The sequence below is a fragment of the Petromyzon marinus genome, chromosome 66, assembly GCF_048934315.1.
Source record: "Petromyzon marinus isolate PM22_M1 ecotype Great Lakes invasive population chromosome 66, UKy_Petmar_22M1.pri1.0, whole genome shotgun sequence".
NCBI classification, from domain to species: domain Eukaryota; kingdom Metazoa; phylum Chordata; class Hyperoartia; order Petromyzontiformes; family Petromyzontidae; genus Petromyzon; species Petromyzon marinus.
Genome location: NC_133732.1, coordinates 7,123,861 through 7,194,663, shown reverse-complemented (window position 1 = coordinate 7,194,663; position 70,803 = coordinate 7,123,861). Strand labels below are relative to the sequence as shown.

Sequence of the window (70,803 nt, the reverse complement as noted above, 5' to 3'; positions counted from 1 at the left end):
GGGCAATGTTAGACTATGGGCAATGTTAGTCTATGGGCAATGTAAGTCTATGGGCAATGTTATTATATGGGCAATGTTAGTCTATGGACAATGTTAGTCTATGGGTAATGTTTGTCTATGGGCAATGTTAGTCTATGGGCAATGTTAGTCTTTGGGCAATGCTAGTCTATGGGCAATGTTAGTCTGTGGGCAATGTTAGTCTATGGGCAATGTTAGACTATGGGCAATGTTAGTCTATGAGCAATGTTAGTCTATAGACAATGTTAGTCTATGGGCAATGTTAGTCTATGGGCAATGTTAGTCTATGGGCAGTGTTAGTCTATGGACAATGTTAGTCTATGGGCAATGTTAGTCTATAGGCAATGTTAGTCTATGGGCAATGTTAGTCTATTAGCAATGTTAGTCTATAGACAATGTTAGTCCATGGGCAATGTTAGTCTATGGGCAGTGTTAGTCTATGGGCAGTGTTAGTCTATGGGCAATGTTAGTCTATGGGCAATGTTAGTCTATGGGCAATGTTAGTCTATGGGCAATGTTAGTCTATAAGCAATGTTAGTCTATGGGCAATGTTAGTCTATGGGCAATGTTAGTCTATGGGCAATGTTAGTCTGTGGGCAATGTTAGTCAGTGGGCAGTGTTAGTCTATGGGCAATGTTAGTCTATGGGCAATGTTAGTCTATGGGCCATGTTAGACTATGAGCAGTGTTGGTCTATGGGCAATGTTAGTCTACGGGCAATGTTAGTCTATGGGCAGTGTTAGTCTTTGGGCAATGTTAGTCTTTGGGCAATGTTAGTCTATGGGCAATGTTAGTCTATGGGCAATGTTAGTCTATGGGCAATGTTAGTCTGTGGACACTTTTCCTATTTGGGCAATGTTAGTCTATGGGCAATGTTAGTCTATTAGCAATGTTAGTCTATAGACAATGTTAGTCCATGGGCAATGTTAGTCTATGGGCAGTGTTAGTCTATGGGCAGTGTTAGTCTATGGGCAATGTTAGTCTATGGGCAATGTTAGTCTATGGGCAATGTTAGTCTATGGGCAATGTTAGTCTATAAGCAATGTTAGTCTATGGGCAATGTTAGTCTATGGGCAATGTTAGTCTATGGGCAATGTTAGTCTGTGGGCAATGTTAGTCAGTGGGCAGTGTTAGTCTATGGGCAATGTTAGTCTATGGGCAATGTTAGTCTATGGGCCATGTTAGACTATGAGCAGTGTTGGTCTATGGGCAATGTTAGTCTATGGGCAATGTTAGTCTATGGGCAGTGTTAGTCTTTGGGCAATGTTAGTCTTTGGGCAATGTTAGTCTATGGGCAATGTTAGTCTATGGGCAATGTTAGTCTATGGGCAATGTTAGTCTGTGGACACTTTTCCTATTTGGGCAATGTTAGTCTATGGGCAATGTTAGACTATGGGCAATGTTAGTCTATGGGAAATCTTAATCTATCGGCAATGTTAGTCTATGGGCAGTGTTAGTCTATTGGGAAGCGTTATTCTATGGGCAATGTTAGTCTATAGGCAATGTTAGTCTGTGGGCAGTGTTAGTCTATTGGGGAGCGTTAGTCTATGGGCAATGTTAGTCTGTGGACAATGTGAGTCTTTGGGCAACGTGAGCACCATCAGTCCTCCACTCTGACTCCGTCCACCACCTTCCCGGCGCCGCACCCGAGCATCCGTCGGAGGTGTCGACGGATCTCCTTGTCGCGCACGCCGTAGACGAACGGCGCGACGGACCTAGACACGATGAACAGGAGTATGTAGACGCACAGCCTGACGACGCTCGACACCTGCAAGTCGGCTATCGCCGAGCCCAACGCCATCATGAATGCTTCGTTGGCGACCGACAGCGCGTACAGCAGGTACTGGACGGCGTGGAACGCGACGGTGTTGCGCGCCCTCCTGGCGACCGACGCATCCCCGCACGCGCTCCGGGCCACCCGCACGATCTTCACGTAGGTGAACGCCAGCGTGAGCACGCTCGCCGTCAGGAAGACGCCGTTCACCAGCTCCCGGAGCGCGACGACGAGCGGCCCGAAGTTGGGCAGCGAGCCCTCGATCTTGTCGACGGAGCACCTCGTGTAGTTGATCGCCGACGACATTTCGCCGCCGCCGCTCGTGAAGACGACGACGCACCTCGCGAGCGGGAAGAACGAGGCGGCGAGCCAGATGACGGCGAGCGAGGCGACGGCGAGGCGTCGGTCGAAGCGCGCCCGGTAGCGCAGCGGGTGGCACACGGCGGCGTAGCGCTCGAGGGACATGAGGGCCAGGCCGAGGATGCCCACGTGGTTGAGGGCGGTGGCGAGCATCGCGTAGGCGTAGCAGGGCAGCGGCGGGATGGTGACGCCCCGCCACACGAGCAGGACGATGACGTCGGAGGCGACGAGGAAGCAGGCGTCGCTCAGCAGGAGGTTGGCGAACACCACGTGGCGGTAATTGTCGCGCAGCGGCGTGGACAGGATGGCGGCGAGGATGCACAAGATGGAGCACAGCGACGGCAGCATAGCAGCGGCGTTGGCGGCGTGCAGGACGTCGCGCGCGAGGGCGTACTTGACGGCGCTTGCGGTCGTGCCGTTCGCGAAGGCCGCCGCCGCTGCCGCTGCTGCGTTCGTTTCGGCCATTTTTCGGTGTAGGAGTAAGGGTATAACACTCGATAAAAATGTATCGGGGCGGAGCGGGGGGGGGGAAAGACTGTTAAGTTGATGTTTGATAATTTTATTGCGATGATGGGTGATAGGATTTAGTATTTCGTTTTTTGTTTTACTTTGATTGTGCGGATGATTATATATCTTGCAGGCCAAAAAAAACACAACTAGGATTCTGCCACGTAAGTAAAATTATTGCCCGTATTTATTTAACACTGGCATAATGGATACGTATGCCCTTCTTCTCAGTGGATGTGCATCTTAAAAAAAAGAAAATTCAAACTGCTGGGGGAAAAAAAAACGAAGGCAATGTTGAAAGAAAGTGTCTAACACGTTAATAGTAGTTAGATGCTTTCACGACCAATATTATTCATCATAGAGGGGTTTTGGGGTTAGATCCCGTAAATATAAATGTGTCGTTAAACCCGCGACCAACTCTGGCTGTCGCCTGATGATGCTGGTTGTTGTTGTTGTAATTTCCGGTTAAACGTCACAGTACTCAAATTGTAAATGTTGCAGTGGGGTTTACTCTCCAGCACACAAGCGGTTAGTGCAGTGCTAGTGACGAATTGGCCACGTTTTGTTTACGGGACAAATCTCACTAATTGGCTGTGCCGGGTGATGGTGGCGGGTTTAGCAACACATTTATATTCACGCGAACTAACCCTGTTATGAAAGTTCAACAAAGTTATCCATTATGCATTATCACAACATCACAACAACAAGCACAACAATCACTCTCTGACCTCTCTATCAGAATCAAAATATTAATTTATACTGGAGGAGGAATCCGATGAGCTATAAAGCTCTTTTTGTTCGCAGGCGTCGAGTAGGGGCATGGGGTCAGAACTTTACATCAACAACAACAACAAACAGTACACAAATGCACGGTAGGAGTGCAAATGATAAGAAAGGTAAAAAATCAGTTAAAGAAATATACAAATACAACGAAACTCGTTTTTTATGTTTCCAAGTAAAGCCCACTGAGGTATTAACTTGTTTCTTTCAGAAGCGACCTGGCCACAAATGGTAACTCAAAAATGGGGCGTATAATGATGTGGACATTTCTAGCAGCTAGATCATCGAAATCACCTAAACGCTTGTTGCTAAATGTGAAGGGGAAAAGCGGAGGACCCGGAGAAAAATAATCCACAGGACCACAGGGTGAGAGACACACAAACTCCAAATGTTTAGGCGTCAGGGTCGGGATCGAACCCACGAAATCCTGTATACCAGAATAGGGTTTTCCCCTGTTTTCTGGCAACAAAACAGCTGTGTTAAGATATTAAAACAGCAAACTGAAACCTTTTACAAGGAATCATGTCTGCATTAACCACAATACTTGTGGTGAGTATGCAAACAAAAAACACACTGATAATATATGCATTGTCTTTGAAAGTGATTGGTCCACACCAGAGACAGTCTTCCCATGATCCTGTATACCAGGCGAGGTAGTCAACATACAAACTGCACACACGCAAACTCCAAATATACAGCAGGCATCGTCAGGTTCGGGATCGAACCCACGACCTCCTGCATACCAGGCGAGGTAGTTAACATGCAAACTTCAAATATACAGCAGACACTGTCAGAGTCGAGATCGAACCAACAACCTCCTGCATACCAGGTAAGGTAGTTAACATCTCATAGCCATAGTGATGATGATGAGAGAGACACGCAGACTCCAAATCTACAGCAGCAGGCATCGTCAGGGTCGGGATCGAACCCACGACCTCATGCATACCAGGCGAGGTAGTCAACAGTGACCGTCTTTGTTAGTGCTAAAGAAGAGCCATTGTCCGAAACGTCGCCTATTATATGTTTATTTTTGTTATTTTTAAGGCCACACTCAAGGTGTTGTTATCGACACGAAACGTGTCCAGTTCATTGTCAAGTTGTGCGTGTGCACTACTGGCAACGCGACATCAGCATCACCAAAATCAGGAGCGCCACGGTGGCGAGGAGACGTTAACTTCACCGCTTGGTATGAAGGAGGACAGTGGGTTCGATTTCAGAACCTGATGCTTGCTGTACATTTTGAATTTTCTCTCTTTCCATGTGGTCGCGTGGACCTTTGTCACGGTCCTCCGGTTTTTTGGCCTCCACATTTCGAATCAACGTCACCCGTTGAGAGTGTGTGGCTGCTGCAATGCATTTCCATACGATAACCCCACTTCATTGAGCTGTAACTTGTGAAAGCCAGGTCGCTTCTGGAACAGAGCAAATATAGCTCAGTGGGGCCTTGCCTGGTTAAAAAAAAAGAAATTGTTTAGAGTTGTATCGATATATATAAAAAAAAAGATTTGCTGGCTGGCTGGCTGACCCCTATCACTACCCCAACCCCTATCACTACCCCAACCACTATCACTGCCCCAACCACTATCACTACCCCAACCCCTATCACTACCCCAACCCCTATCACTACCCCAACCATTATCACTACCCCAACCCTATCACTACCCCAACCCACTATCACTACCCCAACCACTATCACTACCCCAACCCCTATCACTACCCCAACCACTATCACTACCCCAACCCCTATCACTACCCCAACCACTATCACTACCCCTATCACTACCCCAACCCCTATCACTACCCCAACCCCTATCACTACACCAACCACTATGACTACCCCAACCCCTATCACTAAGTTTCAAGTTTTCAAGTTTCATTTATTAGGTATAGCCCTGTGAGCCATGCGGCTCTTAAGTCGGGTGCAACCGCAACAAACAAAATTTGAACACAGAACATCTTAAAGCGACGACGCGTAACAGAAACATTCTGGAATAAACCAGCAAATATTCCACACAAAAAAACGTATTAAAACGCTGTGTGCAAAAATCAATGTGGTGCAAGCCAACAACAACCATAAGACAATTTGGATTAACCATATGTTTTCGAATCACCAAAATAAAGCTAAGAAAACAATGTAACAACAATTATCATCGGATCTGTGATTTTACATTTAACAATAAACGACATATATAACACGGACGATAAAAAACTGCAGCCATAGCTGGCAGCACGACACTCCCAGTGTATGATGTGTGAGTGAGTCAGCAGCAGCGTTAGTGAGTGTATGATGTGGGAGTCAGCGTATGATGTGCGAGTCGGTGTATGATGTGTGAGCGAGTCAGCGGCAGTGTGAGTGTATGATGTGTGAGTGAGTCAGCAGCAGCGTGAGTGAGTGTATGATGTGCGAGGCAGCGCACTATGTGTTAGTCAGCGCATGTTGAGTGAGTGAGTGTATGATGTGTGAGTGAGTCAGCACACGATGAGTGAACCTGTGTATGATGAGTGAATGGGTCAGTGGTTGTGCGAGTGTATGATGTGTGAGTGAGTAAGCGCATGATGAGCGAGTCAGTGTATGATGTGTGAGTGAGTCAGTGTATGATGTGTGAGTGAGTCAGTGTATGATGTGTGAGTGAGTCAGTGCATGGTGTGAGTGAGTCAGTGTATGATGTGTGAATGAGTCAGTGTATGATGTGTGAGTGAGTCAGTGTATGATGTGTGAGTGAGTCAGTGTATGATGTGTGAGTGAGTCAGTGCATGGTGTGAGTGAGTCAGTGTATGATGTGTGAGTGAGTCAGTGTATGATGTGTGAGTGAGTCAGTGTATGATGTGTGAGTGAGTCAGTGTATGATGTGTGAGTGAGTCAGTGTATGATGTGTGAGTGAGTCAGTGTATGATGTGTGAGTGAGTCAGTGTATGATGTGTGAGTGAGTCAGTGCATGGTGTGAGTGAGTCAGTGTATGATGTGTGAGTGAGTCAGTGTATGATGTGTGAGTGAGTCAGTGTATGATGTGTGAGTGAGTCAGTGTATGATGTGTGAGTGAGTCAGTGCATGGTGTGAGTGAGTCAGTGTATGATGTGTGAGTGAGTCAGTGTATGATGTGTGAGTGAGTCAGTGCATGGTGTGAGTGAGTCAGTGTATGATGTGTGAGTGAGTCAGTGTATGATGTGTGAGTGAGTCAGTGCATGGTGTGAGTGAGTCAGTGTATGGTGTGTGAGTGAGTCAGTGCATGGTGTGAGTGAGTCAGTGTATGATGTGTGAGTGAGTCAGTGTCGGCTCTTCTGCTTGCGTCGTCGCCCCCCCGGCTCCGTCGCCCCCCCCCCCCACCCGGCTCCGTCGCCCCCCCCCTTGCTCCGTCGGCCCCCCCCCGGCTCCGTCGCCCCCTATCACTAACCCTACTCCTATCATTACCCCAACCACTATCACTACCCCCACCACTATCACTACCCCAACCCCTATCACTACCCCAACCCCTATCACTACCCCAACCCCCATCACTACCCCAACCCTTATCACTACCCCAAAGCCTATCACTACCCCAACCCCCATCACTACCCCAACCCCTATCACTACCCCAACCCCTATCACTACCCCTTTCACTATCACTACCCCAACCCCTATCACTACACCAACCCCTATCAGTACCCCAACCCCTATCACTACGCCAACCCCTATCACTACCCCTTTCACTATCACTACCCAAACCACTATCACTACACCAACCCCTATCACTACCCCAACCCCTATCACTACCCCAACCCCTATCACTACCCCAACGCCTATCACTACCCCAACCACTATCACTACCCCAACCCCTATCACTACCCCAACCCCTATCACTACCCCACCCACTATCACTACCCCAACCCCTATCACTACCCCAACCCCTATCACTACCCCAACCCCTATCACTACCCCTATCACTACCCCACCCACTATCACTTCCCAACCCACTATCACTACCCCAACCCCTATCACTACCCCAACCCCTATCACTACCCCAACCCCTATCACTAACCATATCACTACCCCAAACCCTATAACTACCCCTAACACTACCCCAAACCCTATCACTACCCCTATCACTACCCCAAACCCTATCACTAACCCTACCCCTATCATTACCCCAACCCCTATCACTACCCCAACCCCTATCACTACCCCACCGACTATCACTACCCAACCCCTATCACTACCCCAACCCCTATCACTACCCAAACCCCTATCACTACCCCTTTCACTACCCCACCCACTATCACTACCCCACTCACTATCACTACCCCAACCCCTATCACTACCCCAACCCCTATCACTACCCCTACCCCTATCACTACCCCAAACCCTATCACTAACCCTACCCCTATCATTACCCCAACCACTATCACTACCCCCACCACTATCACTACCCCAAGCCCTATCACTACCCCTACCTCTATAACGAACCCCATCACTACCCCAAGCCCTATCACTACCACAACCACTATCACTACCCCTACAACTATCCAAACCCCTATCACTACCCATATCCCTATCACTACCCATATTACTACCCCTACAACTATCCAAACCCCTATCACTACCCCTATCACTACCTCTATCACTACCCCTATTACTACCCCTACCCTTATCACCACTCCCACGTGTTCTCCTGTCACCATAACTACATCAGCACCACTTCTAATAACAACCCACTCTGCATCTCAACCACTGTCATCGTATGCACAATGTTACGATTGTTAGTAATGCGCCTTGGTTTAACAGTGCTGCTATATACATCTAAATAAGATGAGACGTGTGGTGAGCACCAGGACAAAAAGGGGCGTGCGATTTAACACAGGCCTCTCACTCCACCTTACTGTAATGATCATTAAAATAAAAACTACTTTTTTATTTTACCAGGTAAAGCCCTACTGAGCTATGAAGCGCTTTTTTCAGAAGCGACCCTGCCTATCGCAAATGATAGCCCAACCAAGTGGCTTATTGTCAGGTGGAAATTTATAGCAATTGCCGCATAACTCTAAACGCGTGGTCATGTCGATTCTGAACGTGGAGGGAAAACTCAGACCCGGGAGGAAAATCCACACGACCACGAGAGGAGAGAACGTGCACATATACAGCAGTAGCCAGTGGCGAAGCCAGGAATTTCAGGTAGGTGGGTTGGGGGAGGGGGCAACCCCTACAGCAATGAAAAATGATAGAGGAGTTGTTAGTAAGTAAGGAGTTGTTAGTGAGTAAAGAGTTGTTAGTGAGTAAAGAGTTGTTAGTAAGTAAAGAGTTGTTAGTGAGTAAGGAGTTGTTAGTAAGTAAGGAGTTGTTAGTGAGTAAAGAGTTGTTAGTAAGTAAGGAGTTGTTAGTGAGTAAAGAGTTGTTAGTGAGTAAGGAGTTGTTAGTAAGGAGTTGTTAGTAAGGAATTGTTAGTAAGTAAAGAGTTGTTAGTGAGTAAAGAGTTGTAAGTAAGAACTTGTTAGTAAGTAAGGAGTTGTTAGTAAGGAGTTGTTAGTGAGTAAAGAGTTGTTAGTGAGTAAGGACTTGTTAGTAAGTAAGGAGTTCTTAGTAAGGAGTTGTTAGTGAGTAAGGAGTTGTTAGTAAAGAGTTGTTAGTAAGTAAGGAGTTGTTAGTGAGTAAGGAGTTGTTAGTGAGTAAGGAGTTGTTAGTAAGTAAGGAGTTGCTAGTGAGTAAGGAGTTGTTAGTGAGTAAGGAGTTGTTAGTTAGTAAAGAGTTGTTAGTAAGTAGGAGTTGTTAGTAAGGCGTTGTTAGAGAGTAAGGAGTTGTTAGTAAGGAGTTGCTAGTGAATTTTGATTTAAAGCTTTCGTGACTGCAGTAATTCATATTCTTAGTTCTTTCGGTAAAGTCACGTTGAAGGGAAACAATAAAATAATAAAATATATATAAAACAATAAAAATTCTCACGACGTTTCGACCATAACACAAACGGTCGTCATCAGGTGTGTCGGTTTGCATTAATTTGTTTATTTTTAAACGGTGTATTTATTTATAAAAAAACATTAGCGCCACGCGCAGCGATTTCGCAGTTTATTTAGAAGGACTAGTCCATCTATGTTCTGAAAAGAGGAGAACTAAGAATATGAATTACTGCAGTCACGAAAGCTTTAAATCAAAATTTAACCGCCTCTACGGGGAGGGTTTTCACATAACTTTAAGATCCTTCAACAAACTTCGGGATAAGAAGGCTCAGCTGATCGAGTCTCTCACCTTCCTGAAGAGATGCTGCGACTCTGGGGTAATACCAATCGCATTTACACTGACCTCTGCTGCTGTAACTTCTTCTAATGCGAAACGAATTCTTTTCAAAACTAGCTTAGCTCTTATCTCAGAAAAAATCAGACTTATACGCACCGAACTAGATCAGTTAGACAAGACACTCTACAAATCACACTTAGCATTGACGGCAACAATGTCCACATCGGATTGGGAACATGTAGACAATATGACTGCCTCTTCAGCTGCTACTATGTCGACCAAATGTAAGGACAACCTGATTTCCAAATTTAACCTCCTCTTCAACAAAAGACCGGACCCACACACCAAAAAGTTAGACGTTAACAAAATCGTAATTAATCGCAGTAACAGTTCTATTTCCGATGGTCTGAAATCCGTTTTAGCTAAAGTTCTAAACTTTGCAGTCACACCTAAACACATACCAGTTAATGATATAATTGCCCAAGTAGACGTTGCTCTCAGGGGCCTGGGTCACATCGCTGCAGACGTAGCAAGATCTGAATCGCTGCAACCCTCAAAAACGCTAAGATGCCAGCTAGCAACCTCAGCAAAGATGAGCGTTTTGAATTATATAAATTAAAAAAGAGGGATGATATTGTAGTCCTCTCAGCTGACAAGGGCAATGCTACTGTCATCATGGATAGAATAGAATACAACAACAAAATTGAAGAATTACTCGACGATGGTAGTTATACAAAAATAAAAAGAGATCCCACCAACAGTCTCGTCACACAAACCAACAAAATAATTTCTGATTCAACCGCATTAATTGATCAATCTAAAGAGTTTTCGTTGAAATCTTCTGCTGCCAGGCCACCAAGATTCTACGGCTTACCAAAAATACATAAAGTAGATACACCCCTTCGTTCCATCGTCTCTACTATCAACTCCCCCACCTACAAACTAGCTCGTTTTTTGTCTGAAATCCTGCGTCCTTTCACTGGAAAAAACACCTCTGCGGTACAAAATTCTACTCACCTGGTATCGACAATCAAGGGTATTTCCCTGTCCCCAGACGACCTGCTTGTCAGTTTTGATGTAGTTTCCTTATTCACCAAGGTTCCTGTACCTGACACCATCGCAATCATTGAAGATTTGGTTCATCAAGGACTAAACACTGAGGTACCCCCCCTGGTGAGACACTGTTTAACCAATACATACTTCACTTGGAATGGAACTTTCTACAAACAAAATGAGGGCACCCCAATGGGCTCCCCCTATCTCCGGTTATAGCTAACATTTTCATGGAGAAATTTGAGACTGACGCCATCCAGACTCTCTCTGCGCCCAACCTTATTGAAGAGGTACGTGGATGACACTTTTGTCATCTGGCCACATGGCCGGCCTGCTCTAGACCAATTCTTCGACCACATCAATTCCATACACCCAGCCATCAGATTTACTATGGAAGTCGAAAAAGATGGCAAGCTACCTTTTTTGGATGTCCTAATTAAAAATAGACCTGATGGTTCAATGAGCCACTCTGTCTACAGGAAAGCTACCCATACGGATGCTTATCTGAAACCGGATTCCCACCACCATCCATCACAGAAGAATTCTCTCATCAAGACTCTGTATCATAGAGCCCAATGCATATCCGACCAGGAACACATAGGCAGTGAACTCAAGCACGTACACCAAGCTCTTAAGGCTAATGGTTACTCCGACTATACAATCCGCAAAGCTATCACTCAAACCATGAAGAAGGACCCTCTTGAGGAGCCTTTCAAAACCATCACTTTACCCTACATTGCGGGGATCACAAAGAAGATCTCCAAAATCTTGAATAAACACAAGATCCAGGTCCGTTTCAACACATTACATAAAATCCGTGATCTGGTTCCGTCTGTAAAAGATGTGATTCCGGACATACAATACCCTGGTGTCTACAAACTAAGTTGCCTCTGTGGTAGTAGTTACATTGGAGAAACCAAACGCCATGTCTCGGACCGCATTCGTGAACAGAAAGCAGACCTTAAACACGGTAGGACCAACACCTCGGCCGTGGCAGATCATTGTTATAATTCAGTAGCCTCACATGACATTGACTTTTCCAAGACAGAGGTTCTTTGTAAGCCATCTGGCTGCCATGAGAGATTCGTTCATGAGGCTATCCACATATACAAGCACAGAGACAATTCTCAACCGAGAAGATGGATTCTGGCTTAGCAATCACTGGAAAGATTTGATAAACCATTTCAGGTCTTAATTGATTGTTCACGCTTACAGTGGCTTTCAGACAGCATACATTAATTTTTTCATCTCCCCCCTCCTCTTTTCAGAACATAGATGGACTAGTCCTTCTAAATAAATTGCCAAATTGCTGCGCGTGGCGCTAACGGGTTTTTTAATAAATAAATATATAAACCGTTCAAAAATAAATAACTTAATGCGGACCGACACACCTGATGACGACCGTTTGTGTTATGGTCGAAACGTCGTGAGAAATTTTATTGTTTTATATATATATTTTATTATTTTATTGTTTCCCTTCAACGTGACTTTACCGAAAGAACTAAGATTATATAGTTGCTAGTGAGTAAAAAGGTGTTAGTAATTAAGGAGTTGTTAGTGAGTAAGGAGTTTTTAGTGAATAAAGAGTTGTTAGTAAGTAAGGAGTTGTTAATGAGTAAGGAGTTGTTAGTAAGTAAGGAGTTCATATTCTTAGTTTTTTCGGTAAAGTCACGAAAGCTTTAAATCAAAAGTAAGGAGTTGTTAGTAAGTAAGGAGGTGTTAGTGAGTAAGGAGTTGTTAGTGAATAAAGAGTTGTTAGTGAGTAAGGAGTTGCTAGTGCGTAAGGAGTTGTTAGTAAGTAAGGAGTTGTTAGTAAGTAAGGAGTTGTTAGTGAGTAAGGAGTTGTCAGTGAGTAAGGAGTTGTTAGTAAGGAGTTGCTAGTGAGTAAGGAGTTGTTAGTAAGTAAGGAGTTGTTAGTAAGTAAGGACTTGTCCCTTGCTTGTTACTCGCCGCGTGTGCGACGATGGCGCGGCCATCGATCGAGTGTCAAATTGCGAACCGCGTGGTGTGATCGGCATCGCGCTCACTGAAGGTGAATACCTTCAGGGAAGTCGTGGACTCCGTAAACGCAACTGCGCACAATTCTGTGATTCGCTTATAACTGCTTTGCCGTTACGTCTTGCCAATTATGGACTCAGACTATTGTCCTATCATCTCATAGAGTCCCTGGCACGTAATAATATACTACACGGTGGCAGTGGGGGTCGCAAAATGCCGATTTATATAAAATAAACCCCAATGATCCGATCGAAATTATGGATTTCCATCGGTTATTTGGGGGGGGGGGGGGGGGGCAGTAGGCGTTATGGTCGGGATCGAACCCACGACCTCCTGTATACCAGGCGAGGTAGTAAATATCTCCTAACCACCGCGGCGTACTGCCTCGGATACGATATAAACGCAACCCAGAAACACTGAGTAAATGTGAGGTGGACACCTATACGGGATATCTACCCATGGATCGTGATGATTGGTGATGATGTGATGACTATGACACGGAACTATACATATATACACAATATATATCAAGGCCGTAGCCATGGAGTCAACATTGGGGGGGGGGACCAAATATTCCAGAGTGTCTGGGGGTCCCCCCCCCCAGAAAAAAAATCTAAATTTGATAACGAATTTCCTGCCTAAAATATTTTTTAAAAAAATTCACTAACACATAGGATGGACTTTTTTTTTTACAATAATGTGGAAAAGTGAATTGTATTACATTGATCTGTTTGTCCTTTTTTACCTTTCATTGTTTCATTGTAAGTAATGGCAGAGATTAAGGATTACTAAAATACAAACATAACCACAATCACGTAAACATAAATCTATTTTATAGCAATATATTGGGTGGGGGACATTTTGAGCATATTTGAATATTGGAGGGGGGGGGGGGTGTCGCCCCAATATATATTATAATTACGGCCTTGATATATATACAGTATACATGTGTGTATAGTTTACGCCTAAGTTTAAATTTAACAATGCATACTCACTCGTACCTTTGCCCCGGCCGAATGCGCTGGCTCATTCTTTTTTGGCAAACGCGACCACGTTGCAGATCGGACCTGAACCTCGCCGCTTTCGTGTGCCTCTTTTTATATTAAAACAAATATATATTGGATCCCATTCGCGTGACGTCAGAATGCGTGCCACGTGGCACGCGATGTCGACGACGTCGATTTGATCATGATAATAATACAAATAATGAGGCGGCTTCTGTCCATACCCTTCGCATGTGAGATGCGCGGCAGGGTTCTGGCACAGCCTTTATTTTTATCCGTGCAAAAAGGGAAACGGGACAGATGCTTCATGTCGCACCTGCACGGCTATTACCCCATCCCTCTTCACGGAACATTCCCCCCGATTCCACGCCGCGACACTTGCCCACGACTTCACACCTCGCTTCACTCCCACCCCACCACCCCAGTAACAGGTTTAACAAGGAGGACAAAGACAAAGAGCCCCCGTATAGCCCTTTAACGGACCGCCAGGGGACCGTGTTGAGTCGATGGTGCAGTGTTGGGTCTATGGTGCAGTGTTGTGTCTGTGGTGCAGTGTTGAGTCTATGGTGCAGTGTTGAGTCTGTGGTGCAGTGTTGAGTCTATGGTGCAGTGTTGAGGCTATGGTGCAGTGTTGAGTCTATGGTGCAGTGTTGAGTCTATGGGCAGTGTTAAGTCTATGGTGCAGTGTTGTGTCTATGGTGCAGTGTTGAGTCTATGGTGCAGTGTTGAGTCTGTGGTGCAGTGTTGAGTCTATGGTGAAGTGTTGAGTCTATGGGCAGTGTTAGTCTATGGGCAGTGTTGTGTCTATGGTGCAGTGTTAAGTCTATGGTGCAGTGTTGTGTCTATGGTGCAGTGTTGAGTCTATGGTGCAGTGTTGAGTCTATGGTGCAGTGTTGAGTCTATGGTGCAGTGTTGAGTCTATGGGCAATGTTAGTCTATGGGCAGTGTTGTGTCTATGGTGCAGTGTTAAGTCTATGGTGCAGTGTTGTGTCTATGGTGCAGTGTTGAGTCTATGGTGCAGTGTTGAGTCTGTGGTGCAGTGTTGAGTCTATGGTGCATTGTTGAGTCTATGGGCAGTGTTGAGTCTATGGTGTAGTGTTGAATCTATGATGCGGTATTGAGTCTCTTGTGCAGTGTTGAGTCTACGGTGCAGTGTTGAGTATATGGTGCAGTGTTGAGTCGATGGAGCAGCATTGAGTCGAGAGTGCAGTGTTGAATCTATGGTGCTGCGTTGACTCTACGGTGCAGTGTTGAGTCTATAGTGCAGTGTTGAGTCTATGGGCAGTGTTAGTCTATGGGCAGTGTTAGTCTATGGGCAGTGTTGAGTCTAAGGTGTAGTGTTGAATCTATGATGCGGTACTGAGTCTCTGGTGGAGCGTTGACTCTACGGTGCAGTGTTGAGTCTTTGGTGCAATGTTGAGTCGATGGAGCAGCATTGAGTCAAGAGTGCAGTGTTGAATCTATAGTGCAGTGTTGCGTCTCTGATGTAGTGTTGACTTTGGTGCAGCGTTGAGTCTATGGTACAGCGTTGAGTCGATGGTGCATTGCTGAATCTATAGTGAAGTGTTGAGTCTATGGGGTAGTGTTGAGTTTATGGGCAGTGTTGAGTCTATTGAGCAGTGTTGAGTCGATGGGGTAGTGTTGAGTCGATTGTGCAGTGGTAGTCTATGGGGAGTGTTAGTATGGGCAGTGTGAGTCTATGGACAATGTTAGTCTATGGGGGAGCGTTAGTCAGTGGGGAATGTTCGTACATGGGGGAGCGTTAGTATATGGGCAATCTTCTTTGGTTCTTTCGGTAAAGTCACGTAGAATGAGAATAAAATAATAAAATAATAAAATAAAATTACAATAAAATTCTCACGACGCTGGAGCGAGATTGTGTTGTGGCCGACACGTTGTGAGAATTTTATTGTTTTTCTTAATTTATTATTTTATTCTCATTCTACGTGACTTTACCGAAAGAACCAAAGAAGATGAATCCTTGCAGTCACGAAAGCTTTAAATGGAAATATATGGGCAGTGTTAGTTTATGGGGAGTGTTAGTCTATGGTCAGTGTGAGTCTTTGGGCAATGTTAGTCTATGGGCAATGTTAGTCTATGGGCAATGTTAGTCTATGGGCAGTGTTAGTCTATGGGCAATGTTAGTCTATGAGGAGTGTTAGTATTGGCAGTGTGAGTCCTTTGGGCAATGTTAGTCTCAGGGTAGAGGCAGTCAGTGGGCAATGTTTTCTCAGGGCAGTGGCAGTCAGTGGTCTATGGGTGAAAAGTGGGGCCATGCCCTTGTTAAATCCTCACCCAGCCTGGCTCAGCAACTCAACGGACAACGCCGATGGCGTGAAGGTCAATGCAGCCGGAGTTTGAACAACTGCGATCATTATCGCGTCTGATGTAGCTCCGTTGTGGTTATGCGTGCATCGACGTAGTCATCGAAATCAGAATGTTTTATTTTTTACTGGAAAAATCAGATGAGCTATGAAGCTCTTTGTCACAGGCGTCCAGTAGGGGCACGATATGAGTGCAAAGTATAGGGAGAGTAAACCAATCACTTAGAAAATGTATACGAATAAAACTCAACTATTTTCTGTATTTTACCAGGTAAAGCCCCGCTGAGCCATCAGCATCAGAAGCGACCTGGCCATCTCAAATAATAACTCAACGAAGTGGCTTATCGTCGTGTGGAAATTTATTGCAGTAACATAATCTAAATACTCTCTCGACGCGTGAAGTTTATTACAAATGTGGGAGGTAAAAACCAGAGGACCCCGAGACAAATCCACGCGACCACGGGGAGAGAGAGAGAGAGAGAAGTAAACTCCAAATATACAGCAGCAGGCATCGTCAGGGTCGGGAAAGAACCCACGAACTCCTGTATACCAGGCGAGGTAGTTAACATCTCATAGCCACCGTGATGATGATGAGAGAGAAACACGCAAACTCCAAATATACAGCAGCAGGCATCGTCAGGGCCGGGATCGAACCCACGACTTCCTGCATACCAGGCGAGGTAGTTAATATCTCCTAGCCACCGTGGTGATGATAAGAGAGACACGCAGACTCCAAATATACAGCAGCAGGCATCCTCAGGGCCGGGATCGAACCCACGACCTCCTGTATACCAGGCGAGGTAGTTAACATCTCATAGCCATCGTGATGATGATGAGAGAGAGAGACACGCAAACTCCAAATATACAGCAGCAGCAGGCGTCAGGGTCGGGATCGAACCCACGACTTCCTGCATACCAGGCGAGGTAGTTAATATCTCCTAGCCACCGTGGTGATGATAAGAGAGACACGCAGACTCCAAATATACAGCAGCAGGCATCCTCAGGGCCGGGATCGAACCCACGACCTCCTGTATACCAGGCGAGGTAGTTAACATCTCCTAGCCACCGTGATGATGATGAGAGAGAGAGACACGCAAACTCCAAATATACAGCAGCAGGCGTCAGGGTCGGGATCGAACCCACGACCTCCTGCATACCAGGCGAGGTAGTTAACATCTCCTAGCCACCGAGATGATGATGAGAGAGAGAGAGACACGCAAACTCCAAATATACCGCAGGAGTCAGGGTCGGGATCGAACCCACGACTTCCTGCATACCAGGCGAGGTAGTTAATATCTCCTAGCCACCGTGGTGATGATAAGAGAGACACGCAGACTCCAAATATACAGCAGCAGGCATCCTCAGGGCCGGGATCGAACCCACGACCTCCTGTATACCAGGCGAGGTAGTTAACATCTCCTAGCCACCGTGATGATGATGAGAGAGAGAGACACGCAAACTCCAAATATACAGCAGCAGGCGTCAGGGTCGGGATCGAACCCACGACCTCCTGCATACCAGGCGAGGTAGTTAACATCTCCTAGCCACCGTGGTGATGATGAGAGAGACACGCAGACTCCAAATATACAGCAGCAGGCATCCTCAGGGCCGGGATCGAACCCACGACCTCCTGCATACCAAGCGAGGTAGTTAACATCTCCTAGCCACCGAGATGATGATGAGAGAGAGAGAGACACGCAAACTCCAAATATACCGCAGGAGTCAGGGTCGGGATCGAACCCACAACCTCCTGCATATCAGGCGAGAAAGATATCAACACACCACCTCTAGAGGGACTACACACACACATAGATATAATTAGACATATGCGTATGAACACTTTCAATATAAATGTACCCCCCCCACCCACCCCCCAGTGCACACCATAAACAACACCTTGCTTCGCAATTAATTTTAATCGCCCGCTGTTGGTCTCACCGCGAGTTTTCTGTCGTCGCGAGTGCAATCAAGAAAAACCGACTCCCTACACACCTGTCCCCCCAGGTATACACGCAAAGATATACTTGTGGGAGCGGTGGTGCAGCGGTTAGCGCGCTGCGCAACGAAACCCGATGTTTCGCCAGAAGCCGCCTCCGCTGGCGCGAGTTGGCGTTATGGCCCTTCTGGAACACCCGCTCAGCGCTCCAGCCCTTCCAGAACACGTTTAGGATGTGCATCACTTCATTCACTCACTCGTCACCGTGTATCTGTTGCACACGACGTGTCTGTGTGTGTCTGCGTCTTTGTGTCTGTGGGGAGCGGTGGGTGTAGCGGTTAGCGCGCTCCGCTATGAACCCGGCGACACGGGTTCAATTCTCGCTCAAGGCCAACACCCAGTGACGATTATCTGAACCGGTCCCGGGCCTCCCCTAGGTCGACTCAGCCTCAAATGAGTACCTGGTGCGGTGTGTAGTAAACATCGCTACTGGGGAGACAAAGGCGGTCGGGCGTGGCGCTGGCCACCCACCCCCTCGTGTACCGTTCCGGCCTTTATAGGTGCTCGCTAACAGCACTTGCCCCTACAGTCTGTTAAGGCTACACGGGGGATCTTTGTCTTGTGTCTGTGTGGTCGGGCGTGGTGCTGGCCACCCACTCCCATCGCGTGCCACAGTGCCGGCTTCGTCGGTGCTGCTCGCTAACAGCACTTGCCCCTACAGTCTGTTAAGGCTACACGGGGAATCTTTGTCTTTATGCAATTATATATTATTCGCACGTATGCGGCAGCGTGTAAGGTCTATAATAGCCACAGCGCGTGTCTCCAGTGTAGAGATAGTCCATGGAAACGTTGCACTTGAAATAACCTGTGGTTCTGGTGGCTACGGTACATTCCCTCTTGCCCCCACCGTGTTACCCAGCAATTAAAATGCTTGTGCATATTTTTGTTTAAAAATATATAACGGCCGACGTTTCGGGCAATGACCCTACTTCAGAGCACATCGAGAGGTCTGAGAGATAGAGAGGGGCGGAGCCACGGGGGGGGGGGCTGGGAGGGGGCTTAGCACCCCCTGAAATTTTGGGAAAGTCGGTAATCGGGATAACCGGATATCCGGCTGCTGCTCTGCAGGCTGCCACCTCGTGCTGCCCTACAGGCTGCCACCTTGTGTGCTGCCCTGCAGGCTGCCACCTTGTGTGCTGCCCTGCAGGCTGCCACCTCGTGCTGCCCTGCAGGCTGCCACCTTGTGTGCTGCCCTGCAGGCTGCCACCTCGTGCTTCCCTGCAGGCTGCCACCTTGTGCTGCCTTGCAGGCTGCCACCTTGTGTGCTGCCCTGCAGGCTGCTTTAGCGGCAGCCTTTAGAACTTATCGAACTTATTAGCCACATCAGCGGCTCCGACCTATTAATAAACTCCGCGTTCAAATCCAATAAAATTTGTTTTATACATTTGTGGCGCCCATTGGAAAACATTACACTGGATATCTCAGAATATTGAATTCAGCCTCCCCCAAAGTCAAAATTCTGGCTCCGCCCCTGGAGATAGAGGCGACTCTAAAACTAAACTGTGTTCTATTGATACCAGGTAAGACCCAACTGAGCTGCTGTGTAAGCCCTTTTTTTCACAAGCGGATCTGGCTATCACAGATGATAGCCCAACGAAGTGGCTTACCGTGTAGAAATTGATAGCAGCAGCCAAATACTCTAAACGCGTGGGTGATGTTTGATTCTAAATGTGGAGGGGAAAACCCGGAGAAAAATCCACGCGACCACGGAGAGAAAGAGAGAGACACGCAGACTCCAAATATACAGCAGCAGCAGGCGTCAGGGTAGGGATCGAACCCACGACCTCCTGCACACCAGGCGAGGTCGTCAACATCTCCTAGCCACCGTGGTGATGATGATGAGAGAGAGAGGCACGCAAACTCCAAATATACAGAAGCAGGCGTCAGGGTCGGGATGTAACCCACGACCTCCTGCACTCCAGGCGAGGTAGTCAACATCTCCTAGCCACAGTGGTGATGATGATAATGATGAGAGAGAGAGACACGCAAACTCCAAATATACAGCAGCAGGCGTCAGGGTCGGGATGGAACCCACGACTGCACACCAGGCGAGGTAGTCAACCTCTCCTAGCCACCGTGGTGATGATGATGATGATGAGAGAGAGAGAGAGAGACACGCAAACTCCAAATATACAGCAGCTGGCGTCAGGGTCAGGATCGAACCCACGTCCTCCTCGACACCCACCCAAGGGAAGGGAGTTTCACAACCCATCTGCGTGGTGATCCACCAACCCTCGCCGCTGCGTCCACTCGTGCTGGATTACAGGCAGCAGCCTATGCTAAAACTAAACATTTTAATTTATTGTATTTAACCAGGTAAGGCCCACTGAGATACGTAGCTGATTTTTCAGAAGCGATCTGGCTCTCACAAGTGATGGCTCAACCAGGTGGCTTATCGTCGCGTGGAAATGTATAGCGGCCAAATACTCCAAATGCGGAGGGGAAGAAACCAGAGGACACGGAGAAAAGTCCACGGGACCATGAGGAGAGAGAGAGAGAGACGCACACAGCAAACTCAAAATATACACCAGGCATCAGATATCGGGATCCAACCCACAACCTCCTGTATACCAGGCGAGGTAGTTAACATCTCCGAGCCACAGTGGCATTGGGCACCATCCGGGCTGCAGTTGATCAAGTACAGGAAATCAGAATGGCAAATCAAAACTCGGCGCCACGCTTGATTTCCACGCAGAAGCTAATGAATGGTAAAAAGCTGGCCGCGAGTCCAGTCGATCGTAGGCAGAGGCGCACGCACGCACGCGTACAGAGGCACCGCACTACAGCACTCTGGATTCGTTTCCAGGCTGCGTCCACTTTTGCGTCCGATCAACAGCAACCAAAAATGTAAACCCACGGACTCACTCTCACCATCAATAATAATGATACCTCATGGGGACCTCCTTTGCCAGTGTCAAAATATGAGAATAAGTGTTTCCCCTTTTTTCTGGCAACAAAACAGCTGTGTTCAGATGTTAAAACACCAAACTGAAACCTTTTACAAGGAATCATGTTACTGCATTCACCACAACACTTGTGGTCAAAATGCAAACAAAAAACACACGCTGATAGTATGATGATGCATTGTCTTTGAAACTGATTGGTCCACACCAGAGACGGCTTTCTTTTGAGCCTCGTCTCAAACGGTGTTAGACCAGAGGACAACGCCAAAAGGCGCACACAGCACAAAGACAATGCCACTATCAGAGTAATGAGAGTAGATGCTCACCCCGAGCTCTCATTACTCTGATAGTGCATTCGAAGGGGTCGGAGGAGAGGTTCAAACCGGCAGAGAGGAGGGAGGCGACGGTTGAGGGCCGTTGAGGGAGGTGGACGGGAATTGGCCCAAAAGGGGGTGGGAGTGAGAAACTCGAAAGGAATAAAAGAGGGGGGAGTGCAAGGGGATGGGGACGTTCGGAGAAAGCAGGAGAGCTTCAAGGGTCGAGCGAGAAGCGGGGGCCCAGTGTCGGTGCCGTGCTCTTCATAAGGAAGAAGGCTGCAAGTACAACGGGCGTCGGCGTATTTACACGTGCGTACCAGATGGTATTGTGACGTCACGTGACGCGTGATGTACGACGATCCAATCAGTAGTCGTGATCGCGATTTATTCGAGACGGGAAACATAATGGGCGTTCTTAGCTCTTTCGGTAAAGTCACGTTGAAGGGAAACAATAAAATAATAAAAAATATATAAAACAATAAAATAATAAAATATTTATAAAACACCTGATGATGACCGTTTGTGTTATGGTCGAAACGTCGTGAGAATTTTTATTGCTATATATATTTTATTATTTTATTGTTTCCCTTCAACGTGACTTTACCGAAAGAGCTAAGAATATTAATTACTGCAGTCAGGAAAGCTTTAAATCAAAATATAATGGGCGTTCTTTTGGGGGGCAGAGGGGGTCACAACGCCTAAGTAAAATTCCGTGTCGTAAAAGCCCTCCTCCCCCTGGCACGGGCAATTCATGACCGTCGCCATGTGACGAGCAAGCGAGCCAGTTTATTTACTGTTTCAGCAGCAGCAGCAGCATCGGTTTTCCCATCAAGAAGCAAAAACCATCATCGCCACGTGAACTCCACTGATCCTCAAAGCAGTAGCAACAGCGCCTTTTGGCTAAGCCACCGCATTACGTGGCACATTCAGATGCAATATACACGACACTATACACTAGGTTATACACTACTATACCCTACACTATATAATACATTATACACTACACTACATATTACATTATACACTACACGAAACACTACACTACATATTACACTATACACTACACGTCTGGCTGGCCATCAAACACCGCATTGCACAGCGCTTTCAGATACCGCTTCTGCGGCCGTCTGGAACGCTCTTCCTTCTGATATCAGGAAGCCACTTGGAGCTATGCAGAAAGAAGTATTAAGCTGATGAAAAGCAGAAAAAGTTTCACCCTTTCTGCCTCTGTGTCTCTATATATATGTCTGCATCTAGAGCTATAAATGTTGAACTTCTTTTGCACCGTACGTATATGTAACAGTGCTTATCTGAGGTGCGGGGGGGGGAATAACTAAAGACAACAAGAAGCAGTTCTTAGCAAATGAGTCTGTCAATCGAGATCATTTAAAAAGTGCATTATAGCTCCCAGTGGCTTCCTAATATCGGGAGAGCGTTCCAGACGGCCGCACAAGCGGTGACCGTCTTTGTTCGACGGCCAGCCAAAAGCCGCCGCTGCTGCTGTTGCCGCGAGGATGATGACCGAAGTTCGCGTGATGATGATGGTTTATAGCTCCTTGACGAGCTCAGCAGCCGGATATGTGTGATTCAATACCTTGCTGAAGCTCATTCACACTGCTCGGCCTTAGGTGACCCAGGCTTGGATAGTTTGAAGCAAAAAAAAACCACGATACAATCTGAGCAGTCCCCCCTCCTTAACCTCCTTTCCGCTCCTCCCTCTCAAAGCCTCACCACCTCTTCTCCACCATCTCCCATTCCCCTTCCTCTTCCCTCCCCTCGCCCCCTCCACTCCTTCCCGTCGCTCCCCTGGAGCCCCTCTCGTGATCCCCGCGTTGCCAATTGCATCACTCCTGCGGGCCAGACTCATCTGCCGTACGACACTCTGCAGAGCAGGACCCTAATACCACTTCTACTATCCCTCCCAGCCTCGGCTCTTGCCCTCGACGCTGGTGGTGGTGGGTTCTTAAGTGTCGCCCCAAGGATCTGGAACGCCTCGCCAGCGGGTGATCCGGCATGCTGCGAGCCTCGGTGCGCTTCGGGAAGGAGCGCCAAGACTCACTATTTTTCTTGCGGCTTTTTACTTAAACCATGATTTTATCGCCTTAGTGTACAATGTTTTGATATTAACATTAAAAAATAATTTTCGGTTTACGGTTCACTCCATTCTGCGAGCATCATCGTTTTGATAAGCTGTGTGTCCACGCAACGAGCGCCTTGAGTGAAGTCGCTCCCTCTCTCTCGATATAAGTGCACAATCAGATTGGAATGAAACGGGTGTAACATAGCTGTCATGTAAAAGAAGACGTGGGGTTGCGGGCGATTCATTCACGTTGCGGCTTCGGACTTGTGGCCAATAAAGTTAGTTTAGATCAGTGGTTTCTCAATATTTTTGTTGGCTACTACTCTTTTGTTGGCTACTACCCCCATGTTGAATTTAATTTCCACCGAGTAGTTACCGCCCCCCCCCCCCCCCGGCCTGACACATCATGGTTCTGAGAAATAAATGCATGAATAAATTAACATCAATATCTTCTTTGGTTCTTTCGGTAAAGTCACGTAGAATGAGAATACAAAATAAAATAACGCAATAAAATTCTCACCTGAAGACGGCCGCTTGCGTTGTGGCCGAAACGTCGTGAGAATTTTATTGTGCTATTTTATTATTTTATTCTCATTCTACGTGACTTTACCGAAAGAACCAAAGAAGATGAATCCTTGCAGTCACGAAAGCTTTAAATCGGAACATCAATATTTTAACCAGTTTAACAAGTAGCACAGTTGGGGCTTTCGTGACCAATATTACCCATCATAGAGGGGTTTTGGGGGGTTATATCACGTAAATATAACTGTTCTGTCGTTAAACCCGCCGCCACCACCCGAAACAGCCCATTAGTAAGGGCTCAGTCACGTAAACAAAACGTGCAAATTAGTTACTAGTACAGCACTAGCCGGTTGTGTGTTGAACAGTAAACCCCCTACAACATTTCAAATGTTCACTCTCCAACACACCGGTGTGCAGTACTAGCGTAGTGACTGACTCAGGGACACTAAGAGTAGGAGGCACTCTCTTTATTAAACGGCCTTAACAGTTCACACTTGGCGACTACGCTTCCCAGTCACGACAGCTGGTTGACTGCCTGACTTGCGACGCCGAGATGGTGAAGATGGGGACAACGGCGAAGACTCCAGCAGCAGCACGACGGAGATCCCGCTCCAAACGACAGCCCCGAGGTCCCCTCCCGTGGCCCCGCTTATACTGTCAGCGTGGTGTTGGCTCCGCCCCCTGCCACGCCCTCCCTTCTGGAACCGACTAGTGGGTTCTCGATGCACCCCTTCCGTAACCTCTCCCCTAATATCCCTCTCTGGTCTATCACGTGACCTGCTGTCAGTCACGGCTGCTGCAAGCTGCAGATCCCCTTCCCTGCCAGCAGCCAGCGCTATGCTGCTATGTGACCGATTCTGTGTCACTACATTAGTAACTAATTGGCCCCGTTTTGTTTACGTGACGGGTGGTGGTGGCGGGTTTAACGACACATTTACATTAACGCGATCTAACCCAAATAAACCTCTATTATTGATACTATTTTAACCAATTGTTTACTTTGTGAGGTATAGGCACCCGAGCTTAGCCGCTAAGTAACTGCGCATTGTAAATTGCGCGTGCTCGCCGGCTACTCTTGTAGACCCGCATTGTTTACAATCGGCGAGTTTTAGAAATGTCTTTTACACATCGTTCTACGTTACCGGACGGATCTCAGTGGCATCGTGGTTATTTTACATCGGCGGATTCATACGATGCGACCGTTCACCGACGATGTAATGTCAGACGCACACACGTTAATAAATGTACCCCCCTTGGGGCATTGCCACGTGTACCCACCCCCCTCCCCCACCAATGGGGGGGTCAGCATAGCCCCAGTTGAGAACCCACTGGGTTAGACAGCCAGGCCGGGATCGGCTGAGCTTTTACATTTTAATGTTATTCTTACAAAAGAGATTCACTGAGGTTTCCGCGAGGATCAAATGCTGCGCACGCTTTCCATACCATACCATGCAAGGCAAAACGAATCGATCGTAACGACGCTTTCCCAGACAGCAATACTTGATAACAAGGTGAAGTTTAATCACAATAGTCATAATAATTCATAAAAACGTATCATGAGGATACCTTTTTTGACTGTAGCAGAGGATGAAAAATAAGAACAGGGTTTTTACCCTTTCTGGCAATGAAACAGGAGTTGTGTTAAGATGTTCAAACACCACATAGATGCCTATCTGGTGTCGGCCAATCAGTTTCAAAGACAAGACAAGTATATTATCAGAGCATGATTGTTTGCATGGCCACCACAAGTACGTGTGGTTAATGCAGACTTGATTATTCCTTGCAAAAGGTATAATCTATTTGGTGTTTGAACATCTTAACGCCTGTTTTATTGCCAGAAATGGCAAAACCCTATTTTTATTTATCATAATCATAAACATGATTTGGAAACGCGTGCATATTTCGCAAATCGGACGCATTGACCTTCGATTGAGAACTCGGAGGTTCGGAGGTGTGGAGCCAGAGCTCCAAGAAGACCTGGACAGGTGAGGGTCTGGATCGATGAGGGTCTGGATCGATGAGGGTCTGGACAGGTGAGGGTCTGGTCAGGTGAGAGCCTGAACAGGTGAGTGCCTGGAGAGGTGATCCTTGAGCTGCTGTTTGAAGTATGGCCCAAACCCCGATGACTGACAAGACCCCTAGGAAGGCCTTCATCCCACAAAGCAGCTGGTCGCCAATCACCGTAAATTATATACTTTTTCTTATCCATTGAAAAACTAAGGAACACTCGCCCATACATAATGAAGATATTGGAAAATCGGCTGCTGTATCATTACGCTCGCTGTACGCGCGAGTGATATTATGTGTACACGGAATTGTGGACGTACATAATTGGATTTTTTTTTCATTTTCGTTTACCATTATACAACCTATAACCCGATCATTCGTCATAGAGGTCTTTGAGTTAGATCGCGTAAATGTATCCCACCGATTGGCCGTGTCGGATGGTGGTGGCGGGGTTCAACGATGCATTCATATTTACGCGATCGAACCCAAAACAACCTCTGTTATGGATAATATTTGTTGTCGAAAGCCCTACCACGTGTCCAACCCGATCATTATAGGTTCTACATGCACCGCACAGGAAATACAAATAAATCAACCCCAACTGACTAGTTCTGTGATGTCGTGCGACGGCCCAGACCGCGATAACGCCTCGAGTGGGACCCGGTATCGTTACCCGCCTCCTGTGAGCCACGCGTTGGCTTACATCTCCACCGGAGGGAGACGAAGGTGCCTAGGCGTGGCGGTGATGGTGGTGGTGGGGAGCAGTGGTGTAACGGTTAGCGCTACGCTGCGCTCACGACTCCAAATGAGTAACTGGTGCGGTGTGTAGTAAACATCGCCAGTGGGGAGACAAAATGCGGTCGGGCGTCGTTGCTGGTCACCCACCCCCTCTTATGCCATTCCGGCCTTCATAGCACTTGCCCCGACAGTTTGTTACAGGCTACACGGGGATCTTTGTCTTTGTAGGAGCTGATACTCTCTACTAACAGCCACTTGCCCTCAAGTCCATTCGAGGCTACACGGGGTAGGAGGGGGAATCTTTGTCTTCGTCGTCTTTGGTGAAAGATCAACATCGCTCACGCCGTGGTCCCACGTCAACCGTGACCTGACTCCCCCAGGGGGAGGGGGTGTGGGGGTGGGGGAGAGGGGAGGCGCCGGGGGGGGGGGGGGGGGCGCCGCCGATGATCGCTGTACATCGGTGATGAAAGAGCTTCGTAGCCCATCGGATTCCTCCGCTCTGCTGAACCGAGATTAAAACAAACAAAAAAGGTTCAAGATCGTTTGTGCCGCAAACAAAACAAAAAAAACGGCGGGTTCACGCCGCCGCCTCAAACTCTTCCATCCGACCGCTTCGCTGATCCCGACCGGGTGAGCGTTAAACCCTCGCAAACTCCAACTCCGGTGGTCACCATTATCCTCGCTAGCAGCAGCAGCGGCAGCGACTTTTGGCTGGCAGTCGAACAAAGAGGGTCCACTTTCCAGTCGCCCGCTGAAAGTCAGTCGCCTCCCTATGACTCTTCTATCGCTACTGCCACGGTTGCTGTGCCTCCTTCAAGGAGCTGTAAACCTTCATCACCTGAATTCCGGTCATCTTCGCTAACAGCAGCAGTGGCAGTGGCTTTTGGATGGCCATTGAAGAAAGAGGGTCCACTCTCCAGTCGCCCGCCGAAAGTCAGTCGCATCCCTATGACTCTTCTATCGCTACTGCCACGGTTATGGTTCCTCCTTCGTCAAGGAGCTATAAACCATCGTCACCTCAATTCCGGTCATCCTCTATACCAGCAGCAGCAGTGGCTTCTGGCTGGCCGTCGAACAAAGACGATCACCAGCATCGCGCGGCGCTTTCAGATGCGCTTCCGCGGCCGTCTAGAATGCTCTTCCTTCCGATATTAAGAAGCCACTGGGAGCTATGATGCACTTTTAAATCATCACCTAGATTGACAAACTCATTTCTTCAGAACTGCTTTTAGTTTGTTGTCCTTCCCCCGCATCTCTGATTAGCAAGGTTGGCTACGTACGGTGGTGCGAAATAAGCTCAATGCATACACACACACGAGCACATTATCGACGGCCGCAAAGTGGTGCACCTAGCCTGGCACAAGCGCCGTGGGTGACGTCACCTGCCGCTTAGTGCCTAACGGCGGCCGTTGTGAGATGTTAACTACCTCGCCTGGTATGCAGGAGGTCGTGGGTTCGATCCCGACCCTAACGCCTGCTGCTGTATATTTGGAGTCTGGCTCTCTCTCTCTGTGGTCGCGTGGATCTTTATCCAGGCCCTCCACTTTCTCCTCTCCACATTTAAAGTCAAAGTCACCGCGCGTTTACAGCATTTGGCTGCTGCTATCCATTTCCACGTGATGATGATGACGATAAGCCGCTTCGTTGAGCTATCATTTGTCATAGCCAGGTTGCTCCTCAAAGACAGCTACATAGCAGCTTAGTAGGACCTTACACCTGGTAAAGTAAAAAAAATAGTTCGGTTCAGTTTCCTCTCCTGCTGCTGCTGCTGCTGATACCGAGCAGGGAAACCACGGTGAGGCCCAATGCTCAAATCATGTGACTGGGCGCTACGGTCGTCTTCTTGTTCTTCTTCCGTACGGCTACAGATGTAGATGCAGAGCAACAGCTGCAATATAACATTCAGGTGGCGGTCAAGCCAGCAGACAATCGTGTGAGGAGCCAGCGGAGTAGCATATCGCTGAGATGTCTCTATTAGTCTATGGGTCTATGGATCTCTATGGGTCTCTATGAGCCTGGGCCTACAAGAGTCTCTGGGTCCGAGTCTCCACGGATCTCTGTGAGTCTCCGTGGGTGCCTACGAGTCTCTGCGAGCCTCTATGGTTCTCCGAGTCTCTGTGCGTTTGTATGGGTCTGGATCTCTATGGGTATCTAGGAGTCTTCTGTTTTCGTACGGCTGCTGACGTAGATGGCAGAGCAACAGCTACAATGTCACATTCAGGTGGTGGTCAAGCCCAGACGACCGTGTCAGCAGGAGCAGTAGCGGAGTAGTGAATCGTCGTCGGCATCGCTGTGACGACGTCTCCTCCTTCGTATTCGTGTACCGCGGCATTGCGTCGTTACGCGTTGTGTACGGTCCTGCAGTCATGGCACTGCCACTACCGGAGAGAGTTTCCGATTTTCCATTTGTGCATCATCGGCTACCATCCGCAACTGCTGCCATGATTTATGCAGTGCCTGATGCGGTTTAAGGTGGGACCATGAACAGCTTCGTGGAAGATCAAACCCCAGGGAATCTTCTGCGTTGGGTCTTTCACAACAAGGCGGTGTCTGTTTGTGAATTCTTTTGAACTTCATTCAGCTCTCCAAGCTGAATGAACAGATGTTACCTCCCTCGCCCGGTATGCAGGAGATCGTGGGTTTGATCCCAACCCTGACGCCTGCTGTATATTTGGAGTTTGTGTCTCTCTCTCTCGCTTCCTGTGGTCGCGTGGATTTTTCTCCGGGACCTCCGGTTTTTCTCTCCCACATTTATAATCGACATCACGCGTTTAAGAGTATTTGGCTGCTGCTGCTGCTGCTATGAATTTCCATGCGAAGACGACGATGACATCAGTCACCCTTCGCCGAGCTACCGTTCATGATGGCCAAGCCGCTTCTGAAAAAGGAAGCTATTGGGGGGGCCTCACACCTGGTGAAGAAAAAAAAATGTACGTAGTTCAGTTCAGTTCCAAGTTCACTCAAGGGCGTGCACGACGAAATGTTTCTTGAGCGCGGAGATCCGCGTGAACCCCTTGCCGCACTCGACGCACACGTGCGGCTTCTCGCCCGTGTGCGACCGCGTGTGCCTCTCGAAGTCGGATCGCTTGGCGAAGCCCTTGCCGCACTCGGCGCAGACGTGCGGCCACGCGCCCGTGTGCGACGCCGAGTGCGCCTCCAGGTGCGAGCGCTTGGCGAAGCCCTTGCCGCACTCCCCGCACGCGTGCGGCCGCTCGCCCGTGTGCGTGCGCGCGTGCGTCTCCAGGTCGGAGCGCTGCGTGAAGCCCTTGCCGCACTCGGCGCAGACGTGCGGCCACTCGCCCGTGTGCGACGCCGAGTGCGCCTCCAGGTTGTAGCGGTGGGCGAAGCGCTTGCCGCAGTCGGGGCACGCGTGCGGCCGCTCGCCCGTGTGCGTGCGCGAGTGCTTGGCGAGGTCGAAGCGCGTCGCGAAGCCCTTGCCGCACTCGTCGCACGCGTGCGGCCAGTCGCCCGTGTGGATGCGCGAGTGCTTCTTGAGCGTGAAGCGCGTGGCGAAGCCCTTGCCGCACTCGGGGCACACGTGCGTGTACTCGCCCGTGTGCATCAGCGAGTGCGTGTTCAGGTTGTAGCGCGTGCGGAAGCGCTTGCCGCACTCGGCGCACGCGTGCGGCTTCTTGCCCCCCGCGCCGGCGGGGGCGGCGGGCGGCGCCGGGGTGCCGACCATCGTCTTGCCGCACCGCTCGCAGGCTCCCGCCGCCGCCCGATCGCCGGTCCGGCCGGTCCGCTCCGCTCGGTCGGACGCCGAGAAATGGACGTCTACCTTTGCTGTTGCTGCCGTGCACTCCCCGCACAGGAGCTGCATTTGTTTTGGCTCGGCCTCTGTGAAAAAAAAAAAAAACATTTATTTTAATGAGAAACCGCGCCGCTAGATTAACGGGGGAAACATTTCAACGATCGGTGCCAGAAACGACGCCGTCATTTTATCGCGGTGCAAAAGTATGAAGGTATCTTTGTTGTTGTTTGGGTTAGGTCGCGTAAATATGCATGTGTCGTTACACTCGCCACAGCCACCACTCGACTTGGCCAATTAGTGAGGTTTGTGACGTAAACAAAAACCTGCCGGTTAGTGCACTACTTCAGCACACCACCGTTTGGAATGCTCTTCCTTCCGATATTAGGAAACTACCGGGAGCTACATGCTTTTAAATCATCATCAAGACTGACAAACTCATTTCTTTACAACTGCTTTTTGTGTTTAGTTTGTTGTCACTTTTCCCACACCTCTGATTAGCACGGTTGTCTACATACGATGGTGCAAAAGTTACACATACATATGTACGGTTGGCTACATACAGTGCAAAAGGATTTCAGCATGCATACGTACGGTTGGCTATGTACGCTGAAAAAAAGTTCTACATACATACTGTTGGCTATGTACAGCGCAAAAGAAGTTCAACATACGTACAGTTGGCTACTTACGGTGCAAAAAAAGTTCAACGTACATACAGGTCACCCCCGACTAATGACGGCTCGACCTGCGACCCCTAGCTTTTAGCAAGTACGACAGTAACAACCGAAACTCGTATCTACAACCGCCTAACGACTGCTACCAACGCCGAGCCTGATGGCACTGCTTAGCCCGACAGTTGCGCTTAGAGCGAACGCAGCGTCTCTTTCTCAACGATCTTCACTTTTTCGTAAATTTTCTTCACATTTTGCGCCTTTTGCCGTGTCCGAGAAGAGGAAATGTGATGCACGTTCAGAGAATTACTTGAGGATTTTCAAATGCGAGTGTTTGTTTTCACTTAATAAATGTTTGCAAAGGTTATACAAAAGTTACGCTAAATGTTGGTCAGGGCTATTTTAATTTATTTTCGTGGTAAACTTCGCTATTTTTACGGCACGTGATGGGTTTCCAGAAATGGAACCGCAAATGTATAACGTCGCATCTATGAGAAATAAGGGGTTCGACTTACGACGGCTCGACTTGTGACCAACATTAGGTCGCAAGTCGGTGCGGGGGTCGCCTGTACGTACACATGTATGATTTCTGTGTGGGAATTTCTTCACCAGTCATAGGGTAGCACAACTGAAATTGTAGCAGTAGTAGTAGTGATAATAAAAAAGCAACCACCAAAAATGTTTAAAGCGGCCTTTCATGTTGAAGCGTCTCAAAGTGCTGTACGTGAAATAAATAAAACTGCGCTCACAAGTTGAGAGGAAAATCGAAGCAAAATTTAAAAAAACCAAGCCGATTAATAACAATATAAAAATTCCAATAAAGTGAAGAACTGTGATAAACGCGAATAATTATAATTATTATGACAGAGTAATCCAAATCAGACAACAACTTTGATTTTTAAATCTGAAAGCTACGGGGGAGAACCCCCGTAGCTTGAAGACGACAATTTAAAGAGTATAACGGACTCAGAATTTGGGACTTTTTTTGCCAGTATCAAAGTATGGAAAAAACAAGAATAGAACAAAGAATAAAAAAAATAGGCAAGAACGGGTAAAACCATAATGTATGGGTCTTTCGGTAAAGCCAGATAGATAGAAAAATTATAAAAATATCACGACGTTTCGATCGCAACACAAAGCTGTAGAGGGCGCCTTCTGTTCTTACATTTACATGCAAATTCCATTTCTAGCCCCGCCCACTTACCCTTGGGCTGCACCCATCTCAGGCCTATATAACATCCGGCTTCATCAAGCTCTCTCGCTGTATTTTTTCATCTGAAGACGATTGCTTGTGCTGCGATCGAAACGTCGTGAATTTTTTTTTTTTATCTACGTGGCATTACCGAAAGACCCATAGAATATGTATTCCTGCAGTCACGAAAGCTTTCAGTCAAGATTTAGGTTAAAACCCATTCTCATTTTTTCGGACTCAGAATTGAAAAAATAAGAATAGGTGTTCTGGAAATAAAACAGGTCGTTAAAATGACCAAAGACAAAATCTAAACTTTTGCAAGGAATCAAGGTGCTTGTCGTGAACATGCGAACAAACACGCTCTGTGACAATATATAAAGGCATTGTCTTTGAAACTGATTGGCCTACACCAGAGACAGCCTTCTTTAGGGCCTAGTCTCACGAGCAGTGTCAGACCAGAGAACGCCAAAAGGCGAACAGTACAAAAACAATGCACTATAAGGGCATTTATAGCTAGGGGTGAGCAGCTACAAGATGGGACCTTTATGCCACTATCAAAGTTGGATTTCTCTTTCTGGCAATAAAACTGGTGTAAGGATGTTCAAACACCAAATAGAAACCTTTTGCGGACAATGGATATTATCTGCAATTTTGAGATTCTTTAGATTATTTTGGGGCTATAAATCTCCAAATGATAAGCCACTTTGTTGAGCTATCATTTGTGACAGCCAAGTAGGATGGCGATGGTAGGATGGGGATGGTTTAGTGTTGTATTTGTATGTAGTTCGGGTGATTTGTTTACCTGACTTATACTTTGCACTCCTATCGTGTTTTTGTAACTGTGTTTGTTGTCGTAACTTTCTTACCCTGTGCCCCTCCTGGACATTTGTGAACAAAGAGATTTATAGCTCATCAGATTCCTCCTGCAAGATAAATATTCTGATTCTGATTATTTATTAGTGCAGAATAATCGAGACTATTTCTCCATTATTATTGAACACATCGCGTTTGCTGCTTCTGCCGCTGCTGCTGCTGTGTGCGATGCGATCAAAGAAAGGTGGAGGACAGGTAAACACCCCTTCTCGCTCTCTCTCTCCTCTCTCCCTCCTCTCTCTCTCCTCTCACCTTGGCCCGTGTCCTCCTCGGACAGCTCCACCTCGATGAAGTTGCGATCCCGAGCTTCGTCATCACGCCCACGGGGGCCCCACCTCGTCTCTGCTCTCCCGCGGGGTTCCTCGACTCGAGCGGCGGCGTTCGGAACGGCGGCTGCGAAACATTTTTTGAGAAACGCAAACCCACTAACCTTCGACGGAGTCGGGACTGCTCAATGGGCGCAAACGCGTACGTTGACCTTCTTTCGCTACCGTACGTAGCCAACCATTGATAATCAAACGTGCGGGTCAGGAGCAGGGTTTTCCAAATTATAAACGAAACTATTTTTTATTTCTACCAGGTAAGGCCTTCCCACTGAACTAGGTAGCTCTTTTTCAGAAGCGACCCTGACCATCACAGATGATAGCTCAACCAAGTCGCTTATCATCATCATCATCACGTGGAAATGTATAGCAGTAGCCAAATACTCTGGACGTGTGATGTTGATTCTAAATGTGGAGGGGAAAAACCGGAGGATCCGGAGAAAAATCCTCGCGACCACGGGGAGAGACAGAGAGAGAGAACACGCAAACTCCGAAAATACAGCAGGCATCAGGGTCCGGATCGAACCCACGACCTTCTGCATACCAGGCGAGGTAGTTAATATCTCCTAGCCACCGTGGCGCCTACGGTTACAGGTCAGGGGTAGGGTTAGTGAGGGTTAGGGTTAGTGTGGGCTACACATACCCTGCAATGTTTCCTCCATCTTCGATACGTGTAGAACGACAGATAAGTGAGGCCATTGCAAAGCTCACGACTGCATAAGAGTGTGATTACCCAGACTCATTTGAGACCAATAGACTCAGAGACCCATAGCCTGACCACACAGAGATACATAGACTCATGATATGCCTCCAGCAGTAGCACAACCCAGTTGTGATTTATGGCAGTACAGTAAAACCTAGGATTGCGAGTAACTTGGTCTGCGAGTGTTTTGCAAGACGAGAAAAAATTGTAAATAAATATTCATTTGATAAACGAGCGAGGTCTTGCAATACGAGTAGTACGTATACGCTTGTCTGCCGAGCGTCACGTGATCACAACTGATATACGAGTGCTTTGATATACGAGTGCTTTGGATTACAAACACGTTTTCGGAACGAATTATGCTCGCAATCCAAGGTTTTACTGTATAAGGCTCACTGAGCTATGCACTTTTAAATCATCTCGATTGAAAACTCGTTTCTTTAAAACTACTTTTTGTGTTTAGTTTGTCGTCCTTCTCCCACACCTCTGATTAGCACAGTTGGCTACGTAGTATGGTGTGAAAGAAGTTCAACACACACACATGTACATACACACGTATGTACGTAAGTATGTTCCAAACTCTACACTCAATGGTGGAACTCACCTTGACCAATGTCCTCCTCCAGCAACTTGACGACGATGAATTTCTTGACATCTTCCGACCACACCTCCATCTTCACCAACTTCTTGCCGGGTACGGCCGGATATCCGCGGGTGTCTCCCCTCTCATCCTCATCCTCCTCCTCGTCCTCTACCGGTGTCTCGGTGTTTCTTTCAACTTTAACATCCTTCAGATGTCCGGCTGTGGTGGAAAAATCTAATCAAATTTGGAAGCACTTTTTCATCGTCGGCATCTTTCAAGAACCAGAAATGCGTTGGGAAATTTCAAAAACGAGGGGAGGAAGAGGAACCGGCGGGTAACGTATACATGCCTATTATATTTTTATTACTTTATTGTTTCCCTTCTACGTGACTTTACCGAAAGAACCAATATGAATCCCTGCAGTCACGAAAGCTTTAAATCAAAAGTATACATACCTATCAACACATACGATTTAGCCATATTCTTGTACAGGGAAATTGAATTTTTAGGTCCATACGGCATACAGCTGTTTCAATATGGGCACATTTTTTGTCTATTCGTTTGTTTCTCTCCTTGCGATGGGACTTTGCAGGATGAACGTTGAGATTTATAAGGGCATGGGGTGACCAATAAGGTCTGAATTGGTCTGTAATAAGGTACAGCACTGATAAGGGGTTGACAGGTTTGTAGTGGTGAGTGTAGTGGTTAGCGCGGTATTATGTGTATTATCTTTCATTCTTTAGAGAGCCTAGCCTCGAAAGAAAGCTGTCTCTGGTGTGGACCAATTAGTTTAAAAGACAATGCAAATCCTACCAGAGCATGTTTTTTTTTTGCATGTTCACCACCAGTATGTGTGTGATTAATGCAGACACGATTCCTTGCAAATGTTTCTGTTTCGTGTTTTAACATCTTAACACAACTGTTTAATTTCCAGAAAGGGTAAAACCTATTCTTATAGTTTGATACCGGCAAGGGAGGTCCCATGATATGGATAATATGTCGCGAAAGCTTTCTACCACGTGTCAAACAACCGCTCTGTGCCTCTCATGCACAAGACCAGAACCTTGGCGCTGCGACGCTTTGATTCTGCGCTTTTTGATTTTTTGTTTGTTCACGCCACGGTTTGTTGGAGGCGTCTCTCACCGGCGGCAGTAAATCCACGTTTCACCGTTGGGTCCGGACCCGTCCCGGTGCTTGGATAGTCTTCATTTTCTTGCTTGATGAACGGCAACTTCACGTCTAAATCCATCTGAGGATCAAAAACAACCAACGATGTTCTATTTATACGTATTTTTCTTACCAGGTAAGGCCCCCACTGAGGTCTTACGTAGCTCTTTTTCAGAAGTGACATGGCCATCGCAAATGATAGCTGCTCAACCAAGCGGCTAATTATCATCCTCCTCGTCGCGTGGAAATTTATAGCGGCAGCCAAATGCTCTCTAAATGCTTGACGTTGATTCTAAATGTGGTGGAGAAAAACCGGAGGACCCGGAGAAAAATCCACGCGACCACGGGAAGAGAGAGAGTCACGCAAACTTCAAATATACAGCAGCAGGCGTCAGGCTCGGCATTGAACCCATGACCTCCTGTATACCAGGCGAGATAGTTAACGTCTCTCCACTGTGGCGCCCCATTTGATGTACAAAGGCAAAAAAAGACAAAGATCCCCCGTATAGCCTGTAACAGACTGTATGGGAAAAGTGCTGTTAGCGAGTAGCGGCAGCGTCTATGAATACCGGCATGGCACACGAGGTGGTGGGGTGACTAGTACCACGCCCGGCCGCCTTTGTCTCCCCCAGTGGCTGCTGTCAACTCGAGCCAGAAAAGAAGACAACTGAATGGGAACTGTCGAGGCAGTGGCTTGAACTAGGTCACTCGCTCTGAGTGCTCACCCTGATGAAACGAATTAAACTTGAACTCATTCAATCATAATAGCCACTCACCACCTCAACCACCCGGCTCATTCACTCACCCAATCATTCACGCACCCACCCACCCACTATTGCAAAATTAGACCATATTTGAGTCCGCACCGGGTTAAACAAATTCAACTCACAAATCATATCGCTTCACTGATGCCCACTCACTCACCCACTCACTCATCCGCTCAAATATTCACTCACTCACTCTAGCAAATGAGATTCTATCCTCGTCGATGATACACAAATGGAAATTAAAAACTCTCTCCAGTAGTGGTGATGCCATGACTGTGGTCATCCAGAACAGAACACAACCCATTACGATGCAATGCCCCGATACACAAATACGAAGAAGGCGACATCACAGCGACGATGATTCACTACTCCGCTACTGCTCCTGCTGACGCGATTGTCTGTGACTTGACCACCACCTGAATGTGAAATTGTAGATATTGCTCTGCCATCTACATCAGCCGTACGAAAGAAGAAAAATGTCATCAGTAGCAGCAGCATCATCGGCAGCCAGGGTCTATCCACTGTTGGATGAAGGCCTCTCAGAGCCTTCTTTTACAATTCATCATCATCAGCTAGTGTGCGATTGTGGTCATCCAGAACAAGGACCGTACACAATGCGTAACGACGCAATGACCCCGATACACAAACACGGAGGAGGAGACATCACCACAGCGATGATGATGACGATTCACTAGTCCGTTACTGCTCCTCCTGATGCGGATATCTGCTGGGCTTGACCACCACCTGAATGTTGATGACATTGTAGCTGTTGTTCTACAGTGTCCACATTAGCATCATCATCCATATGGAAGAAGACTCTCAGCAGCAGCAACATCAGCCAGGGTCTATCCACTGCTGGATGCAGGCCTCTCCGAGCCTTCTATTGCAATTCATCATCAGCAGCAGCATCATCATCGGCCAGTGTGTGGCTGTGGTCATCCAGTCCAGAGAACGTTCACACCGCGTAGCGACGCAATGCCCCCGATACACAAATACCAAGAAGGAGACATCGTCACAGCGATGATGATGATGACGACGATGATGACGATTCACTAGTCCGCTACTGCTCCTGTTGATGCGGTTATCTGCTGGGATTGACCACCACCTGAATGTCGATGGCATTGTAGCTGTGTCGCACTGCAGTGTCTAACATCAGAAGCCGTAGAGGAGAGACAGACAGACAGAGGAAGTTCCTCACCTGGTTGAAACGAGGCCGACCCTGACACTCGGCCACCGCACGACGCTGGGCCGTACGTCACGGACTGATATGGTAATTCTATTGTGACGTCACAAGGGCATGGCTGCAGGTTTCCCGGCCTCGTCGGCCGGTCCCAGGGCCAGGATCAACAACAACATCCACGCTCACTTTGCCCTCCGCTACAAATGGTCATCTGTCACTCTCTGTGTCTATGTCCCCATCTGTATGTCCAACTCCGTCTATCTTTCCCAGTCTGTCTCCACCTCTGGCTGTCTGTCTGTCTCTCTGCATGTATATGTATATCTCTCCCTTTATCGATGTACGTATGTTGAACTTCTTTTGCACCGTATGTAGCCAACCGTGCGAATCGGTTGGCTATCTGTATCTTTTTCCAGTCTGTCCGTACCTGTCTTTCTGCATGTATATGTGCGTCTCTCTCTCCCTTTATCTAGGTAACAATGAACTTCTTTCGCACCGTACGCATAGCCACCCGTGCTAATCTATAGTCGTGTCCGTTCGGTGTCGGTTGTTATCTCTTGTCTCTTGAAGTCGACACGTCTCTTTGTTCATTAAAAACTTAACTACATATATATTTTTGTTATATTTTACCAAGTGTAAGAAGGCCCAACTGTGCTCCTGCGTAGCTATTTTTTTCAGAAACGGCTCTGGCAATCACAGATGATAGCACCTCGACGAAGTGTCTTGATCTCTGTGGTATGTGTCTGTGTGTCTCTGTCTGTCTGTGTCTTTATCTCTGTGGTGTGTGTCTGTGTGTCTCTGTCTGTCTTTATCTCTGTGGTATGTGTCTGTGTGTCTCTGTCTGTCTTTATCTCTGTGGTAAGTGTCTGTGTGTCTCTGTCTTTATCTCTGTGGTATGTGTCTGTGTGTCTCTGTCTGTCTTTATCTCTGTGGTAAGTGTCTGTGTGTCTCTGTCTGTCTGTGTCTTTATCTCTGTGGTATGTGTCTGTGTGTCTCTGTCTGTCTGTGTCTTTATCTCTGTGGTATGTGTCTGTGTGTCTCTGTCTGTGTCTTTATCTCTGTGGTATGTGTCTGTGTGTCTCTGTCTGTCTTTATCTCTGTGGTATGTGTCTGTGTGTCTCTGTCTGTGTCTTGATCTCTGTGGTAAGTGTCTGTGTGTCTCTGTTTGTGTCTTTATCTCTGTGGTATGTGTCTGTGTGTCTCTGTCTGTCTTTACCTCTGTGGTATGTGTCTGTGTCTCTGTCTGTGTCTTGATCTCTGTGGTAAGTGCCTGTGTCTCTGTCTGTATCTCTGTGGTATGTGTCTGTGTGTCTCTGTCTGTCTGTCTTGATCTCTGTGGTATATGTCTGTGTGTCTCCGTCTGTCTGTCTTTATCTCTGTGGTATGTGTGTGTCTCTGTCTGTCTGTCTTTATCTCTGTGGTATGTGTCTGTGTGTCTCTGTCTGTCTTTATCTCTGTGGTATGTGTCTGTGTGTCTCTGTCTGTCTTTATCTCTGTGGTAAGTGTCTGCGTGTCTCTGTCTTTATCTCTGTGGTATGTGTCTGTGTGTTTCTGTCTGTCTTTATTTCTGTGGTATGTGTCTGTGTGTCTCTGTCTGTGTCTTTATCTCTGTGGTATGTGTCTGTGTGTCTCTGTCTGTCTGTCTTTATCTCTGTGGTATGTGTCTGTGTGTCTCTGTCTGTGTCTTGATCTCTGTGGTAAGTGTATGTGTGTCTCTGTCTGTATGTCTTTATCTCTGTGGTATGTGTCTGTGTGTCTCTGTCTATGTCTTTATCTCTGTGGTATGTGTCTGTGTGTCTCTGTCTGTCTGTCTTTATCTCTGTGGTATGTGTCTGTGTCTCTGTCTGTGTCTTGATCTCTGTGGTAAGTGCCTGTGTGTCTCTGTCTGTCTTTATCTCTGTGGTATGTGTCTGTGTGTCTCTGTCTGTATCTCTGTGGTATGTGTCTGTGTGTCTCTGTCTGTCTGTCTTTATCTCTGTGGTATGTGTCTGTGTCTCTGTCTGTGTCTTGATCTCTGTGGTAAGTGCCTGTGTGTCTCTGTCTGTCTTTATCTCTGTGGTATGTGTCTGTGTGTCTCTGTCTGTATCTCTGTGGTATGTGTCTGTGTGTCTCTGTCTATCTGTCTTGATCTCTGTGGTATGTGTCTGTGTGTCTCCGTCTGTCTGTCTTTATCTCTGTGGTATGTGTGTGTGTCTCTGTCTGTCTGTCTTTATCTCTGTGGTATGTCTCTGTGTGTCTCTGTCTGTGTCTTGATCTCTGTGGTATGTCTCTGTGTGTCTCTGTGTCTTTATCTCTGTGGTGTCTGTGTGTCCCTGTCTTTATCTGTCTGTCTATCTGCGTATCGCTCTGTCTCTCTGTGTGTCTCTTGCCGTGTCTATGTATGACCGTCTCGCTGTGTCTCTCTTGGTCTCCGTGTCCCCACGGCCGCTGTCTCCGTGTCTCTCTCTGTCCCTGTCTCCGTGTCTCTCTCTGTCCCTGTCTCCGTGTCTCTCTGTCCCTGTCTCCGTGCCTCTCTCTGTCCCTGTCTCCGTGTCTCTCTCTGTCCCTGTCTCCGTCTCTCTCTCTGTCTCCGCCGTGTGGTGACCCCCCCCCCCCCACACACACTCAACCCATTCACCCCGCAGCGAGCGACAAGATGCGGCACAAGGGCGGTCACAGGCGACGAGATACGGGCACAGACGCTGGGTGTAGCTGCCAAGGAAGCCATCAACCATCGCCACGCCAATTCCTTTGGCCGTTATCCTCGCTAGCAGCAGCAGACTCAGCGGCAGTGGCTTTTGGGTGGCCATTGAACCAAGAGAGGGCCCACTTTCCAGTCGCTCAACAAAAGTCAGTCGCCTACCCATGACTCTTCTATCGCTACTGCCACGGTTGCTGTGCCTCCTTCAAGGAGCTGTAAACCTTCGTCACCTGAATTCCGGTCATATTCGCTAACAGCAGCAGTGGCTTTTGGATGGCCATTGAACCAAGAGAGGGCCCACTTTCCAGTCGCCCGCCGAAAGTCAGTCGCCTCCCTATCACTCTTCTATCGCTACTGCCACGGTTGCTGTGCCTCCTTCAAGGAGCTGTAAACCATCGTCACGCCAACTCCGATGGTCATTATCCTCGCAGCAACGGCTTTTTGGCTGGCCATCGAACAAAGACGGTCACCGCATCGTGCGGCACTTTCAGATGCTATATACACTACACTATATACTACTATACACTACACACTACACTATATACTACTATACACTACACTATACACTACTATACACTACACTATACACTACACTGTACACTACACTATATACTACTATACACTACACTATACACTACACTGTACACTACACTATACACTACACCATACACTACACTATGCACTACACTATATACACTACACTATATACTACTATACATTACACGACTATACACTATATACTACTATACCCTACACAACTATATATTGCTATACCCAATACTATATATTACATTATACACGACACTATATATTAAATCATACACTATACTATACACTACTATACCCTACACTATACACTGATATACACTCCACAATACACTGCTATACACTAAACACTGGTATACACGACACTACACGACACACTACTGTGATGTACCGCTACTTGAGCATACTGTATTGGCACTTCAAGACAGAGGACATGTCGCAGTGGACACCTCCGACTACGGGGCTATCTGCCCATGGATCGTGATGATGACGAGGGTGGTTTTCATTTTTCCTGGTAGGGGCTGTGTATGGGATTGTCTCTTTGTCCATCACCAAGATCTTTCCGTCCCATGTGTGCTGGCGACCAGTTAGTACGCCTCCTCGCTCTCGAGTATCCGCGGATAATGACGGGCAGGATGGCCGCGGATATTTCGAAATCGCAGATAATCCCCAAACACATTTTTACTGCGGAGGGAGCTGGTAGGAAGGTTGGGTTGCTTGGTCAATGGCCAGAGTCAACGGCGGCACCACGTGGTGTATTCCGCACAATATGCCCGACTGTGAGGGCCGGCACTAGCCGGCGTGAGCAGGTTAAACGTTGAGTTTTATAAGGGCACCACGGGGTGACCAGCCCCTCTCCACCCAGCCCCACCCTTCCCATTTTATCCGGGTGTCCGGATACACGTGGACAGACATCCACAGACATACACAATTAATCCCCTGCCTCCTGTGAATTAATCCCGGTTGGGCTTCCAGTCCATATAAGGGCACCACGGGGTGACCAGCCCCTCCCCACCCAGCCTCACCCCTCCCACCCCCCACCCTCCCCCCCCCCAGCCCCTCCCTACCCTCCCCTCTCCACCCAGCCCCACCCCTCCGACGTGGACAGACATCCACAGACATACACAATTAAGCCCCTGCCTCCTGTGAATTAATCCCGGTTGGGCTTCCAGTCCACTACGTTTCCTACCAGTAAAATATCCATTTATTCCGCGGATCTTTCCGGAACGAATGCTAACGATCAATCGCGGAGCCAGTATTTTCAGGTAGGGGGGGCAACCCCTCCAGCAATAAAAAATGATACAGGAGTTGTTAGTAAGGAGTTGTTATTAAGGACTTGTTACCAAGGAGTTGTTAGTAAGTAGTTGTTAGTAAAGAGTTGTTAGTGAGTAAGGAGCTGTTAGTGAGTAAGGAGTTGTTAGTAAGGAGTTGTTAGTAAGGAGTTGTTAGTAAGGAGTTGTTAGTGCATAAGGAGTTGTTAGTGCGTAAGGAGTTGTTAGTGAGTAAAGAGTTGTTAGTAAGGAGCTGTTAGTAAGGAGTTGTTAGTAAGGAGTTGTTAGTGATCGGCACCGCGCTCGCTGAAGGTGAATGCCTTCAGGGAAGTCGTGTACTGTATACGCAACTGCGCACAATTCTGTGAGTCGCTTATAACTGCTTTGCCGTTACTTATTGCCAATTGTGGACTCCGACTATTGTGCTATCATCTCATAGAGTCCCTAGCACATAATAATATGCTACACAGTGGCAGTGGGGGTCGCAAAATGCCGATTTATTACTAATAAACTCCAATAATGCAATCAAATTAGGGATTTCGATTGGATCATTGAGGGGGGGGGTGGGGCACATGCCCCCCCCCCCCGCCACTGGCTCTGCCAGTGCTAACGATCGACCTATCGACGATGCGTGTGCTCAGTGATGACACTTTGCTGGCTCCCGGCCAGCAGAAGACTCGGCCCGCTAGGTGGATGACAGCAGAAGAGCCACGGCCAATCAACATCAATTAAACTCCACCACCCACTGTTGTAAAGATATGGCAACTACTGCACTGTAGAGGCGACCACGTGTATTCGGATTAACCGGAGCAACGTATTTATTCGGTTTAAGCGCCGTGTGACTTGTAACAAACATTTCCAAGAATAACAACGCATGAACATTGCTCGATTGTTAATTCGGGCTTAAGGGGAAAAATCCACGGGTTATAAGTTGACATCAAAATCTCAGCTGCACCTTTAATCCGCCAAATCGGATAAGCCACACCCGCGGATAATCGAGAGTCTGTCTACTGTATTCTCCAGCGTGGCATTCAATGTCGCCTCATTGACTTTTTTTCCCAGCGATTCCTGCTCATCCTTGCCGATGTCCTTGCCTCAATGCTTGTTGTACTTAGTAGCCATCCACATCCGATTCGCTTCTTCTTCAGCCTTACTTTTTTCTGCGTCTTTTCCCGTGACAGTTCCAAGGCTTTCTCAGTTGTCAATTTTCTTTTTTGCGTTTTAGTACTAAAAGCGGGTATTGTTCGCTTCTACTGCTTGCTCTCCGCTATCTTCTTCGGTGTGCTAATTCCTTGCTGTCTATGCTAAGAGAAATACTAATTTAAAAAATTATAAACAAATTAATAAAATGCACCAAAACGAATCATGTGCTATGAAGCTCTTTTTTCACAGATGTCCAGCAGTGCTGATTGTGGACGCCACGGTGGCTGCTGCTGTGTCCTGTACAGCACTTTGAGATCCTTGATTAAAAGCCGCTGTAAAAAATGTCATTATTGTTATCAACATCGTCGTCAAATCACGACCGTCATTCTCTTTCGTGTTTTTCGGGGGGGGGGGGGGAACTTTATTTGGCGACAATTAAACGATGGACACGTGCAGCTAAAACAAAAAGTTGTCGATCAAAACGAGGGTGGGGGGAGGAGGAAGGGGGGGGGTAAACAAACTCATTTTTATTTCAACCTTTCTCGTTCCGATGACGTCTGGCATTCGCAGGGTGGTGTGTGGGTGGTGTCCCATTAACTGCTGAAACTCGGAACGCGCGAGCAGCTCAGCGTTAATTGTATCTCGAGGCGTAGCCACTCGCCCCTCCGGATCGCCGGCTTGAGTAAACTGTGTGTGTCGTGAAGCCCTCCCAAATCTCACTCCGATGACGTCTGGCAAGTTTCAGCGTTGTGGGTGGTGTCCCGTTCACCGGCGAATCTGGGAACGCGCGAGCGGCTCATTGTTACATTTATTTATAGGGGCGTAGTAGCAACAGCAGCAGCAGCGTTTTATAAAAACGTCGTCACTCACCGCAGAGAACCGTAGCGACACAACCGTCGCCACTCTACGATAGCCGGCGGCAAAGCTGTGCCACATGCCCCTCCCGCGTGGCCTTGTGGTGGGAGCCTCGGTGCACCCATGAAGTTAATTGATTTTAGTTTTTCTTCCGCTTCATTACCGATGACGTACGTATTTATCTCAAGTAATTAATTAGGCCAATACGTACGTGTGTGTGTGTGTGTTTACGCCATCGGAATGGCTCCCACCGCAAGGCCACGCGGGAGGGGCGTGTGGCACAGCTTTGCCGCCGGCTATCGTAGATTGGCGGCAGTCGTGTCGCTACGGTTCTCTGCGGTGAGTGACAACGTCTTTATAAACACGCTGCTGCTGTTGCTACTATGCCCCTATAAATAAATGTAACAATGAGCCGCTCGCGCGTTCCCAGATTCGCCGGTGAACGGGACACCACCCACAACGCTGAAACTTGCCAGACGTCATCGGAGCGGGATTTGGGAGGGCTTTACGACACACACAGTTTACTCAAGCCGGCGATCCGTTACCGCCCTGAAGAAAAATTCAATCGCGAATTGACTCGGGGAAAAAAAAAAAAGTCGCTCGAAAACCACCCGCCCGTGATATTTCACCTGCAGTCACCGCATATCCATCCATCGTCTTGCCCCGCCCGAGTACAAACCGTGCATTCAAAAAACGGCGTTCCTACTCGCCTATGTGTGTCCGGAAAAAATGTTTCTTCAGAGCGTCGATCCGCAAAAACCCTTCCCCACAATCGTGGCACGTGTACTCAACCTCCTCAACCTCGCCGGAGTGCACCCGCGAATGCTTCTTCAGGTGCGACGGGTGCGAGAAGCGCCTGCCGCACTGCCCGCACGCGTACGGCCTCTCGCCCGTGTGCATCGTCGAGTGCTTCTTGAGGTCGGAGCGCTGGCAGAAGCCCTTCCCGCACTCCGTGCAGACGTGCGTCCTCTCGCCCGTGTGCGTCGCCAGGTGCACCTTCAGGTGGGAGCTCTGCGCGAAGCCCTTGCCGCACTCCCCGCACGCGTACGGCCTCTCGCCCGTGTGCGTCCGCGCGTGCGTCTCCAGGTGGAAGCGCTGCGCGAAGCCCTTGCCGCACTCGCCGCACGCGTACGGCCTCTCGCCCGTGTGCGTGCGCGCGTGCGTCTCCAGGTCGGAGCGGCGCGAGAACGCCTTGCCGCACGCGGCGCAGGCGTGCGGCCGCTCGCCCGTGTGCACTATCGAGTGCTTTTTGAGGGCCGAGAGCTCCGAGTAGCGCTTGCCGCAGTCGGCGCACGCGTGCGGCCTCTCGCCCGTGTGCGACCTGGCGTGGCGCTTCAGGCCGTAGCGGTAGGGAAAGCCCTTGCCGCACTCGGCGCACACGTGCTTGGGCCGGTCGGCGTCCGTCGCGTCGGCATCGGCGGCGTCGTAGCGGACGCGCCGAGGCCTGTCGCGTTGCCGTCTGCGCGAGCTCCCGGCCGTTGGTTGCGGGCGGCTCTCCGGCCTCCGGCCGAGACTCGTGCCTGTGCCCGGAGACTTCCCACACCGCGTGCAGGCCGGAGGGATTTGACTGCTGCCGCCGCCCTCGTTGCCGGCGCCGCCTACGCCGCGATTCGCGTCGCCCGCGCGCGTCTGCAAGCGCTTGCCGAAACCCCTGCCGCATTCGTCGCACGGCAGTTGCGTTTCGTCGGCCGCGTCTGTCCGCAGAGATCGCAAAAAACACAAAATATATTACTTTTTGGTTGAAAGGTTAAATTGAACGGTGAGCCGGTTTTGTGGCTATCGACAATCGCTAAATGCACTGTGGGTTATTTCTACTTTTGGGAAGGGCATGGCACCATTGGGTATTCTGCTCCGACACCTTGGTTTATCCTACTGTAGCGGCGTGCATAGTGTGTTCATAGCGTCGCACTGGCGGAAAAGAGGTACTGCAGGTCTGAGTGCCAGTGGGGAGAGGCCATGTGAGGACATGGTACTCCAGGTGAACTCGGTCAGGGCGCGTGACCGGGACGAGGGGTTAACGGGGGCCAGGGGGCATGTGACGGGCCGCGTGACCAGAGCCCCGACTCGACCACGCCAGGGCCGATAAAAGGTGAGTCATGCGTATGCTCCGTTGCTCGTCTCGGGGAATGGATTCAGTGGGCTACGTCTACGATCTCCGGGCTTCAGCGTGGACCTGACAGCGCGTGGCTGTCTGGATCCGAGCGGGCAGACGTCCCGTCGAGTGGCTGCGAAATAGCCGTGGTGGTTCCCGCCGAATATAGTTATCCAGTCGGTGGTTACGAAGTTACCCGTGGTGGTTACCGCCCTATATAGTCTCGCTATTGAGTGCTTATGTGTTATCCCGTGGTGGTCAACACCCTAAGTAGTTATCCAGTGGAAGTTGTGTTGTTCAAGAAATAAACGTGTTGCCTCCAAGTCTTGGCATGTGTCTGAATAGAACTCACACTACCATTGCTATGCAGATGACACTCAAATTTATATCCGGTTAGGACCGTACTATGTAGCAGCTTTTTATTCGCTGTCTGCATCACTAACAGTAGCAAATTCATGGTTTCGCCAAAACTTTTTGCGACTCAATGCCGACAAGGCCGAAGCCATAATCATCGGCTCCCCTCAGCATCTTTCTAAAATTGGTTCACCTCGTTTGCTGATTGATGGTCACGATGTCTGTCCCACACGGGAGGTCAGAAATCTTGGTGTTCAGTTTGACCAGTAATTATCCTTTGAGGGACATATCTAAGGCGGTTAAAATTTCCCTTTTCCACCTAAGAAATATTACCAGAATGCATCGCTTCCTATCACCTGGTGACTTGGAGAGACTGGTCCATGCTTTTGTGTTATCCTGACTCGATTACTGCAACGCCTCACTGGTTGGGATTCTGAGCAAGGTACTGGGCAGACTCCAGCTTGTTCAGACACCACGTAAAACCATTATGTGAGCACATGACACTCAGGTCGTCTTGTCTCTTCATTCGCTCACACAATCCAGCCTGTTTAAACCCAGGATGGATCGTAGGCAGGCCAGCCTAAATGTTTCTCACCGGTGAAGATGTTCAATTAGGGGGGGGGTCCACATTTCGCAAGCGTAGAGAAGGGAGGGAATGACCGTGGCCGAGAAGACCCGAAGGTTCGTGCGGAGCGACAGACCAGGTAGCTTCCACACAACGTTACACGCAACCGATGAAAAGATAACGCCGCTCGGCTTATTCGGAGTGAGACCTCTGCTGTCAAACCGGAGCCGGTCTATACGCTATACCACTATACGAACACGCACTACACACGACACACGCGTGTTGCGTTTCTGCCTGCGCAACGCGATCACAGGGGGACTCACCTTGACCCGTGTCCTCATCCAGCAACTGCACCTCAACGAACTTCTTGACGTCTTCCGCCCACACCTCCACCCTGAACGGCTTCCGCTCCGATGTTGCCGCCTGTCCGCGGTAGCTCCCCGACTCCCACAGCCTCTCGGTCGCCCCTTCTTCTTCGGCATCGCCGAAACGACTCCCATCACCGGCTGTGGATTTTGACAAGCGCGCCATGGCCAACGCGGCGACTCGCGTCGCAGGCCGATTCGGCCGCGGTTGGCTACGTACGGCGCGGAAGAAGTTCAACATACGTACTGCCCATAGACTCAACACTGCCTATAGACTCAACACTGCACCATAGACTCAACACTGCCCCTAGACTAACACTGCCCATAGACTTGTAGTGTTTATAATGACGAACACACTTCTTATGAGGCACACTCTTGTTTATTGTAATTCTTCTCTTACACAGTCCTTAACACACAGAGGGGTATACGGTCCCCTCACCCGATACCCTAAGAAGGTACAGCCTCCGGACTTAGCGGGACCTACACACAGGTCTCTTGCTAACCTAAGGAGGTACAGCCTCCTGTCTTGGCGGGACTTACACATCTACCGCTATCCTAGAGTCCTCCGGCTGGGACCTAGGGGAGGCTATCTGACCCACCGCTGGCCCGATGGGTCCTGACCACTGGATACGCCGAGCCTTAGCCCTCAGAAGGGCTGGAAGGCTGGGTCCAGGGTCCTGGCTATCTTCAGCCCGGGCTTCGGTCTTTGTGTAGGGAGAGAACTCCCCGCGCTCTGCGCACTCACCCTTCTTATACCCGTTTGTGGCCAGGTCTAACCAATCCCACATTCCCACGTGGAACTGTCTGATTGGTTCTTACCAAACTGTGGCCCACGATCCACTTCACCTCGTCTGACCCCAACCGTTTCACACAGAGGTAACGCTGCACTGCCCCTTTGATACCTAGTGGCAATGCAGGATGCCGAACAGTGAGTAGTTAACACCTCTACAGACTCAACACTGCACTATAGACTCAACACTGCCCATAGACTAACACTGCCTAGAGACGCAACACTGCACCATAGACTCAACACTGACCCTAGACTCAACACTGACCCTAGACTCAACACTGCCCATAGACTCAACACTGACCCTAGACTCAACACTGCCCATAGACTCAACACTGCCCAAAGACTCAACAGTGCCCCAGACACAACAGTTTTATGTTTTTTTTCGCTTTTTCATTCCCGTTTCCTGCTCCCCTACTTTTCCGTATATTAAATAGCACTCTCTCCAGTATATAAACATCGTTATCCACAACAGACGTCCCCCCCATTAAAGCTCTTCACGAGCCCGCACGGTTATAATGGGTTTTATGTTTTTAGTGCACCTCCGATTAGCACGGTTGGCTACGTACGGCGGGAAAGAAGTTCAGCATACATACTACTACACTATAGTCTAGTGTATAGCAGTGTAGTGTATCGTAGTGTATAGTGGACTGTATAGTAGTGTATAGTAGCGTATAATGTAGTGTACAGTGTATTGTATAGTGTAGTGTATAGTAGTGTATAGCATTCTGTGTAGTAGTGTATAGTGTAGTGTATAGTAGTGTATAGTGTAGTGTTCAGTGTAGTGTATATTGTAGTGTTGTGTAGTGTATAGTGTAGTGTATAGTGTCCTTTATAGTGTAGTGTATAGTAGTGCATAGTGTAGTGTATAGTGTAGTGTATAGTAGTGTATAGTGTAGTGTATAGTGTAGTGTTCAGTGTAGTGTATAGTGTAGTGTTCAGTGTAGTGTATAGTGTAGTGTATGGTGTCCTTTATAGTGTAGTGTATAGTGTAGTGTATAGTGTAGTGTATAGTGTAGTAGCGTATAGTATAGTAGCGTATAGTGTAGTGTATAGTAGTGTTCAGTGTAGTGTATAGTGTAGTGTATAGTGTCGTGTATCGTAGTGTATAGTGTAGTGTATAGTGTAGTGTTCAGTGTAGTGTATCGATGGCCAGCCAATTGATCTCACCGGCGTCGTCAGCGTTATCACGTCGCATCGTGAAGTCGGGACGGAGCGCGGGACTTCGACTGCCCGTGTCTCCTTCTTCTTCGTGTTTGCCGATCGGAAACTTTGCGCGCGAGGACATCTGCGGGAATCGGAGACGGGTTGGAGGGGGGACGTTTAAAACGTCGAACGCAGTCGTGGTGAACGATCGCCCTCGAGAGGGTGAATGTGAAGCCGCAACTTGTAACAACGGTGTGAATGTTTAATTCACCCCTCGTGACAGCAGTGAACACTGTGTGAGATACACAGAGAGAGAGTGAATGACGGTGTGAGTTTGAATTCACCACTCGTGACAACAGTGAACACGGTACCAGAGAGAGACAGAGAGAGAATGAATGGCGGTGTGAGTGTGAATTCACCCCTCGTGACAGCAGTGAACACGGTACGAGACACACAGAGAGAGTGAATGATGGTGTGAGTGTGAATTCACCCCTCGTGACAACAGTGAACACGGTACCAGAGAGAGACACAGAGAGAGAGTGAATGGCGGTGTGAGTGTGAATTTACCGAACACGGTGCGAGAGAGACACAGAGAGAGTGAATGACGTTGTGAGTGTGAATTCACCACTCGTGACAACAGTGAACACGGTGCGAGAGTGAATGGCGGTGTGTGTGAATTCACCACTCGTGACAGCAGTGAACACGGTGTGAGAGAGACACAGAGAGAGTGAATGGCGGTGTGAGTGTGAATTCACCCCTCGTGGCAGCAGTGAACACGGTGGGAGAGAGACACAGAGGGAGTGAATGACGGTGTGAGTGTGAATTCACCCCTCGTGACAACAGTGAACACGGTGTGAGAGAGACACAGACAGAGTGAATGGCGGTGTGAGTGTGAATTCACCCCTCGTGACAACAGTGAACACGGTACGAGAGAGACACAAAGAGAGTGAATGACGGTGTGAGTGTGAATTCACCCCTCGTGACAACAGTGAATACGGTGTGAGAGACACAGAGAGAGTGAATGGCGGTGTGAGTGTGAATTCACCTCTCGTCTTGAGTGAATTTCACCACCAACCTGCGGGTCGCTCCAACGCAGCAGAGCGACAAGATGTGGGACAAGACGACGAGACGCGGCACAAGACGACGAGATGCGGCACAAGACGGCCAGACACGGCACAAGACGGCCAGACACGGCACAAGACGACAAGATGCGGGACAAGACGGCGAGATGCGGCGCAAGACGGCTGGACAAGACGGCCAGACACGGCACAAAACGGCGAGATGCGGGACAAGACGACGAGATGCAGGACAAGACGACGAGATGCGGCGCAAGACGACGAGATGCGGGACAAGACGGCGAGATGCGGGACAAGACGACGAGATGCGGGACAAGACGGCGAGAAGCGGTGTAAGACGACGAGATGCGGCACAAGACAAACGTAGAGACGACGCGGTGGTTTGCCGGCTCTCCACAGCCACTCGACGTCGGAGGCGCATTTCAGTTTTGCCATCAGGTTTAGCTCCAGTGGAGAGGCGGGGGGGGGTAAGTTCCAGCCCACCAGTAAGTTAATAACCTCGGTGGAGACGGTTTCGTTTGTATTTGTTAAATGGAATGTAAAAAGTACGCGTTAATGAGATTCATTTGTTCCACGACGATGGAAAGTTGACCCTTTTCCACCCAAAAAACACGGTTTATAATATCTAAACAAGCATGTTGGTTTTGTTATTAAAAAAAACGAACGTTATGCGAACATATTAAAGCACGAATGTGAACGGAAACACGGAGAAATGGTGGATACATTGGAGCATTAAAGGGTGCATACATGGAGCATGAAATCTCAATTCTTACCTTAGGCTATAGAAAATGATAGATGGGGGTTGACGGAGGCGTTGGGGTGAAACCATTTAAGGCAATCTTGATTTGAAGCTTTTGTTACTGAAGGAATCCATACTCTTTGGTTCTTTCGGTAAAGTCATGTAGGTAGAAAAATAATAATTGATCACGACGTTTCGATCGCAACACAAGCAATCGTCATCAGGTGGGACAACCACAGCAGGAAGACAACTACTGAAGTAGGCGATTAAGGCAATTGCTTAACTAATTGTCTTCCTCACTTTATTTTCGTCACTTTAGGGGCCATCGTTGCCGATCTCATTTTAATGTTTTAAGTCAAAGAAATAAACCCACAAAGTATTCGTGCGAGCTGCTTCCACAAGCACACGCATCACCGTCAGCCATCGAAGAGCTAAGCTCGCCATTGGCTCATGGAAAAGGGGCGCGCCGCTGATTGGCCGAGGCCCGGCGAGTCCACTTCCGAGCGCTCCGATTGGCCGAAATTTTTGTGGGTCCGCGTGAGGTCGTAAAAACCTGGGCCGTTAATCGAAAATTCATCGTTAATGGAACAACAGGGGGGAAAGGGGGGGGTAACCCTATGGGAGGGCAAATCGTTAATCGAAATATCGTCAATCGATGGCATCGTTAAACCGAGGGAACCGCTGTACCCAGAAGGACCTCGAGAAAAATCGACGAGAGCACTGGGATAGAACCCACGACCTCCTGCATACCAGGCGAGGTAGTCAACAATCTCCCAGACACCGCGGGTACCCTCACACCATACCCTGGCCGCTTTGATATCCCAAATGCCGATGTTTAGACACTGCCAGTACCTCGTTCAAGGCCGAGTCAAAATCAGCCAACAAGACCAAGATCCCCCCGTGTAGCTTTAACAGACTGTTGGGGCAAGCGTTGTTAACGAGTAGCAGAACCTATGAAGGCCGACAGCACACGAGGGGGTGGGTGGCCAACACCACGCTCAGCCGCCTTTGTCTCCCCAGCGGCGATGTTTACACACCGCGACAGGTACTCATTTGAGGCTGAGTCGACCTAGGTGAGGTCCCAGGACCGGTTCAAATAATCGTCACCGGTGTTGGCCACGAGTGGTAATCGAACTCGGGTCGCTGGGTTCGTAGCGCAGCGCAGCGCTAACCCGCTACACTACCGCTCCCCACGCGCTTGTTATCCATCGCCTCTCAACTATCATTACCACCACCATACGTACTTGCTACTACCACTACCCTGTGAGTCGCTTTGATGGACGTCGTTTCGATTTTCGTCGCCGCACCTTTCAGCAACGCATCGCCACGCCTCCCAGACGTAAACTGGGGTGGTGTCGCTGTGCTTCACGAGGAGAAATCGAAGACGTTTTAAGTGTTTATTTTTGTTGTTATATACACGATGTGATTGTGCGTACAATCACACGTCGGGAAAATGTGATAACCATTCACTGTTGCTTTTGTATCCAGACGGATGAATTCACTTGAGAGGTTTACACTTCCGAGTGCGTGTTATTGATTTACCCTTTCAAATCAAATGATCGTGTAAAGGCCCTTCCCACACAAACTAAACTAAAACTATTTTGTTTTATTTTACCAGGTAAGGACCCCCAGAATCGACCCTGGCCATCACAAACGATAGCAGCTCAACGAAGCGGCTGATATCGTGATCACGTGGAAATGCATTGCAACAAAACACGGAGGGGAAAAACCGGAGGACCCGGCGAAAATTCCACACGACCACGGGGAGAGAGCGAGAACACGCAAACTCCGAACATACAGCAGCAGTCATTGTCATGATCGGGATCGAACCCGCGTACCTCCTGCGTACCAGGCGAGGTAGTTCACATCTCCTAGCCGCCGTGGCACCCCCTTGCTGGCACGCGCCTGTGGCTACTCGCCAATCTACGTACGCAGAACTTCTTCCGCGCGCAACTCCAAACCCCAACAAAAAAAAAAGACCCGCCATCATGAGTGCGCCGCCGAATGTTTCTTCAGGCTGTACGACCGCGTGAATGCCTTGCCGCACTCCCCGCACACGTGCCGCTTCTCGCCCGTGTGCAGCGCAGTGTGCGCCTCCAGGTGGGCGAGGCGCGCGAACCCCCTCCCGCACTCGCCGCAGACGTGCGGCTTCAGGCCCGCGTGCAGCGCCGAGTGCGCCTCCAGGTGCGAGCGCCGGACGAAGCGCCGGCCGCACTCGCCGCACGCGTGCAGATTCTCGCCCGTGTGCGTCCTCGAGTGCGCCCCGAGGTCCGAGGAGCGCGCGAACGCCCTCCCGCACTCGGCGCACGCGTGCGGCCTCTCCCCCGTGTGCGTCCGCGCGTGCTTGCCCAGGTCGGAGCGCTGCGCGAACGCCCTCCCGCACTCGGCGCACGCGTGCGGCCTCTCGCCCGTGTGCGTCCGCGCGTGGGCCCTCAGGTCGGAGGGCCTCGCGAACGCCCGGCCGCACTCGGCGCACGCGTGCGGCCTCTCGCCCGTGTGCGTCCGCGCGTGCTTCTTCAGCTCCGAGCGCTGCGCGAAGCCCTTGCCGCACCCGGCGCACGCGTGCGGCCACGCGCCCGCGTGCGCCGCCGAGTGGGTGTCCAAAGCGTAGCGCGTCCCGAACACCATTCCGCACTCCTGGCACCTGTGCTTCCTCCGATGGGCCGCGGCGGTCGCGGCGACCTCGAGCGCCTTTCCGCAACGCGCGCAGGATCGTGGGGTCTCGCCGTCGCCGCCGCGTTGCGCTTTGCCCGCCGTCGTTCCGCGGCCTCCGCCCTTGCCGCACCCCGCGCACGGCAGTTCCTTCAACGCCGTCGCCTCGTCCGCTGTGGCATTTCGACAAAAGGCAAGGGCATCGGGCCGACGGTCAACAGGCACGGGTGGCGTTTTCGGCTGGCCCGTCGGGCAAAGGGCGGCGGTCGCCGCACGGCGCAGCGCTTTCGGACGCGCTTCTGCGGCCGTCTGGAAGCCGCCACTGGGGAGCTATGCCACTTTTAAATCATCATCTGAATTGAAAACTGCTCGTTGTTGTTTTCATTTGTTGTCCTTCCCCCGCACCTCCGATTAGCACGGTTGGATATACGTACATTGCGAAAGAAGTTCAACACATGGTACAAGCCACTTTGTTGAGCAATCATTTGTGATAGCCAGGTGGCTTCTGAAAAAGAGCTACATAGCTCAGTGGTAAAATAAAATGCAACCTCACAACATTTACAATTGAGTATGACGTTTGTATGTATGTACGTCGAACTTCTGTCACACCGTACGTAGCCAACCGTGCCAAGCAGTTCTAAAGAAATTCGTTTTCAATTCAGATGATGATTTAAATATGGCATAGCTAAAAAAACAGGAAGCATAGTTGGAAAAAAAAATTACGTCCCATGATGTGATCAAAGGAGACTCACCGTCACCAACGTCCTCCTCTGATAGGGCAACCTCGATGAAGTTCTGGTCTGGAGTGAGCGGACATCCACGGCGGCTGCCTGCCTCCCCGGGCCTCCCACCGGCTCCTTCCACTTCAACAGGCTTCACATCTGGAGCTGGGATTTAAACAAAAAAAACGCACCCACCGTTACCATTGAAAACACGACCTGTGAAGATCGATTGGAGAATGAGGCAGGCCAAACTAGCCGGCTAGAGACGTCTCTCCTTCGACTCTTGAGACATTCTTGATATCTTGCCTTAGTTTGGGCGATTTCATTCCAGATTTTGCTCTGGCTGTTTACTTAAGGGGCACCGTGGCGGCAAGGAGATGTTATATTCATCGCCTGGTATGCAGGGGGTCGGGGATTCGATCCCGAAGCTGACGCCTGCTGCTGTATATTTGGAGTTTGCATGTCTCTCTCACCATGGTCGCGTGCATTGTCTCCAGGTTCCTCCCGGTTTCCCCCCCCACATTTAGAAACATGCATTGAGATTCTACATCATTAGACCTCCTTTGCCAGTACCAAATATAATAATAGGGCTTTTTTCCCTTTTTTCTGGCAACAAAACTGAAGCCTTTTGGCGTCATCTGGTCGAGCACCAATTGGGTCGAGGCTCAAGAGAAAGCCGTCCCTTGGTGTGGACCAATCACTTTCAAGGACAATGCATCATATATTATCATAGTATGTTTTTTGTTTGCATTTTGACTGAATGTATTGTGGTTAATGCAGACATGAATCCTTGTAAAAAGGTTTAAGTTTTGTTGCCAGAAAAAAGGGGAAAAAACCCCTATTATTATGCATTGAGATTATTTTGCCATGATAAATTTCCACACGAAGAGCCACTTATGTTGAGCTACCATTTGTCCTGGCCAAGTCACTTCTGAAAAATAAGTTAATAGCTCAGTGGGCTTTACCTGGTAAGATAAAAAAAGAGAGTTTAGTTTTATTTGTATATTGAAGTGATTCGTGTACCTTACCTACACTTTGCACTCCTATCGTGTTTGTGTGTTGTGTTTGTTGTAACGTTCTGACCCCGTGTCGCGACTGGACATCTGTGAAAAAGAGCTTCATAGCTCATCGGAATTTCCTCCTGCAGTATAAATACAGAATCTGATTTGTAGATGGGGATTTACCATCTCCATTGACCTCGGATTTCACCAGAATCCTCATTATCTCAGTGCCCAGACTCCCTTCATCATCTTCATGCTTCACGACTGCTCCTGTACACAACAACAACAGCAACAACAAAAGACAAAGATCCCCCGTGAAGCTTTAAAAGACTGCTGGGGCAAGTGATGGCGTGTAGCGTAGCGGTATCGACAAGGCTCGATTATTGCAACTCACTACTCTACGGGACGTCTGGCAAAAAACATTAGCAAGCTGCAGCGTGTACAAACTTCTCTGGCACGCATCGTGATGGGTACTGCAAGATCCGACCGTGTCCGTCCGGTGCTCGCTGAGCTGCATTGGCTTCCGCTTGCCGAACGAATACGTTACAAGGTCGCACTCATTGCACACAAAGTGCTTGGTACAACAAATGAACCACAATACCTTGCTGATCTCATCAAGGGGCATAAACCATCATCAGGCGAACGCTGGTCATCCTCACATCGAACAAAAACAGTCACCGCATCGCGCGTTTTCAGATGCACTTCTGCGGCCGTCTGGAATTCTCCTTCCGATATCAGGAAGCCACTGGAACCATGCACGCACTTTTAAATCTCAATTTAAAACTAATTTCTTTAGAACTGCTTGTTGTGTTTAGTTTGTTGTCCTTCCCCCGTGCCTCCGATTGGCACGATTGTCTACGTACGGTGCAAAAAAAGTTCAACATGCATACACTCTATACTACAATATACACTACACTATACACTACGATACACTACACCACTAAACTAAATTGAACACTCAATTCTTTCGAACTGCTTTTTGTGTTTAGTTTGTTGTCTTTCCCCCGTGCCTCCGATTGGCATGGTTGGCTACGTACGGTGCGAAATAAGTTCAACGTACGTGCCTACATACACATCATGTGCACACGCGATTGCTGCTCGAGCGACAATTCAAACGCGACGAATCAGGAGAAATTATTTCATTGACCTCACCGGCATGCGTGTCTTCACATCGCCCCGTCAAGTAAGAACGCGCACCTGGATTCTCTTCGTTTTCTTGTTTGACGATTGGTAATGGAACAAGGTGTGAAGCCATCTGAGCGGAAACAAATTCACACTACGACACATTATCCAATGTGCAAAAAAAAGACAAAGATCTCCCGTGTAGCCTTGAACAGACTTGGGGCAAGCACTGTTCGCATGTATCAGCACATATGAAGGCTGGCACTTTGGCACACGAGGGGGTGGGTGGCCAGCACCACGCCCGTCCGCCTTTGTTTCCCCAATGGGTGATGTTTACACACCGCACCAGCTACGAATTTGAGGCCGAGTCGACACAAGGGGAGGCCCAGGACCGGTTCAGACACAGTATTCGTCACTGGTGTTGGCCGTGAGCGGGAATCGAACTCGGGTCGTCGGGTTCACAGGGAAGCGCGCTAATCGCTACACCACCATTCCCCATATGCACGTTGAATGTGCATACACACAGACAAAATATGGGAAATCATATGGATATTGGCAAGCGCTAATCAAGGCAAGTCAATCAAGAGGATGGTATGGCTGGAACCTACATTTAAAAAATGTTTCCTTGACCAGGTAAGGCCCCACTGGGCTACTTCGCAAACCTGGCTATCACAAATGCTCGCTCAACGATATGGATTCATCATCAGCATCGTCGTCGTGTGGGCATTGATAGCATCGGCCAAACAACTTAAACCGCGTGAAGTTGATTCTAAACGTGGAGGGGGGGGGGGAACCGAAGGACCCGGAGAAAAATCCACGCGATCACCGGAAGAGAGACACACAAACTGCAAATATACAGCAGCAGCAGGCATCGTCAAGGTCTGGATCGAACCCACGACCTCCTACACACCAGGCGAGGTAGTTAACATCTCCAGAGGGAGAGAGACACCGCAAACTCCAAATATACAACAGGCACCGTCAAGGTCTGGATCGAACCCACGACCTCCTGCACACCAGGCGAGGTAGTTAACATCTCCAGAGGGAGAGAGACACCGCAAACTCCAAATATACAGCTGCAGCAGGCATCGTCACGGTCTGGATGGAACCCACTACCTCCTGCACACCGGGCGAGGTAGTTAACATCTATCCCACCATGGCGCCCTCTCACCAAACCTTGGCCGCTTTAATTTGCCCATTGCTGGTGCGTAGACACAGTGAGTCATTCATGGTCGAGCCAGAATCAACCAACAGGACAAAGATCCCCCGTGTAGCCTGTAACAGACTGTGGGGGCAAGTGCTGTTAGCGAGTAGCAGCAGCACCTGTGAAGGCTGCCGGCAGCTGCGGCACACGAGGGGGGCGGGGGTGGCCAGCACCACCACGCCCGGCCGCCTTTGTCTCCCCCAGTGGCGACGTCGAGTCCACACGACCGCTGCTACACCCGGGTTAACTCAGCAGCGAGCACGCAGCAGGGCGACGAGATGTGGGGACAAGACAGCGCAATGCGGGGAGATGATGATGACGATGTGGTGACGTCATAAAGGAGGGGGGTGGGGTCTGGATGCGGTGTCGCCTTTCACTCCGATTTGGAGCCACAAGCGACAGGAGCCTCAACGCGCGCCAGGCCCAGACGTGTCTCTTGTGGGCGCCTCCGGAGGTGGCACAACTTTGAACCTTGGTGCTTCCACGGTGGCGAGGAGATGTTAACTGCCTCGCCTGGTATGGAAGGAGGGCCTGGGTTCGATCCCGACCCTGACGATGCCTACTGCTGTATATTTGGAGTTTGCGTGTCTCTCATCATCATCCCGGTGGCTATGAGCTGTTAACTACCTCGCCTGGTGTGCAGGAGTTCGTGGGTTAGATCCCGACACTGACGATGCCTGCTGCTGTATATTTGGAGTTTGCGTGTCTCTCATCATCATCCCGGTGGCTATGAGATATTAACTACCTCGCCTGATTTGCAGGAGTTCGTGGGTTAGATCCTGACACTGACGATGCCTGCTGCTGTATATTTGGAGTTTGTGTGTCTCTCTCATCATCATCATAACGGTAGCTATGAGATGTTAACTACCTCGCCTGGTGTGCAGGAGGTCGTGGGTTAGATCCCGACACTGACGATGCCTGCTGCTGTATATTTGGAGTTTGCGTGTCTCTCTCTCTCTCATCATCACGGTAGCTATGAGATGTTAACTACCTCGCCTGGTGTGCAGGAGGTCGTGGGTTAGATCCCGACACTGACGATGCCTGCTGCTGTATATTTGGAGTTTGCGTGTCTCTCATCATCCCGGTGGCTATGAGATGTTAACTACCTCGCCTGGTGTGCAGGAGTTCGAGGGTTAGATCCCGACACTGACGATGCCTGCTGCTGTATATTTGGAGTTTGTGTCTCTCTCTCATCATCATCATCACGGTAGCTGAGATGTTAACTACCTCGCCTGGTGTGCAGGAGGTCGTGGGTTAGATCCCGACACTGACGATGCCTGCTGCTGTATATTTGGAGTTTGCGTGTCTCTCTCTCATCATCATCCCGGTGGCTATGAGATGTTAACTACCTCGCCTGGTGTGCAGAAGTTCGTGGGTTAGATCCCGACACTGACGATGCCTGCTGCTGTATATTTGGAGTTTGTGTGTCTCTCTCTCATCATCATCATCACGGTAGCTATGAGACGTTAACTACCTCGCCTGGTGTGCAGAAGTTTGTAGGTTAGATCCCACAACCCGAAGGGTTGGGCCCTAAACAGGAAGGGGCGGGACCTGCAGAGGAAGGGGCGGGGCTGAAAGAGGAAGGGGCGGGACCTGCAGAGACAGAGGCGGGCCCTGCGGAGGAAAAGGTGTTGGGGGGGGTGTAAGGAGGAAGGGGGCAGGAGGCGAGGACCTCCAATCAATGAAAGCAGGCCCCCCCAAAAAACTATGACACCTCGACTCTCAAAACGACAGCTTTTTTTAAAACAAAGTCCAATTCCGCATATGTGGAGGAGTTCTTCCTAAACGAATTTCCCACAACTTTGGGAAATGCAATAAATAGAATCAAATAAGTGCACCGGGCAGCACAAACATTGTTACACAGCAGGTCCGGCCAGAGGCCAACTATTTTATGATGCCTGGTCATTTAAGCCTCATATACAGCATCATGGACTTACACATTTTTTTATTAAACACTAATTACTAAGTGATGCACTTGATAACGACCAATCAACAGAACAAGCAGAGTTTAGTAAGTAATTCTCAACAACAGGCCACCTTCAAATCAGTCAATACAATAGAGGAATTCACTGTGTACAGCAAAGAACTGTATACATTTGATAGATTACCACACAAGGGATGCTATACTACAGAACAAGGACAATTACCATCAGTTCTAAAAGCAATATGGAATTGAAACAAATGACGTACGTATTCCAAGGAACATCTACTACTATATAAAACTGGAATGCTCAGGACCGGATTTGAAGACCCAGAGATGTTAAAACAAAGGCATGCACAGACCCTTTTTGTCAGTCCACTGGTTGATGAGAGCACCCCCACGTTGTCTATCAGACGAGGGGTTTGTTTGACCATATTTCACCAACGATGGCTAGTGCAGGTAAATGGGCAAGGAGCATAGATGCGGGGGACATATAAGTACAGTACACCAATAGATTATGCTGCCCTGCCCTGTGTTACCTTGCAGCCCCAGAGCCTGATGACAGCCTGACAATGAATGGTGATCACCCATCCAATCGACTAGTTTCAAGTTTATAGTAGTCTCTCGGTTAACAGTGACATCAGTTAACGTTTTTTCGTTAATGTTTCACCTGCCATAGGAACCCCACGGTTTCAACTAACTTTAAAATGTTGACTAACGGTACGTTTACGTTATGCACGTGGGCGCCAATTTTCGGCCAATCCGAGCGCTAGTAAGTGGGACTGAGCCATGCCCTCAGCCAATCAGCGATGCCAATTACTGAGCCGTTTAGACCTCGACTAGCTTTGTTTACATTACACATTTTCTGTTTTGGTAATGGAAACAGCTCCTCTTGCAAACTCGGTGATTTGTACTTTTAACGTGTAATTTCTATATTTGATAAACAGTTATCGGTTAACAGTAGTTTTCATGGAACGGATTAAAAACGTTTTAACCGAGGGACCACTCTATTTTGCTTAACGGGGTGAGAACGCAAGATACCAGGATACGTTTCAATTGCGAAAGCGACTCGAGGCATTGGTCTGCCAGTCAGGGTCAATGATTGCTACGTATGGTCTCAACTGACGAAAATCTGTTGGTAAAATTCAAATGGCCCTGATGCAATGAGGAGCGATGTTTGGCAGCACAGGAAGCCACGGGAGTTAAGCGAACCTCAGGGTGCCATTGATGATACGAAGAGCAGTGTTAATTTTGACATCAACGAGGTTCGTGCGAGGGCTGGCACTCTAAAATTGCAACATTGCGTGAACCCATATTCCCACACTGCTCTTTCAGATAACCAGCTTCTCAGCAGAGTGCATTCTAGAATGCTTATTTAAATAAGCACGCGTTGTAAACCCCTTCCCACACCCCTTGCATAAGTGTGGTCTCTCGCCGGTATGTGTTATAGAATGTTTCTCCAAAGTGGAACGCTGTGCAAAACCCTTCCCACACTCCTCGCATACGTGTGGCTTTTCGCCCGTGTGCGTTCTAGAATGCATCTCTAAATTGTAGCGCTGCGTAAACCTCTTCCCGCACTCCACGCACATGTAAGGCTTCCTACCGGTGTGCGTTACAGAATGTTTCTCTAAAGTGGAGCGCTGCGAGAACCCCTTCCCACACTCCTTGCACAGGTGCGGCTTCTCGCCTGTGTGTGTTCTAGAATGCATCTCCAAATTGTAGCGCTGCGTAAACCTCTTCCCACACTCCACGCACATGTAAGGCTTCTCGCCCGTGTGCGTTCTAGAATGTGTGTCTAAAGTGGAACGCTGTGAAAACCTCTTCCCACACTCTTTGCACAAGTATGGCTTCTCGCCCGTGTGCGTCCTAGAATGCATATCTAAATTGTAGCGCTGTGCGAACCTTTTTCCGCACTCATCGCACATGTACGGTTTCTCGCCGGTATGTGTTCTGGAATGTGCCTCTAAAGTGGATGGCTTTGCAAACCTCTCCCCGCACTCTGTGCACATGTGTGGCTTCACGCCGGTGTGTGTTCTAGAATGTTTATTTAAATCGGTGCGTGCTGTAAACCCCTTCCCGCACTCCTTGCACACGTGCGGCTTCTCACCCGTGTGCGTTCTAGAATGAATCTCTAGATTGAAATGCTGCGTAAACCTCTTCCCACACTCCTTGCACGCGTACGGCTTCTCGCCGGTGTGCGTTCTAGAGTGGGTAATTAAAGTGCAACGCTGGGTAAATCCTTTCCCGCACTCCTTGCACACGTGCGGCTTCTCGCCAGTGTGCGTTCTAGAATGTTTCTTTAAAGTGGAACAATGTGAAAACCCCTTGCCGCACACCGTGCACAAGTGTGGCTTCTGACCGGTGTGCGTTCTAGAGTGCGTCTCCAAATTGGAACGCTGAGAAAACCCCTTCCCGCACTCCGAGCACACGTGGGGCTTCTCGCCCGTGTGCGTCCTAGAATGTCTCCCCAAGTGGAAACGTTGCGAAAACCCCATCCCGCACTCTGCGCAGACATGCGGCTTCTCGCCCGTGTGCGTCCTGGAATGCTTCGCCAAGACGGAAAGCTTTGAAAACCCCTTTCCGCACTCCTTGCAAACGTGCGGCTTCCTGCCAACAGCATCCGCCGCGTAACTGCCTCCCGGCTGATCCACCATAGCAGAATCCTCGTCGCACGTCGCGACCGTGCACAGCTTTTCTCCGGTTCGTCGTTTTTTCCTCCGGTCGCTCGACGCGCAGGCCTGGAGCGTCTTTGCGCACTGCGCGCAGCCTCGGAGCGCCCGCCTGACGCGTTTTGCTTCGTCCGCCGTCGGCGTTCCTAGCTGCGCGCAAAACTGCTTCCCGCACTCTGTGCAGAGCAGTCCCGTCGGGCGCCCGTCATCTGCCGCACATTTTCAAAAAACTAAATGAACGCAACACTTTAGGGGCTCTAAAGTGCGGCAGCACATACGGGCGGTGTGTGTCACGTTGAGTCCGGTGTTTTAGCATCGAAGTCACTGCAGTGATCTCGCTGAATGTCATTGTGAAGGCTTGATTCTCATCGACAACGGGTCCAAGAGACAAAGCCTCGATTGGGTATCTAATGGTAAGGGCTACATTAGCTTTGTAGAACGGTGAACCAATATGTGATGCCGCACACAATACACACTACACTATACACTACATACTACACTATACACTACACTACTATATACTACATAGTACACTATACACTACACTATACACTACTATATACTACATAGTACACTATACACTACATACTACACTATACACTACACTACTATATACTACATAGTACACTATACACTACTATATACTACATAGTACACTATACACTACATACTACACTATACACTACACTACTATATACTACATAGTACACTATACACTACATATTACACTATACATTATACTATACACTACAATACACACTACACTATACACTACATACTACACTATACACTACACTACTATATACTACATAGTACACTATACACTACATATTACACTATACATTATACTATACACTACAGTATACACTACGATACAAGACACTAAACCACTATACTAAAACTCCTTTGTTTAGAACTGCTTGTTGTGTGTAGTTTGTTGTCCATCCGCCGCAGCTCCGATGAGCACGGTTGGCTACGTACGGTGCAAAAGAAGTTCAACACACGTACATACGTTCAGCATGATCGGGCTTTGTCTGGCGATAAAACCGGAAGCTATTAAATGTTTTATCCGTGATCAAAGTGGGAACCCACCTTGACCAATGTCCTCCTCCAACAATTCCACCTCGATGAAGTTCTTGTCTGCAGTGGCCGGACACCCTCCGTGGCAATTCTCCGTCCCCTCTGACCTCTCACCAACCCCTTCATCTTTAACAATATTCATATCCCGAACTGTAATTCAGAAGGGGAAAAGAAACCCACAATCGTTAATGATAGATGGAAGGTCTAATTAACACATAGTAGTAGTAGGGCTTTTCCTACCAATATTATCCATAAGAGGTTTTTTGGGTTAGATCGTGTAAATATAAATGTGTCGTGAAACCCCCCAGCACCCAACAACAGCCAATTAGTAAGGTTCGTCATGTACACAAAACATACCGATAAGCTACTCCTTCAACACACCGGGGTAACGACACATTTAACACACACACACATTAAAAATCTTATTGGGGAGATGTAATGTAGGTATGTATGTATGTTCAACTTCTTTTGCACTGTACGTATCCAACCGTGCTAATCGGAGGTGCGGGGGAAGGACAACAAACACACAAAAAACAAGTCAATCAAAGAGAACGGTTCAACACACGTCTCCCACAACTCTTAAAGCATGTTTCTTGCCTAGTTTAGCCATTCAATTTTGAGATTTCAATTGAAAGTACGGTAGAACCCCTCTTAACGACCACGCCTGTTCACGACTAATCACTTAACGATGGGGCCTCCATAGAGCTCAGTGTGTCCGCTTACCGACCATTCCCCTGTTAACGATGGGCTGTTGTAGGTACAGTAAATATGACTTAATGCATTGATTAACGATGCATCTTTTAATATTATGTGCATATAATGTTTAGTAACTTATGTATTAATAGCCATTGGTTAAATATTACTAAGTTTTTTGGGGGGGTGAAAAAAGGGTAACTTTCGATGCTATCGGAACGAATTGAGCTTTTAACGTATTTTTCCTGTACTCGCTTGACGACCAAATCACTTCACGACCGGTTTCGTGGAACCAATTAACGTCGTTAAGGGGTTCTAATATTCTTGGTTCTTTCGGTGAAGTCACGTAGAAGGGAAACGTGACTTTACCGAAAGAACCAGGAATATTAATCCCTGCAGTCACGAAACCTTTAAATCAAAAAGGGGTCCTAATGTTGTATATGTCGCGGTAGATTTAAGCTCACCGGCATCGGCGTCTTCATATTTCACCGTCAAATCCGAACACAGCCCAGCACTCAAATTGTCTTCGTTCTCTTGTTTGATGAATGGTAATTCGACGCGAGACGCCATCTGAGAAGTGAAACAATATGTTTACACATCCAATTAGGTGTGTACGCTTATAAAACAAACACACCGATACAACAATTACCCTACATAGCTTCTTGCTACAAGTGCTGTTCGCGGGGTCTCTCTGACAAAGGGGCGCCGTGGTCGCTGGGAGATGTTAACGACCTCGCCTGATATGCAGGAGGTCGTGGTTTCGATCCCGTTTCTGACAACGCCTGCTGTATATATGGAGTCTGTGTCTCTCTCTCATCATCATCACGGTGGCCAGATGTTAACTACCTCGCCTGATATGCAGGAGGTCGTGGTTTCGATCCCGTTCCTGACAGCGCCTGCTGTATATATGGAGTCTGCGTCTCTCTCTCATCATCATCACGGTGGCTAGATGTTAACTACCTCGCCTGGTATGCAGAAGGTCGTGGGTTGGATCTCGATCCTGGCGACGCCTGTTGTATATTTGGAGTCTGCGTGTCTTTCTCTCTCTCTCCGTGGTCGCGTCTATTTTTCTCCAGGCCCTCCAGTTTTTTCCCTCAATGCCACCACACTGGATACTCTCCATACTTCGGCTGTGCCTTAATATCCTGTCCATGAAAATGGCAAACAGGAGTGGAGACAAGATGCACCCTTGGCAGAGTCCAGATAGCGCACAAAAGTGGCACGGGTACATCATACTCCCGCAGCACCTCTCACAAGACGTTGCGGGGGAACACAGTCATATGCTTTCTCAAAGTTTACAAAGCAGAGGTAGACTGGAGAAGCGTACTCCCATGACCCCTCAAATATCTGTTAGAGGGAAAAGAGCTGTTCCACGACCGTGACGGGATCCGCATTGTTCCTGCTGAATCCGAGGCTCGACCACAGGGCGGAGCCTCCTCTCCAGCGCTCTGGCATCGGCTTTACCTGTGACGCTGAGGAGTGTGATCCCTGTAGTTGGAGCACATCCTCTGGTCCCCTTTTTTAAAAATGGGAACCACGACCCCAGTTTGCCAGTCCAGAGGTACAGTACCTGCCTTCCATGCAACATTGAAGAGGCGTGTTAACCACGACACCCCTACACTGTCCAGATATTTTAACAACTCTGGGCGAATCTCGTCCACCCCAGCAGCTTTGCCGCTACGAAGGCCCTCGACCGCCGCAGCGACTTCAGCAACCGTGATAGATCCGACCCCCCAGCTGTTGCCAGAGCTGCCTCCTGAAAGAAGGGCATGTCCACAGGGTTGAGGAGCTCCTCAAAGTGTTCCTTCCACCTCTCGAGTATCTCCTTGAAAGAGTGCAATGTTACACCACCCCTACTGAAAACAGCCTGGGCCACGTCCCGTTGACCCCTCCTAAGGCGTGAGATGGTTTGCCAGAACATCTTTTGAGGCTGCCCGGTAGTCCCTCTCCATAGCCTCTCCAAACTCCTCCCACGCCTGGGCTTTCGCTTCAGCGACTGCTTTAGCCGATGCCCTCTTGGCAAGCCGGTACCTCTCAATCGAGTAGGGAGACCTTTTTCCAAGCATAGCTTGGAAAAACCTCCTTCTTCAACTTGACAGCTTCTCTCACCACTGGTGACCACCAGCGGGTCCTAGGGTTGCTGCCATGACAAGCACCAACTGCGTCCAGACCACAGTTTTTCACAGCTGCATCCACAATCGAGGTCCTGAATATCATCCACTTGGACTAAATGTCCACGGACTCCCCTGGAGTACAGGAGAAGTTTTCCCGGAGGTGGAAGTTGAAATCTTTCTGCACTGGGTCTTTTGGCAGACGTTCTCAGAAAACCTGCACTTCATTTTGGCCTTCCACATCTATCTGGTCGGTGCCCGAAGCATCGGAACCAACTTACCACCAGGTGGTGATCAGTTGACAGCTCTGCCCCTCTCTTCACCAGTGTCCAGAACATACGGCCTTAGGTCCAATGATGCAACTATTAAGCCAATCATTGACCTTCGGCCGAAGGTGCTCTGGTACCAAGTACGCTCTAGAGCATCCTTGTGTTTGAACTTGGTGTTTGTTATTGACATTCCGTGACTAGAGTAGAATTCCAATAACATTTCACTGTTTGGGTTGAGATCGGGGGGGGGGGGGGCATTCCTCCCAATCACACCTCTCCAGGTATGTGCAAGGTTTCCCACGTGAGCATTGAATTCGCCCAGTAAGACTAAGGAGTTGGTAGGCGGCACTCTGTCGAGCACTGCACCCACTGTCTCCAAGAAAGCCGAATACTCTGAACTGCTGTTTGGTGCATAAGCATGGACAACAGTCAGAGTTTTCATTTTCGTCTCATTGAGGCGACCCTCTCATCCGCTGGGACAAACTCCAACTGAACAGCACCCAGCCGGGAGCTTGAGAGTATCCCCACACCCGTCCGGGGCCTCTCACCAGGGGTTACGCCAGATTAGGAGAGAGACCACCACCCCCGATCGAGAAGTTTGGTTGCTGTGCCAATGCTGTGTGTGGAGGTGAGACCGACTAAATCTAGTTGGAACCTTTCCACCTCCTCCACCAGTTCTGGCTCCTTCCCCGCCACCCCCCCCCCCCCCCCCCCCCCCCAGTGATGTGACATTCTACGTCCCAATAGCTAGTGTCCATCGCCAAGGTTCAGTCCGTCTGAGACCATCCGTCTTCCTGCCCTACTGGCATCATACCCGCCCGCACCCTTAGTCCTGCGGATGGTGGGCCCACAGGACTGCGCCACATAGTCATTTCAGGCTGGGTCCGACCGGGTTACGTGGGTTCAACCGGCCACCAGGCGCTTTGCCGGCAAACACCACCCCCAGGCATGGCTCCACGGTGGGAGTCAGGGTATACCTTGTTCGGGCGAGGTTATCTGATTTTTGTATATTTGAACCATTCATGAAGGGGTTTTTTTCGGACCGTTATTTGTCTGGAATCGCCACCCAGAGCTGTTCGCCAAGGGAGACCCTAACCAGGAGTACAAGACTCCAGGCAATATAGCTCCGAGGATTATTGGAACACACAAACCCCACCACGATAAGGTTACAATGATTATCGTAGGGGGGGACAAATGGGAATTGTTTAATGATAATGCTGACAATGAATAAATAATAAAAATGTCGATAATCAATAAATAACAATAACGACAATCAATGCATAATACATTATGAAGAACAATGTGTTTTTTTATATTACATTTGATGATTTGACGACGATGGGGGTGGTGATGGTGAGAGAGTGAATCGCAGTGTAAACGTGAATCCATCTTTTGTAACAGCGGTGAACGCAGTGCGAGAGAGTCCATTGCAGTGTGAATGTGAATTTGCCTCTTGTAACAACGGTGAATTGCAGTGCAAGAGAGTGAATCGCAGTGTGAATGTGAATTCTCCTCTTGTAACAGCAGTGGACACAGTGCAAGAGTGAATGTGAATTTACCTCGTGTAGCAATTGTGGACACAGTACGAGAGTGAATCGCAGTGTGAATGTGAATTCACATCTTGCAGCAATTGTGGACACAATGCGAGAGAGTGAATCGCAGTGTTGATGTGAATTCACATCTTGCAGCAATTGCGGACACAGTGCGAGGCAGTGAATCAGAGTGTGAATGTGAATTAACCTCTTGTGGCAACGGTGGACACAGTGCGAGAGAGTGAATCACAGTGTGAATGTGAATTAACCTCTTGTGGCAACGGTGGACACATTGCGAGAGAGTGAATCACAGTGTGAATGTGAATTAACCTCTTGTAGCAACGGTGGACACATTGCGAGAGTGAATGGCGGTGTGTGTGTGAATTCGCCTCTCGTGATAGCAGTGGACACGGTACGAGAGAGAAACACAGAGAGAGTGAATGGCGGTGTGAGTGTGAATTCACCCCTCGTGACATCAGTGAACACGGTGTGAGATACACAGACAGAGTGAATGGCGGTGTGAGTGTGAATTCACCTCTCGTGACAGCAGTGGACACGGTACGAGAGAGAAACACAGAGAGAGTGAATGGCGGTGTGAGTGTGAATTCACCTCGCGTCTTGAGTGAATTTCACCACCAACGTGCGGGTCTCTCCAACGCAGCAACAGCAGCAGCGACCACGCAGCAGAGCGACGAGATGCGGGACAAGGCGAATGTCAATTGCATCGAATAACAAAACAAGCTGAACACATTCGTCAAAAAACACCACTAAAAGGCCTTCCAAGGATTAAAATAAATATGTATATAATCGGCGACGTTTCGGGCAACGGCCCTTCTTTATAGCACATAGCCCAAATAGATAATACGGAGTCGGAGACTGCACATTGCCATCATCACGGGGCCAGATGGGAATTAATCTTGTTTTAAGAAATGTTCTCCGATTACCGTGTGTGTGGGTTTTTTTTATAGTTGGCAGGTGAACGGTCACAGAGATAATAAAACTACCGATTCACAGACAAACCCTTTAATAATAAAAAAAAAATTACAAAGCAGTGTGACTTCTACATAAATTCATATTAAAAGCAACATCGTAAAATATCGCTGTCACATTCCGTTGTGCCACATTCCATTGTTCCACAATCCATTGTGCCACCTTGCATTGTGACGCATACATTGCATTGTCACATTGCACTGTGCCCCAATGGATGCATTGTGCCACATTCCATTGTGCCCCAATGCATCCATTGTGCCACATTCCATTGTGCCCCAATGCATGCATTGTTCCACATTCCATTGTGCCATATTCCATTGTGCCACCTTGCATTGTGCCGCATACATTTCATTGTCACATTCCACTGTGCCCCAATGCATTGTGCCGCATACATTTCATTGTCACATTCCACTGTGCCCCAATGCATTGTGCCGCATTCCATTGTGCCACCTTCCATTGTGCCACAATGTATAGTGTCACCTTCCATTGTGCCGCATACATTGCATTGTCACATTGCACTGTGCCCCAATGCATGCATTGTGCCACATTCCATTGTGCCACAATGCATTGTGCCACATCGCATTGTGCCACATCTTCTACCCCCCCCCCCCCCCATTTGTCCTCCGATGTTGATGTCTCTTCCTATGTTCATTGTTGAGTGTTTTTTTGTTCCATTTTCTCGGAGGGTTATCAACAACAAACCTCGACGCTGAGAAGAGGAGCACCACAGCCACGTGAGCAGTACCGCCACCGATTGTTTCGAATACCTTTGATGTCTTGCATTGAAACACACGAGCACAATGTATTGACATTCATTTTAAATACGCTTTGTAACTTACGTGGTTTACATGTGGTTTTTTTGACGATTTATTATCGTCTCTTTCATTGGCTACCGGTCAAAATTCCGAGTGGATTTTAAGATAGAAACTGCTATTAACCTATGAGGCTTTAAAAGGGCTCACCCCACATTACTTGCAGGAACTAAGGGGCCGTCCATAAATGACGTCAGACATGTGTGACGATGGGGGGAGGGGGGGGTTGAGAAATGTGATGTCACATCAAAATGCGCAACTTTAAATATAGACAACACGTTCTATTTAGTTAAATAGACTTTTTAATAAATGTTTTCTCCTACAACATCAGAGTGCAGCGGCACATTAAATACGCAGTACAATGACAATAGTTTAAAGCGATTTGAAGCATCTTTTATTTTTTTAGGGGGGGAGGCAGAGCTTTGTGACGTCAAATTTGAGGGGGGTCTGACTTTTTGTGACGTCGTGTGACGAAGGGGGGGGGCGGTCAAAAATCGTCCAAAATCGCGTGACGTCATTTATGGACGACCCCTAATATATTTATACATTCCATCAAGGTCATTAAGATCTTCTGATCTCCAACTGCTCAGCACTCCCAGGTCTAGGTTGCGTTCTTTTGGTGATTG

The 70,803-nt window shown here is 48.7% G+C and overlaps 4 protein-coding genes across 9 annotated transcripts; all 4 read right to left on the bottom strand.

Annotated features, from left to right (window-relative positions):
- Positions 1-1,617: 1,617 nt before the first annotated feature.
- On the bottom strand, positions 1,618-2,616 carry LOC142906533 (odorant receptor 131-2-like). The gene has a single exon (XM_076054546.1). It carries the CDS (start codon positions 2,614-2,616, stop codon positions 1,618-1,620), a length of 999 nt encoding a protein of 332 aa, XP_075910661.1.
- Positions 2,617-25,331: 22,715 nt separating this feature from the next.
- LOC116956572 (uncharacterized) lies at positions 25,332-52,638 on the bottom strand. Its single transcript, XM_076054545.1, has 9 exons — positions 50,633-52,638; positions 49,612-49,729; positions 47,613-47,795; positions 44,984-45,972; positions 37,805-37,849; positions 35,816-35,921; positions 34,694-34,891; positions 33,316-33,456; positions 25,332-30,416 (listed from the first exon to the last, which is right to left on the bottom strand). Exons 2-9 carry the CDS (start codon positions 49,727-49,729, stop codon positions 29,536-29,538), a joined length of 2,661 nt encoding a protein of 886 aa, XP_075910660.1. The 5' UTR covers positions 50,633-52,638; the 3' UTR covers positions 25,332-29,535.
- Positions 52,639-52,785: 147 nt separating this feature from the next.
- LOC142906542 (uncharacterized) lies at positions 52,786-59,944 on the bottom strand. Of its 4 annotated transcripts, none has more exons than XM_076054617.1 (5): positions 59,575-59,944; positions 56,930-57,053; positions 55,961-56,047; positions 54,807-54,941; positions 52,786-54,227 (listed from the first exon to the last, which is right to left on the bottom strand). In XM_076054617.1, the coding sequence occupies exons 2-5, from the start codon at positions 57,030-57,032 to the stop codon at positions 53,389-53,391; spliced, it is 1,164 nt and encodes a 387-aa protein (XP_075910732.1). In that variant the 5' UTR covers positions 57,033-57,053; positions 59,575-59,944; the 3' UTR covers positions 52,786-53,388. The 4 variants fall into 4 exon arrangements, with proteins under 4 accessions (XP_075910732.1, XP_075910733.1, XP_075910731.1 ...); XM_076054618.1 differs by having other exon boundaries at positions 56,930-57,032; XM_076054616.1 differs by lacking the exon at positions 59,575-59,944 and adding an exon at positions 58,220-59,565.
- A 144-nt stretch (positions 59,945-60,088) lies between these two features.
- On the bottom strand, positions 60,089-70,390 carry LOC116956621 (uncharacterized). 3 transcript variants are annotated; one of them, XM_032978376.2, is made up of 4 exons: positions 68,986-70,390; positions 64,928-65,033; positions 63,783-63,920; positions 60,089-62,866 (listed from the first exon to the last, which is right to left on the bottom strand). In XM_032978376.2, exons 2-4 carry the CDS (start codon positions 65,031-65,033, stop codon positions 61,353-61,355), a joined length of 1,758 nt encoding a protein of 585 aa, XP_032834267.2. In that variant the 5' UTR covers positions 68,986-70,390; the 3' UTR covers positions 60,089-61,352. The 3 variants fall into 3 exon arrangements, with proteins under 3 accessions (XP_032834267.2, XP_032834264.2, XP_032834265.2); XM_032978373.2 differs by having other exon boundaries at positions 60,089-62,899; positions 68,986-70,389; XM_032978374.2 differs by having other exon boundaries at positions 60,089-62,899; positions 68,911-68,991.
- Between the last annotated feature and the right edge of the window lie 413 nt (positions 70,391-70,803).

Excerpts from the sequence above, each read along its gene's own strand:
- LOC142906533 (XM_076054546.1), bottom strand. The coding sequence starts at position 2,616 with ATGGCCGAAACGAACGCAGCAGCGGCAGCGGCGGCGGCCTTCGCGAAC.
- LOC116956572 (XM_076054545.1), bottom strand. The coding sequence starts at position 49,729 with ATGTCCTCGCGCGCAAAGTTTCCGATCGGCAAACACGAAGAAGAAGGA. Across the intron at positions 45,973-47,612 it reads GGATGAGGACACGGGTCAAG|ACGCGGCCGACGAAACGCAA; the intron begins GTGAGTCCCCCT and ends CTCTGCGGACAG. Across the intron at positions 37,850-44,983 it reads TCCGGACACACATAGGCGAG|CGTCGTGCGGTGGCCGAGTG; the intron begins TAGGAACGCCGT and ends CGTACGGCCCAG.
- LOC142906542 (XM_076054617.1), bottom strand. The coding sequence starts at position 57,032 with ATGGCTTCACACCTTGTTCCATTACCAATCGTCAAACAAGAAAACGAA. Across the intron at positions 54,942-55,960 it reads ATCCGAGGTCAATGGAGATG|CTCCAGATGTGAAGCCTGTT; the intron begins GTAAATCCCCAT and ends TTTAAATCCCAG. Across the intron at positions 54,228-54,806 it reads AGAGGAGGACGTTGGTGACG|CGGACGAGGCGACGGCGTTG; the intron begins GTGAGTCTCCTT and ends GAAATGCCACAG.
- LOC116956621 (XM_032978373.2), bottom strand. The coding sequence starts at position 65,033 with ATGGCGTCTCGCGTCGAATTACCATTCATCAAACAAGAGAACGAAGAC. Across the intron at positions 63,921-64,927 it reads ATATGAAGACGCCGATGCCG|TTCGGGATATGAATATTGTT; the intron begins GTGAGCTTAAAT and ends TCTGAATTACAG. Across the intron at positions 62,900-63,782 it reads GGAGGAGGACATTGGTCAAG|ATGACGGGCGCCCGACGGGA; the intron begins GTGGGTTCCCAC and ends AATGTGCGGCAG.